A 72,089-nucleotide genomic window follows, 5' to 3' on the forward strand; every position below is an offset into this window, starting at 1 on the left:
ATTATTAAAACTCAAAAGAATAATTTTGAGAATATTGACACGCGTAGGTCACTACCTTAAAAGACGTAAGATTTTATGTTAGAAGAACCAACTAATAAAATTTTAAAAAAAAATAAATTTTCAATAATAAAATATAAAACTCTAAAAAGGAACCATCGTGTCTATCAACTTCTTCAAAAAATCCCTCACTAACCCTCTTCTTATTCTTTTTTCTTTTCTATCATTTAATTTCTTGTCTTTTTTTTAAATCTCTTTTTATTTCAAATTCTAGCCATCGTCTCGATGATTTACTCTGATAATTTCATTTAGTTTCATGAAATGCAACAAGTTCTTGTTTTGCTAATAATGTGTTATTTTTTCCTTTTACTATGTTTGATTTTTTTTCAATATTTTTCCCAAGGATACAAACATGATTGATGGGTGGTAATGGTTGTTGGACGAGTTAACTATCAAAGAAGAAGATAAATTATTTTTATATTACATAAAAAACAATAAATTAAATTAGATGGATTTTTACAATATAAATATAAATAATATTTATATCGACGTAATAATAAAAATGGAACAAATTAGGTTGGGAGGGTCATCCTCGCCACCCGATCTGGATTACTAAGTCAATAGATCAAATATCAGTGATTAATTTTTAAAAAATAACAAAAACATTTGTCTATATCATTACTTTATTTATGATTTAATGGTTCAGTATCAATTGAATTCTAAAATAAATTTAATGGTAAATTGCACAAGATATTTTTAAGGATTAATGTAAAAATAAGTATTCAAGTTATACTCAAAGTTAATTTTAGATATTAAATTTTTGTAAAAGTATGTGTTCAATTTTTTCAACGTTAGACTTTTAAGTATGAATCATAACTATTGTTAAATTTGGTTGTTATCTTACATATCAAGCATAAAATTTTAATTTTTTATTTAAAAAACACTTAAAATTATTATTTAAAAATCCATTTTTTAAATTAAAAAAAAAACTCTAGGGAATTGGAATCCAATTCCACTATTTCCCACGTTTGGTTCAAGTTTTTCAAGGGAATTGAATCCCTCATGGCTTCAACTTTCCATTAAATGAGGAAAGTGGATTCCATCCATTCTATGATGGAATTCATTCCCTTGTTGGAGGGAATTAAATTTGATCATACTACCCTCATCAATCTTTTGGTATTCATATATTGAATAAAAATATTTTTTTTTATTTTGGGTCGGGTTTCTAATTCATATATTCGGGTCGGGTCGGTTTTTTTAAGTGTGATATTAGTCGGTCGAGTTTGGGTTTAGGGTAAAAAATACCCAACACGAAAATATATATAATTTTACCTTATATATTTAGGAATAATTATAATACCCCTCTATATAATTTTTTCAATTAAGTCTTGTTTTATTGAATAAAATATTTATTATTATTTCGGATCGAGTTTCTAATTAATATATTCGGGTCGGGTGAAACTTTATTTTGGTCGGTCGGTCGGGTTTTTTTAAGTGTGATATTCGGGTCGAATTAGGGTTTAGGGTGAAAAATACCCGACCCGAAAATATAATTTTTATCTTATATATTTAGGAATAATTACAATAATACCTCTTTATATATAATTTTTTTCCAATTAAGTCACTGTTTTATTGAATAAATATAATATTTTTTATTATTTCAGGTCGGGTTTCTAATTCATATTCGGGTCGGTGTCAATTTTTTTAGTGTGATATTGGGTCGGGTCGGTTCGGGTTTAGGGTGAATAAAAATAAATTTTTCATTATTTCGGGTCGGGTCGGATTTCTAATTCATATCGTGTCGGGTCGAGTCGAGTCGGGTGAAACTTTATTTTGGTCGGGTCGGGTTCGGGTTTAGGGTGAAAAATACACCCGACCCGACCCAAAAATATATAATTTTACCTTATATATTTAGGAATAATTACAATACTACCTCTATATATATATATATATATATTTTCAATTAAGTCACTGTTTATATTAAATAAAAATAATTTTCTTATTATTTCGGGTCGGGTCGGGTGAAACTTTATTTTGGTCGGGTCAGGTCTCGGATAGAGGTTCCCTTGTTCTCGGGTCAAGGTCGGGTGGACCAAAAACCCGACCCAACTCGACCCATGGCCATCCCTAATTGGGATGATTTTAACTTATGATGTTTATTAGCATGAATTTTATAATTTATTGAAATGAATAATCAATCAATAAAATTTTAATTTATTTTTTTAAAAATTTTTATAATATATTTGTTGAATTATGTTTCGATATAAAAAATTTAAGGCAAAATGTTTTTGGACTTGAATTGAATTTATTCGAAGTTTTAAAAAGGTTTCAAAATAATTCAAAGTCCATTAAATTTGTATTTGAGAAAAATGTTAAATGGTGTCAAAGTGCATCCATGCACCCCTGCAGTGCATCCATGCACTCCTGCAGTGCATCCATGCACCTACCACTAGTTCATCGATGCACCATGGAGTGCATCCATGCACTCCATTTCGAATGCACTTAGTGCATCGATGCACCCTGTTGTGCATCCATGCATGAAGGCTGCAACAGCTAGTAACGGCTAGTTTATTTGAATTTAATGAAGGGGTATCGATGTACCTTGATAGTGCACCGATGCACCATGTTATGGGCAGCCTTTTTGAGTATAAAAATCATCCCCAAACGGCTCCAAAACATCCCCTACGGCTATATACAACATCAAAACACATTTCAAGCTATAAAAATAAGCTAAGGACACTTGAACTTGAATAAGAGTGAGAACAACTATCCAAGCAATCAAACACAAGAGAAGAGTTTTTCATTCTTATTTTATCTTTCTCTTGTAAATATTTTTTTTCTTGTGAGCTCAATCTTGTAAACACCTACCTTAGAGAGGTTTTATTGTTTACATCTTTTATCCTTTTGTAAAGGGGAAAGGTTCTAGTTTATCCCGTATAAAAGCTAGGGAAAGGTTCTAGTTTAGCCCGGAAAAAACTAGGGAGTTGTAAGGTTATCTCTTTGTCCTCAAAAGAAAGAACAAATTAGTGAATTTGTTGGAAAATCCTAAGTGAGGAGTTAAGGTAGTGGATGTAGACTTTGGTTGAGAAAGTCGAACTACTCTAAATCGCTGTACAATTTTTTATCTTTCAATCTCCTTATTCCCTAAAAATAAAACCATTCTGGTTGTCGATTCGAGCTTCCGAAAATCACAACAATTGGTATCAGAGCCTAACTCATTAATAAGGTTTAATCACCTTGAGACGATCCTCGAAGAAGCTCTACCATTTTCCGATGCAACCGACAAAGAAATGACTTTTTCTTCCGGTGCTTATTATCTTGAAGAATATCTTATTATGGATTCACAACCGGTCAACAAGCCACCCTTCTTCAATGGAGCAAATTATGCACATTGGAAGAATAAGATGATATACTTTATTCAATTCTACAATCTAGGAGCTTGGAACTCAATCATGGACGGTTACTCATCTCCACTCGGCAAGTACAACGATTGGAGTAGAGAAGAGCAGAAAAAAAATTCAGCTTAATTCTAAGGCTATACATATTCTATTATGTGCTTTAGGTTCAAATGAATATGGAAGAATCTCATCTTGTTCCAATTCCAAAGATATTTGGGATAAGCTCCAAGTCACTCATGAAGGAACCAACGAAGTGAGCGAATCAAAGAAAAGTCTTCTCAACCATAGCTACGAGAACTTCAAGATGAAACCCGATGAAGACATCAAAGCTATGACAGATAGATTTTCCGTGATTGTCAACGGTCTCAAGGGATATGGATAAGTAATCTCAAATAAGAAGCTTGTGAGGAAGATGATCTACTCTCTTCCAAAGGAGTGGCAATCAAAGAAGACGACCATTATGAAGAAGAAGAAACCTAAGTCTCTCACTCTCGACGAGCTAATTGGTTCCATTCTCACTCATGAGATGATGGTGAAGGAAGATGAAGAAAGGGAAGAGAAGAAAAACAAGAAGAATGAGGAGGTAGGCATTGTCTTCAAATCTACCAATGAAAGCTATCAAGATTCAAGTGATGAGGTGGATGAAGACGATGATGAACAAGAAGAAGAGATGGTCAAGCTCTTGAAGGAACTCAAGAAATTCATGATTTCCAAGGAAGTGAAACATGAATCAACCAAGAAGAAGAGTCCCCTGATATGTTTCAATTGTCAAAGAAAGGGGCATGTAAAGTATGAATCATCTTCTAAAGAAAAATGGGAAGAAGGCATTTGTTGCATCTTGGAGTGATGAAGATGATTCCAATGATGAATATGAAGTAGTCAACCTATGCCTCATGACCACTAAGAAGAATTTGGGGTATCTTCTAACTCAAATGAATTTAATTCATTTACTTTTGATGAGTTACAAGATACTTATAATATGTTGTATTTGGGATTTGAGACCATGAATTCCAAATATACGAAATTAATTTCAAAACTCAAAATTAAAGATAATTTGATTTTGAAAATCAAAATGAAATTTTGAAAATAATTTAGAGCTTTCAAAAATCAAAATAAATTATTTAGAAAAAGAAAATTTTGAGTTAGGAGTTAAGCTTGAAAGCTTAATAAAAGAAAAAGAATTAACTTCTAAAAACAACCTATTATGTTTAAATATGTCAAAATGCTCACATTGTCATTATCATGGTCATATGGAACATACTTGTCCTTTGAAGAAAGGAAAACATTTTAAAATTAGACAAGTATGGGTTCCTAAGGGAACAAGGGGCATTGAAACTAACGTCCAAGGATCCAAGCAATTTGGATACCAAAATCGAAATGAATGTCTTTTATAGGTGTGTGGGAGCAATGGTGATGAAGATGTTGATATTCAAGATGCTCTAGCCATACATGAAAATGGAATGGGTAACTTCTAAGCTTAATGCTTTTAATTTTGGTTATTTGGTTGCTCATTTAATTTTAAGCATGCATGAGTTTTGATTTTAAATAATTATGTATTATTTTTAATCTCATGTATGTTAAAAGGAAATTATGAAGAACATTTAATGTCTTAATAATTTTTCAGAATTTTTAGTTCATCATAATGAATTTTGGTCAAAATTGGTTTTAAATGCAAATGATATCTCTCTAAAAATTGATATCAACTTTTCAAATGTTTTGAATTTACAAATTTTAAATTTTTGACCTAAATTTAAATGATTATGCATATGGTTTAAATGAAAATGATATCCCTCTAATAATTGATATCAAAATTTTCAAAATGTATAACATTTTTAGAAACTTTATGCAAATGCACTTAATTTTAAACAATTGGTATTAATATCAAATTTCAACAATTGGTATTTCATAAAGTATTTTAGACTTGGATACATTGAATTTCATGTACTACTAACATGTTTGTTATTCTTTGTTGAAATTCAATTTTGTTTAAGTGTCATGATCCTAAAAGCTTAATTTTGTTTGGAATGCATTTGTTGAGGGGGAGCTTTGATTTTTCAAATAAGTTTTAAAATGTCAAATTTACTACTTACTCTCCAAAGTTATTTTGAACTTCAAAGATTGAATTATTTTTTATATAACAAAAAGGGGGAGAAGTTTGGTTTGAAAAATTCAATTTCTTAATGAAAAAGGGGGAGCTTAACATTTTCATATATTTTCAAACAATTGGTAACAATTGATATCATTTTGTTAACAATTGGTATCTTTTTCATTAAACATTTTATTAAGGGGGAGTTTTGCCAAAAACAATTTTTCAAATGTTTTGTTATATCATAAAAGGGGAGATTGTTGAATTATGTTTCGATATAACAAATTTAAGGCAAAATATTTTTGGACTTGAATTGAATTTATTCAAAGTTTTAAAAAGGTTTCAAAAATAATTCAAAGTCCATTAAATTTGGATTTGAGCAAAAATGCTAAAGGGTGTCAAAGTGTATCCATGCACTCCTGCAGTGCATCCATGCACCTGTCACTAGTGCATCGATGCACCATGCAGTCCATCCATGCACTCCATTTCGAATGCACTTAGTGCATCGATGCACCCTGCTGTGCATCCATGCACGAAGGTTGCAATGGCTAGTAACGGCTAGTTTATTTGAATTTAATGAAGGGGTATCGATGTACCTTGATAGTGCACCGATGCACCATATTATGGACATCCTTTTTTAGTAGAAAAATCATCCCCAAACGGCTCCAAAACATCCCCAACGGCTATATACAACATCAAACACATTCCAAGCTATAAAAACAATCTAAGGACACTTGAAGAAGAGTAAGAACAACTATCCAAGCAATCAAACACAAGAGAAGAGTTTTTCATTCTTATTTCATCTTTCTCTTGTAAATATTTTGTTCTTGTGAGCTCAATCTTGTAAACACCTACCTTAGAGAGGTTTTCTTGTTTACATCTTTATCCTTTTGTAAATGGGAAAAGTTCTAACTTATCCTGTGTAAAAGCTAGGGAAATGTTCTAGTTTAGCCCAAAAACTAGGGAGTTGTAAGGTTATCTCTTTGTCCTCAAAAGAAAGAACAAATTAGTGAATTTGTTGGAAAATCCTTGGTGAGGAGCTAAGGTAGTGGATGTAGACTTTGGTTGAGACGAACCACTCTAAATCGCTATGCAATTTTCTATCTTTCAATATCCTTACTCCCTAAAAACAAAACCATTCCTACCCATCTTTGCAAACCGTTCCGGTTGTCGATTCGAGCTTCCGAAAATCCCAACAATATTGTACATGTAATTATAAAACAAACTAAAATTAAGAAGAAAAAAACAAGAATGGCAACCCTATCATTTACATTACTGAAATCAAATTCATCTGACATGTCTGCGAACCAAACAAAATATGGAATTGGATTCCAATTCAATTTTCTGCCAACCAAACAGAATATGGAATTGGATTCCAATTCCGGACAAATTCCAATTCCTTCACATATTCTAATTCACTCATAAACATTCCAACGAACCAAACGCCACCTAAGATCCTGATTTCAATTCCCTCACCATCAGCCGTCACAATTGCCGCTAATCGACCAAAATTTCGAGGACGTGCGACCATCCGAACATCCAATGACCAAACCCCCATGTTTTAAGTTACGATTACAGTAAAAACGGACAATTGTAGCTACTTATTGATTCCAGTAAAGGGCAACGATTCTAATGATTCAAGCGATGATCCTCATGATATGTGTTCGAATCTAGTTAGGTGAAGTGGTTGACGGCAAAGAGCGACGACTAAGGCAACATCAGTGGTGTTCAAACGTAAGTAAAAGGATTTGGAATTAGGGATTTTAGAAATTTGAGTGTTTTTAGATTTAAGAAATTTTTTTATTTTTTAAAATAAATTTTATTTTTAAAAATAAATTTTTAAATTTTTATAATTTGATATGTGTCAATTAACAATCAAATTTAACGACAGATCAATGTAGGTAAAAATATTTGGAATTAGGGATTTTAGATTTTGTGTTTTTTAGATTTAAGAAAATTTAAATTTTTTAAAAGAATTTTTTATTTTTTATTTTAAAATAATTTTTTTATAAATTTAACATATGTCAATTAGCAGTCAAATTTAACTGACATACACTTAAAAAATATGAGGGTGGAACTTTGCAGGGTTAAAAGTAGCATGGCCTCTGTAACTATCTTTTTTATATATATATAATATATATATATGAGAAATAAATAAAATAAGTTTTATGTCCCTCAGTTGAAAAATGAATATTGATCAGTAGATACTATTAAACTCCTTTTACTTTTGATCTCTACTTTAATAAATTTTTAGTTTGTCACTGAGTGTAACATCAGAAAGGTTAGATATTTTTAATAAAAAAATTTAAACTTTAAAATTAATTTTGAGTATTTTAAACATTTATATTTGTATTAACCTACTTTTAAGTAACTTACATATTATTAAACATCAATAAATTGCACCAAATCATTATATTTTGGTCACAAAATATGAAAAATTACCCGTTACCCTCTAAGTTTGTCTTGAAAATTTGTTAAAAATATAAATTGTTAGATTCAAATGTAATAATTGTCCAATTCTTTATTGTTATAATGCAGTAATGATTTCAAAATCATAAAAAAATATGTAAAAAACTAGCATATAAAATATTTAAATTAGTCATTAAATTAAAATTTCATTTTAGATTAGCGATTTAAAATTATTTTTATTTTATTTATTTTTTATTTTGACCTTTTTAAAAAAAACATGTTAAGTCGAATCCAACTAGATTTTTAATTATATATTAATTCCCCAAAAAAAGTAAACTTCAGAAATTGTGAAACAAATTTAATTTATTGGGAGCTGGATCCAAAAATTCATTATTAAAAATAAATTTTAATTTATTGTTTGTTTTGAAGAGAATTGTTTTTGGGTTTAAATGGGTATTTTTAATTCATTTATGCCCATTTCTCTTACTTGTATAAGGCCCAAAACCAGCAAAAGAAAATGAAAAATAATATTCGATGAAATGGATTGACCTTCAGATCTTCATTTTGACACTCTCCCATCTGAGCTACTCTCCCAGTTTGGGAGAATACACGAAGCTGACTGATGAGAGATACCCAAAACCAAATCCTTTCGTTTCACAAATAAACCATTCTGATTCAGTTCCCCACAATCAGAAAATGAAGAAGAAGAAGAAGAAGAAGAAGAAGAAGAAGTTCGGTTTAAGTGGTGACGGTGAAAGACGATTTAGGGATGTCAACAGTGGAAGGAACTCTGGGTAAAGGTAGAGATTCGCGGGTTTGATGATGGTCATGGTGATGTTGTTGACGATCGTTTTGAATTTGGTTGAAGAGCAGTGTGTTTGGTGTTAGGCAGGGGCGGATCCAAGCCTAGGCCTACCAAGGCCATGGCCACCCCCTACGGACAAAAAGGGGAAATTACTTATTGAGTTACTCATAAATTATTTACTTTTTTGGTCATATAGCTATTATTTATTTTAAATAACACTTAATTTACGTTTTGGTCATTATCTTTAAAAAATTAGCATTGATGTTAATATCATCATAAGATAATATCATATCATGACTGAAAAAATAATTAAAAATGATGTTAACATCGTTAAATTTTTTAATATTGAGTGATCAAAATAGAACCAAAATGTAAGGTTAACTATGATTTTGAAAAAATAATAGTTAAGTGACCAAAACATAAGTTAAGTAATAGACGGATGATCAAATAGTTAGTTTACCCAAAATAAAAAAATGTATGAATTATGTTAGATAAAAAAAAGTGATATGCAGAAGTTACAAATTTCTGGGCGGATTTCAAATTCTCCTCGTGTAGTGGTGGTGGTCTTCTCCTCACCCATGTAATTTTAGTTTTATTTTATCATTTTTATAATAATTTTTTGTGATCTCTTTTCTTGTAAAAGGATATTGACTACTAGGGGTGTTCAAAAAACTCGATGATCATTTGATCCGTTGATTCGATCCAAAAAACGGATATCGATCCGTTTTTCATTTTCATATAGTTCGGATCGGGTATAAATTTTTTTCGGATCATCGGATCGGTAAAAAACAATTTTGGATTATCCAAAATTGTTTGCTATTTTCGATAAAAAAAAAATCTTTTATTTCCCAATTCTTACTCCTTCCCTTGTTATCTGTCTTAGAAATTTTTCACACTTCAACCTTTGAAGTTCAAAGTTTAAATATCATCTCTCTTTTCTTTCCTTGTTTTTAAATCTATAAGTTTCTTCTTTTCTTCATATTGAAATTGATGTATTTTTGTTGCTTAGGGTTTAGCGTGATATTGAATGTTTGTTTGAGTTTTTCAATGTTATTTTTGTTTTTGTTGTTTAGTTTTTCTTTTCTTTAGGTTGGAACATTTAATGTTTGAGTTAGGTGGAGTCTTCAAGTGTTTTACAATCATTCACTTTTTAGAATTTCAATGTTTCAATAGTTCTATTTTGTAACAATTTCTATGTTTTTTATTTTTGACTTTGATTTGGGTATATTTAATTCCCGTTAATTTGCAAAAACAATGGGAGCAAATACAGAAAGAAGATTTTATTCTCGTGGCTCTTGGAAAAAAAACAATTTCGATTTTACTGGAGTTGATTAGTTCTGAAATGAGATTATGCAAATTTCTTTTTAGCTGTATATTAGAAAAAGAGGGTCTTGCTCTTGCATATCTAGATCTGTGAGCAACATTGCTTAATGGTGTCGTGTTTGCTTGTGTTTAAAAAATATATTATTTAGATTTACTTTGTTTGACTAATATAATATAATTGGATGGCTAATAATCGAATATAGATTTGGAGTCGAGTCAGCAGATATAGAATTTGTTTCATCTTGTGATCTTGTTATATGAGTTGTTTTCATTTTTATAATTGTTATTAATGGCTTCGATAATGAGCCAGAAGTGAAGTGATCATGCATTGTAGTATATGCTTGCTTCCTACTGGATGTAAGAATAGTTTCAAACTTTATCATAGGACTAAAATTGCAGTATGATAATCTAATTTTCTCGACGGAGCTCTGTAATAAGTTTGGTTTAGAGAATCTATTAATTTTTTTTTTGAATTTTTTGCAAAAAAAAAAAAATGAAAAAAAATTGGATTAAGATATTTTGATATCCAATCCGAAATTTCGGATATATCCGATTTTGGATATTCGATTTTTTTGGATCGGATACGGATCTTACATTAGGGTATCCGAAAATTTCGGATATCTGAAAATTTGAATCGGATAATATCTGATATCCGATAATGAACACCCCTAATGGCTACCGTGTTTTTAGACTCTCGGTGCAGGTTTGTTTTATTAGTCTTCTTCTTGGTCTTTATTTTCCCTGAATACATGGTTGATTACTTTCCCAATGCCGGTTCATCTGTTCGTTTGAACAAGATGGTTCGTTTATGTACGTCGCGGTTGGTTATCGTATAGATGTGTTAGATGAAATTGTTTTTAAGGGGAGATCGTTTTTTCATTGGCCATTTCGATTCTTCTTCAAGTTTCTATCCCTCCATTTGATGTTCGAAGCCTTTGGTGTTTCAGTTTATATACGACGTTGCTTCACTTGTTAATGCGAAGTTTCATGAATTTACGTTAATATAAAAAATAAGCTTAATTTATTTTGGATGCATCCACCTCCTCACACCGTCGATTTCTATTTAAACATTATCATTTGATAGCTGAACAATTTTTTTTTGTATTAAGTGTTCTTGTTTAGTTTTGTTACACAATTAGAAAGGAAGAAGAAATTTGATGAAAATGAAAGAGATATTTCATTATGAACTCTCAAAAAAACCTGTAACAATTGAAGAAGGAATTGGCCAGGTGGGATGGTGAAGGGCAAATGGGACGACTTAATAATACACACCCGCCTCAAAATCAAGAAGCAAAACCTCTATTGTTAATTAGTTAATTACTTAGCTTAGCCCTAATCATTTGCTTCTATCCACTAACTCCACTCTTGCCCACCTTCCCCTCTCATTTCAAGAATTAAAAAAGACCCAAATTTATACACAACAGAACAGAAGACAAAGACCAGCACCATCGTTTCTCAAAGTCCAAGGCCTTCCATCTTCTTCAACCTGACCTGCTGAAATCAATCAATGACATCAATACCTTATTTCATTATCTTCCCCCATTTTTACCAGATTTGGGGACCAAAACACAATCTGTGTAGCAACAACCAAATCAGTGAGCTGTTGATTTAGACTTTGATTCATGTGAAACAACATTTGTTTTACTAACTAATACAAGTGTTGGCATCATGAAATCTACAAACCCAGTCTCAATATACAAATAATACCAAAAAACAGCTTGGATCCAGGCTTAAATTATAATTTTGTTACAATCCTTAGCAGCCAACTCAATCCAATATATATATAAACTCGTATTTAGGGTTAAAGAAAATTTTGTACCTTTCATACACAGATTGACCATTATATTGATATATAAATTATAATGGATAAAATATCATAGGTCATTGGACTATATTCAAATGATCATCTTGGTCATTGAACTTTCAAAAACAACAAAATAAATAAATAAAATTATCGAATTTGACAAATTTAATGATCAATTTGTTACATCTCAATAAAATTTAAATCATTTAATAATATTCAATAAATCTAATTAACATCTAATGTGAAATCTTTGATAAAATTATATGTTAATTTTTAGTATAATTATCAATATTTTATATTGATCAATTAATTTGAGTCGAATATTCAAAATTCTATTACGAGGATGACTACTACAATACCAATATTTAAACTCATGATGAGGAAAATGTGTTTATTTTACTTAATTAATACCCTGAAATCATTTTACTTAATGGTAAACCTGAAATCTGTAGACACCGTTACTGTCCGGGTCCTCTTTTTATTTTTATTTAATTTAATTATTATTATTATTTATTATTATTATTATATTAATACAAATATTTATATTTTGATGCAGGCTATTAAGCCCACCAATACATCCAGCCTAACTAAACCCTAAATAGATTAGAGTTTTTATCTAATCCCCTAACCCTAAAACTACAGCAGCCAGTGACTATTCGGCTCCAACCGTCACCGCTTGGCCTTCCAACTTCCACAGCCGCACGCGTGAGCTGACGCCGTTAACTCCTCAAGCCATTACCGACAATCCTGAACCAAACAGTGATGGTAAATCTATCAACACTGACCGTTTCTCAACCAAATCAGAGCAATAGTAAACCTAAATTGAAAACCTATTTAAAAACGAAATAAATCCCGAAAATTCAGGATTTCACCAGCTACCAAATCAACCCATAATTTCCCTAAGTTCTAGATATCATCATTCAGCAACCACAACAAAAAGGAGAAAGAGGCAACCATTTTAGGGGAGGCATTCGGGTTTTCAAGAAAAAAAATGGAAAAATACCGAAAAAAACAAAGAATGAAAAAGGAAAAGCTCTCACCTTTGGTACATCGGCCACTACCGTTTCCTCACACGAGACACCACTGCAGTTGTGCGGCTTCACCGGACCAACAGCCTTTCTGTTTTAAAGGTAAATGTTTTGTGTAATCGAGTTGGGTGGAGGACTCGGTTTCTAGGTTTGTTTTAGGAAGGTAGAGGAGAAAGAGAGAAAGGGGTGGGCCATTGTTCAGTTTGAATCCCCGTGGCCACCGATTTACGGTGGCCGGGGTGAGGGTTATTTTTCTCTGCGATAGTGGAGAAGGGAAGGTTATAGAGGGGAGGGTTGAGCGGCTGAGAGATGAAGAAATAATGAGGGATTAGGGTTTAGAACCCTAATATGGTTTTATGACCACACAGTCGAACGACGTCGTTCTGGGGACCTTATGCGTGTTTTCGGATTGTGGTTAACTACATGTTTGGTCCCCCATATTTTGTAATCTGTTTGTTTAATCATTAAATGAAATTTCTAATATTCTGTTTCAGACGTGTATTTTACAATATTTGTATTTCAGTCACTAGTTTGTTTACTTTGTCATGTTTATGTATGTTTTACTTTAGTATCAATGTTTTTTAGTTATTTTATTTTAGTCACTGGTAGCTTGTGTTGTGTATTTTTGTTGACATTTGAATCTGGTCATATCATTTCTAAACATTTTATTTTAGTCACTGCTTCACTTTGGTTTAATTATTAGTCGGTCTTAATGTTTTGTTTTAATTCATTTTAGTCCTGTATTATGTCTTTTAAATGTTTATATATCTAGCTGTTAATTTCATGTAGTTTTCATTTTGGTCATCAATTAATGATTTATATTTATTCTATTTTGGAGTTGATATTTTATACCTTTTCATTTTGATCCCTATTTGATCACTAGTGTGCTTTGGGCAAATACTTTGTTTTGAGCCCTGATTGTGATTTATTTCATTTTAGTCACTAATTTTATATATGGTGTATTTTCTTTGATGTTTTAATTTGGCCATGTCTTTTGTAGGATTTTATTTTAATAATTGTTGGGCTTTTGGTTTAAGTATAGTTTGATCCTTATCTTTCTGTTTATCTCATTTTGGTCACTAACAATATTTATGGGCTATTTTCATTTTTAACACCTGTATTATTTAATATGTGCAATTTGAACTATGGTAATTACTTTTTAGCCCTGTTAGTTTATGCTTTTACTAATTTAATCCATTTGTTTATGTATTTCTATTTTAGCCCTATTAATGTATGTTATGTCATTTTGTGGATATTTGACTTTAGACCCAATGTTTGTAATAGTTTCGTTTTAGTCTCTGATTTCATATGATAGGTATTTTGGTAGATGTTCGAATTTATCCCTGATATTTGTGAATATTTATTTTAGTCATTTATGTATGATTTTATTGTACTGTTATTCGGTTATTTGTATTATGTAAATAATGTTTTTTAGTAATGTAAATATTTTATTTTTGTATTTCCAATTACATTATTTTCATTATATTTTTATCTATGTATGAAATATCGATTATATTTTCAAGAACACGTATGCGTAGAATGGGCGTGGAAAGTACCACTTGGTCGAAGTGGTACGATCCGATACGGCATTTTAACGACATAGGAACTTGCAACAAGTCGAGTATATTTTACTAATTAATTTATTTTAATAATGCAATGTGTGTTTTTTAATTCAGTATTTATTTCATTTTTATTTGAATGCAAACGTTAATTTCATTTATATTCGATTTGCATATTTATCAATGAGGGAATATTCTTTTATTAACTAGAAATAGTCGAGTTAGCTTTCCTGATGGAGGATTACTAATTTCGATATTTCTTTTCGAGTTAAAGAATTTTCTGTAATTAATTTATTCAAAGCAAATTGATTAAATTTCAATAAATGGATCACATCTTAATTTTATATTCGATTTGTAATTTCTACCATTACGACAATGTGTAAGCGACACAGTACCAGTTTTTGGGCGTTGTGGGGTGTTAATCCTTCCCTACACGTAACCGATTCCCGAATCCATTTAATCGAATCTTTGGTGACGCATACCAAATTTTGTCTTATAAAATGATTTTTTAAAGATTGTTTTAAAAGACGTTTTTAGGTATTCGACCTACCTAACCTAAAGGTCGATGGCGACTCTATTCAAATTATTCCAAATTAATTCCAAATTCCCCAATTTTTCTAAATTAAAGTCATAATCGTTTTTTAAAAATAATATTTAATTGTTTTACTTAAAAATGGTTATGACAGCTTGGCGACTCCGCTGGGGACTTTTTTTTAGAGAGTCAGGCTGTATGTCGTTTACATATTGTCATCTTGGTGGAAATTATGATTTCTAGTTTTAGTTAATTTATGATCCGTTTATTGAAATTTTTAATTGCTTCGTTTTTTGTCGTACTAACATTTTATTTTTGGCTTTCAGCTTTGTCAGGATTTTATCATTTTTCCTTGTTTTGTTTTCCTTTTGAGTCGAAGGTAAGTATGTTCCTCCTCACACACATCACTCGCATTGGCATAACATAAGCTCTAGACACGAGCTTCGATCCAAATTAGTTGGGGTGAATGCTTTACTCTCGTAAGAATTTATTCTTCGTATGAGTTTTAGCAAATAACCCATGGGATACATACCTTATACCTTCGTAGGAATTTATTCCTCGTATGGGTATAAGGCAGTGAATCCCCTCGAATTGAACTCGGTCCGTTTGAAACCTGTAATGGGTAAGGATTGAGGGTCTGGCAGCCCAAGGGGGCCGAAATCAAGGACAATTCGAGTCCCTTTTTCCGTTAGAGCCGAAACCAAGCATATAGTGAACCGTCGACGATCACCTAGGTATAGTTATATCGAACCCTCTGTCCGTCAGTAGGTACCCAAACTAGGTGTACACAAAGGAGGAGTGTTTCTAAAACCCTTATCTTTTGTTTTAATTTCGTAGAATTTGTTTTCTTTTTGAATAAAAGCATGCGAACTAGATACCATGCGGTTAGGACCAATTTTTTTTGAAATTATTCATTTTGGGTAGATAACATGTACGGGTAGGACTATTATCTATTTAAAGCATGCTCGGGTAGATATCATGATGGGTAGGTGTATATTCATCTTTTAATAACACTTTTATCTATATCGATTGTCTTACCTGTACTAACTAATTTCTTTATTTTCTTTGTGTGCACTAACTTATTTATTTTCTGTTGTTTTTGTTTTTTCATTCTTCTTTACATTGCATCATCATAACATAATGCGAAAATGTTGATCAACAAGGGGATATTCGAGAGAAAATTTTCACAAGAAGAGATAAAAGTTTTCAACCAAGCAGTCGCGTACACAGACATGCACCGAAGGCTAAAAAGAAATGCACAGAGTACGAGAAGGAGACTTGCTCAAGATGATCGTGCAACGTTCGAGAATAAAATGATGAGCCACTGATCCGATGAGTGATCCAGCAGTCGATTTTTATCTACGATCGTTTCATCGCTATTTATCAAGGAGCGGCACACTGACTTCCGCACCACTGGGGCATTAACAGAGTTAGGTTACAGAATGTTTTAGGGGCATCATTTCCGAATACAAAGATCCGAGACAAAGCAGTGAGCTCGAAGATCGTGCAACATTTAAGACTGAAGTCTGGGGATTAATCCAGCAGTAGATTATTATTTACGATCGTTCCGACGTTATTCATCGAAGAGTGATGCACTGACTTCAGCATCGCCGGGGCATTAAAAGAGTCTGTTTACAAAACGCTTGAGGGGCATCATTTTCAAGGATGAAGATCCAAGATGAAGCAGCGACCCATTTCAGATTCAACATCTAAGAGAAGTCAAGTCTGTAAGTGGACTGTCTTGTAATGTGAAACTTTTATTTCTGGTGAAAATTGTTCTAAAATATTCATTGTTGGGATCAACATTTCTGCATTTGCATTTGCATCGTTGCATTTGCATAACATTCATTAAGCATGTTTACATGCATTAATCATACCTTGCTGGAAACTTTGAGGAAGCACTTCTAACTGTGCAATTGCATTCACACAGTACTGAGAATGGATGCAAAATTTGAGGAATTAAAGAAAGAGCTGAACGAGAGTTTGCAAAAGATGCAAGTTGAGTGGGAGGTTAAAATGGAGCAGATGCAAAAGACCACCGTGGATCGTATCTTGCAAAACCAAAAAGACCTAGTTGACCAAATGGTAGCAAAGATGGTTGAGCTCAACCAAGAAAAAGGCAAAGAAAAGATTTCATTGACCCGTGAAACAGTTAAATGTGTGGAAGCACAGGCTAGTTCGCAACCAATTATCTCGCCCAACAGGATTCCTAGTCACCTAGCGACGAGAAGAGCCAAGAACGAGATCCTAGATAATTTGAAACAGTGGTGCAGAGAGACATTCCATGGAATGAGAGGACAAAACTCTCACAACGGGATGGATGCAACAGAACTAGTACTAGTTCCTAACCTGGTGCTTCCGCACAAATTCAAGATGCCCGAATTTAAAAAGTATAGTGGAACCAATTGCCTTAATTCACATCTCACGATGTTTATCCAAAGGATGACTGGATACACCAACAATGATCCGATGTTGATCCACTGTTTCTAAGATAGTTTGATTGGACCCGCTTCTAGGGGGTATAATCAACTGAGTCATACTCAAGTCCGCTCCTGGAGGGATTTGGCTAGTGCTTTTCTGGGCCAATACAAGCACATGATTGATATGGCCCCCGATCGAACAATGCTTCAGAATATGAAGATGAAGAATTATGAGAGTTTCTGACAATATGCTCAACGATGGAGGGATGTCGCATCTCAAGTGCATCCACCAATGACTGAAAGAGAGTTCATCACTCTATTCATCGATACATTGAAGTCTCCATATATCGACTACATGATAGGGGTTGCCACTAAGAGTTTTTCTGACATTGTCATGTGTGGAGAAATGATCGAGAGCAGTCAAGAATGGCCAGATAGGAGGCACTAGTCATTCCGACAATGAGGAAAGAGATGATATTAACATTGAAGGATCTTATCTAGCTAATCTGGGGAGCAAACCTCATAAGGCATTCTGTCGCATCAATCCAATCCCAATGACATATGAAGAATTGCTCCCAATGCTAGTTGAGAGGAACCTTGTGACTCCAGTTCAATCCAAACCAAGAGAGACCCCATATCCTGAAGGCCATGATATTAACGCCATATGCAACTATCACATTGGGATCTCAGGGCATACTACTGAAAATTGTAAGGCACTGAAGTGCAAGATCCAGAACATAATGGATTCAGGGGCATGTACAATCAAAGAAAAATGGGGCCATTGCATCTACCACTTGCACTGAGAGCATAGTTTTGTTTGAACTCGGTTTTTTTCCTTCTTTAATATTTTCATAAATATTTTTTAATTTTTTTTTATGATTGAAATTATGCTACTTTCTAAGGTTAAATAATTGAGCGAATTTTAATCTTGAGTTCTTTGAATATCAAATGAATTACGGATTTTCTTAAATCTTCAAGAATTATAGATTTTTGACACATGATTTTTGACACATGACAAGATTATACCTATCTTATCCCGTCTAAACCAAAATAAAATCTCTCGATTTTTACTCAGAATAATTCATGGTCACTACAAAAAAAAAAACAAATTTTGGCATTTCCTCTCTTTGAGACCTTGAAACACTGCATCTATCTTTTTGATACATGAAAAGTCATACCCTTACATTTTGTTGAGCCAATAAAGCCACCGTCATCTTCTTAGACATCAAACCAACATTTTTCTACCAATAAGACCTACAGACATTGAGTACAAGATGTTCACTTGAACATGAGCCTTCCTACAAAGAAGACACAGTGTGGGGCATCTCGCATCAATTTTCTGAAGACGAGCATGAGCAATTGAGACATGTTGAGAGTAAGAAGCGAAGAGAAAAATAGAATTATTTCAAAATAATTTTATCATGCATTAATTACATTTTTTTCATTTGAATAACAATTAATCTTGAAAATCTATCCCCCTGGGGATACCTCTTCTGCAAGGACTTCTGTGTATGAGATGATGAACGGCTTTCTTTCTTTATCCCTTCACAAAAGGAGAAAATATATCCCTTGTATCCCCATTTGAGCCTGAATGATATTTTCTTCTGATTCAACCATAATCAAGGATCACCCTCCATATTGGGGGGCAAGTTAGAGGAAATCTGCTCGTATGAGTGAAGACCATTGATCCAGATAAGATACCAAAAGGTGAACCAAATACACAGTGCAAAGATCATATTAAAGCGAAGAGAAAAGAAAAACAAAGAGAAAGAAACAAAGTGAAAAAAAAGAAGAGAAAGAGGACAAAGAGCACATACAAAGAGTCTCTCGACTCAAATGGCACATCAAGTTTCAAACTATGAGATTGATCCAGAATTAGTTCACCAGAAGATCATAGAACATCAGAGAAGACAAAGAACTAATACGAGCATATTCAAATTGAGCAAGACAAGATTGAAGGCATCAGAGTTAATTGATCCTTGGTTCAATCACCTTTCAACACTTGTTTGGGCCTATTTATCCCTTTCTTTCATAACCGTGAACCATGGCCCACATTACGTGCCTAAAAAGTCCCTTCTAATCATACATGGATTTCTAAACAGAAGAGACTATCTTCAGATTTCATCCCGCTCATCAGGATTAATCTTTTATTTACAAAAGGTTTTCTAAAATCTTTAATGCATGATAGATAAAAAATAGCAAATGGGGGTTCAAGACGTAAATTCTTATTAACGTCTTGAAACAAAAGGAGGATTCGAGTTTGAAAACCTGAAAAGGCGGCTCGAATATGAAGACTAATGCATAAGAGACGATCGCACAAATCCCTTGATGAGGTATCGCATAACATAAACGAGAACATGAGAGCTGTGAGTCGGAGAACACTTCCAATATATGAGTACAAAAGCTACTCCATCAGATCAGTGAACATCAAATAAATGAGAATATCATACCTTTGACCAAAAATAACCACTTGAGACCTTTTTTATCCTTCCTTACTTAACCATTTCTCAAAGATAACATTGATCTTGACACTTGTCAAATAGCTATAATTTATTGAAGGATTAAAAGTGTAATTAATTCTTTGATATCCAATGAACTCTTGTTCTATGATTTGTCAATTGTGAAACCTTAAAAGCGGCAATATTTTCAAATCTTTTGATTAAACATTTTTCAAAACTATTGATATTTTCAGACTTTTGAAAATAAAAGAAGAAAAACATTTTCAAACAAGATAATCTCTCTGGAGGCGTATCTTGGAAGTCAAAAAATATCTATCTGAAGCTCAAGATCGAAGCTGGGGCAAGAGAAGCTAAATTTTAGGGCAAAATTTGATGGAATAAACAAATTGTCTCAGGTCTAAGTTTGCAAGAGTACACCCTAGTGGAAATGCAGACAAGCTGAATCAATGATAGAGTGAAGAATACTCTCACAACTATTCTCCTTCCAGATCGAGAAAACATACATACATACATACATATATACATATACATACATAATACATAAAATTTGCATCAAACATTTATCATCATATATATTAAAGACATTTTTCTCCTCACTTGGGGACAAATTGGACAAAAAAAAATCAAATAAATTTCATCTTGACATCCATCATAACATCCAATATAGTCAGTCAAAAATGCATCATTTTGATCTCTCAGGAAATCAAAGCTCGGAAATGACCAGATGTCTAACTTGCAGAAACAATGATTTGGGCTTCCTGAAGTCAACAATCAAGACATTTCCTCAACGTGCATGAACAAACAGACTTTTTATCGCCTTTGAGGGTGTTTTTCTTGAAACAAAATTTTTGTCTCACTTGAGATATTTTTCCACAAATTTTGAGAATTTAAAAAACAAATTTTGTCTCGTTTGAGACAAATTCTCTTAAAACAAACTTCGTCTCGCTTGAGACATTTTTCCTTTGAGATACAAATTTTGAATTTGATTCACTTAAAACAAAATTAATCTCACCTTAGATTGTTGTTCTTTCAAAACAAATTTTGTCTCGCTTGAGACCTTTTCCCTTTGAGATCTAAATTTCGAATTTGTTTCACATTAAACAAAGTTGATCTCACTTGAGATCGTTTTCTCAAAAACAAACTTTGTCTCGCTTGAGACAATTGCTCTAAAAACAAATTTTGTCTCATTTGAGACTATATCTTAAAGCAAATTTCGTCTCGCTTGAGACATCATTTTCTCTCATAATACAAATTTCAAGGTTGTTGTACTTCAAGCAAAATTAATATCACTTGAGATTTTCAAAGCTGATTTGTCTCGCACGAGACAGTTTCCCCTTTAAACAAATCCTGAAATTGTTTCATTTGAAACAAAATAAACACTTTTGAAAACACCTTTGAGATTATTTCCATATAAACAAAATCGACAATATTTGAATCTTTTAAAACGATTTATATCTCTTAAAGACAATTTCTTTTGAGGAAAAAATCTTTGAGTTTGTTCCTCTTGAAAAAATCTTTGAGTTTGTTCTTTTTGAATAAAAATCTTGGAGTTTGTTCCTTTTGAATAAAAATCTTTGAGTTGTTTCTTTTGAAAAAATCTTTGAGTCTATTTATTTTGAAACGAAGTTTTGTCTCATTTGAGACAATTTCGTGAAAAATCTTTGAGTCTGAAACAAAGTTTTGTCTCTCTTGAGACAATTTTGCGGAAAAAAAATCTTTGAGATTGTTTCTTTTGAAACAAAAATCTTTGAGTCTGTTTCTTTGGAAACAAAATTTTGTCTCTCTTAAGATAATTTCTTTTGAAACAAAAATCTTTGAATCTGTTTCTCTTAAAATGAATTTTGTATCTCTTGAGACCGTTTCTTTTGAAGTAAATCATTGAATATGTTCATTTTGAAAATCTTTGAGTTTGTTTCTCTTAACAAAATCATCTTTGAGTCTATTTCTTTAAAAACAAATGTTGTCTCTCTTGAGACAGTTTCTAATGAAAAACTAACTTTTGAGATTGTTTCATTTGAAACAAAGTTGGTCTCACTTAAGATGTGATCCATCTTTGAGTCTGTTTCTTTTGAAACAAAATTTTATCTCTTAAAGACAATTTCTTTTGAAAAAATCTTTGAGTTTGTTTCCTTTGAAACAAAATTTTGTCTCTCGAGACAACTTCTTTTGAAAAAAAAAACATCTTTGAGATCGTTTCTATTAAAACAAATTCTATCTCACATGAGACAGTTTCCTTTCAATATCCTATTTGAGTCGTTTCCTTTGAAACGAATTTTGTCTCTTAAAACATTTTCTCTTAAAACAAGATCATCTTTGAGTTTGTTTCTCTGGAAACAAGGTTTTATCCCTTAAAACAGTTTCTTTTGAAGAAAAATCTGAGTCTGTTTCTTTGGAAACAAAATTTTGTCTCACTAAGATACAATTTTATGAAAAAACAAAGTTTTGTCTCTTATGACAATGTTTTTTTTTAAAAAAAAAAATCATTGAATCTCTTCCTTTGGAAACGAAATTTTGTTTCTCTCGAGACAATTTCTTTTGAGAAAAATCTTTGAGTTTATTTCTTTGGAAAACAAAATTTATCATCTTTGAATCTGTTTCCCTTGAAACAAACAAACATCTTTGAGATCGTTTCCCTTGAAATGAATTTTGTCTCATTTGAGACAGTTTCCCTTTAAACGTCGTCTTTGAGTCGTTTCCCTTAAAACGAATTTTGTCTCTTTTGAGACAGTTGCTTTTAAAAATATCATCTTTGAGTTTATTTTTCTTGAAACAAATCTTTGGGTTTGTTTCTTTCGAAACAAATCTTTAATTTGGTTTCTCTTGAAACCATAACTCCTAAAGATGGCCAGCTGTCCTCATCATGTAGGAACCGTGTCATCCCCAGACCAGATCTCCTCATCACGTAGGAGCCGTGTCAACCATAGATAACCAGCCGTCCTCATCACGTAGGAACCGTGTTATCACCTTTAGATGGCCAGAACTCTTCATCACGTATGAGCCGTGTCATTCCCCAACCAGATCTCTTCATCACGTATGAGCCGTGTCACCCTAGATAACCAGCCGTCCTCATCACGTAGGAACTGTGTTATCACCTTTAGATGGCCATAACTATTCATCACGTATGAGCCGTGTCATTCCCCGACCAGATCTCTTCACCACGTAGGAGCCGTATCACCCCTAGATAACCAGACGTCCTCATCACGTAGGAACCGTGTTATCGCCCTTCCTAAAGATGGCCAGAACTCTTCATCACGTATGAGTAATGTCATCCCTCGACCTGATCTCCTCATCACGTAGGAACTGTGTCAACCATAGATAACCAGTCGTCCTCATCACGTAGGAACCGTGTTATCGCCCTACCTAAAGATGGCCAGAACTCTTCATCACGTATGAGCAGTGTCATCCCCTGACCAGATCTCTTCATCGCGTATGAGCAGTGTCGTCCCCAACAACCAACATTATCCAATTTCTAAGCATAGAAGGAAGAGAACCAGACAAAAACGTGTTGTCTTATCGTCTTTGCCCTATTCTTGTTAACATAAGAATGTGCAAAGAGGGGCAGCTGTAGACACCCGTTTTTGTCCGGGTCCTCTTTTTATTTATTTTAATTTTATTATTATTATTATTTATTATTATTATTATATTAATACAAATATTTATATTTTGATGCAGGCTATTAAGCCCACCAATACATCCAGCCTAACTAAACCCTAAATAGATTAGAGTTTTTATCTTAATCCCCTAACCCTAAAACTACAGCAGCCAGTGACTATTCGGCTCCAACCGTCACCGCTTGGCCTTCCAACTTCCACAGCCGCACGCGTGAGCTGACGCCGTTAACTCCTCAAGCCATTACCGACAATCCTGAACCAAACAGTGATGGTAAATCTATCAACACTGACCGGTTTCTCAACCAAATCAGAGCAATAGTAAACCTAAATTGAAAACCTATTTAAAAACGAAATAAATCCCGAAAATTCAGGATTTCACCAGCTACCAAATCAACCCATAATTTCCCTAAGTTCTAGATATCATCATTCAGCAACCACAACAAAAAGGAGAAGAGGCAACCATTTTAGGGAGGCATTCGGGTTTTCAAGAAAAAAATGGAAAAATACCGAAAAAAACAAAGAATGAAAAAGGAAAAGCTCTCACCTTTGGTACATCGGCCACTACCGTTTCCTCACACGAGACACCACTGCAGTTGTGCGGCTTCACCGGACCAACAAGCCTTTCTGTTTTAAAGGTAAATGTTTTGTGTAATCGAGTTGGGTGGAGGACTCGGTTTCTAGGTTTGTTCTAGGAAGGTAGAGGAGAAAGAGAGAAAGGGGTGGGCCATTGTTCAGTTTGAATCCCCGTGGCCACCGATTTACGGTGGCCGGGGTGAGGGTTATTTTTCTCTGCGATAGTGGAGAAGGGGAAGGTTATAGAGGGGAGGGTTGAGCGGCTGAGAGATGAAGAAAATAATGAGGGATTAGGGTTTAGAACCCTAAATATGGTTTATGACCACACAGTCGAACGACGTCGTTCTATGGGGACCTTATGCGTGTTTTCGGATTGTGGGTTAACTACATGTTTGGTCCCCCATATTTTGTAATCTGTTTGTTTAATCATTAAATGAAATTTCTAATATTCTGTTTCAGACGTGTATTTTACAATATTTGTATTTCAGTCACTAGTTTGTTTACTTTGTCATGTTTATGTATGTTTTACTTTAGTATCAATGTTTTTTAGTTATTTTATTTTAGTCACTGGTAGCTTGTGTTGTGTATTTTTGTTGACATTTGAATCTGGTCATATCATTTCTAAACATTTTATTTTAGTCACTGCTTCACTTTTGGTTTAATTATTAGTCGGTCTTAATGTTTTGTTTTAATTCATTTTAGTCCTGTATTATGTCTTTTAAATGTTTATATATCTAGCTGTTAATTTCATGTAGTTTTCATTTTGGTCATCAATTAATGATTTATATTTATTCTATTTTGGAGTTGATATTTTATACCTTTTCATTTTGATCCCTATTTGATCACTAGTGTGCTTTGGGCAAATACTTTGTTTTGAGCCCTGATTTGTGATTTATTTCATTTTAGTCACTAATTTTATATATGGTGTATTTTCTTTGATGTTTTAATTTGGCCATGTCTTTTGTAGGATTTTTATTTTAATAATTGTTGGGCTTTTGGTTTAAGTATAGTTTGATCCTTTATCTTTCTGTTTATCTCATTTTGGTCACTAACAATATTTATGGGCTATTTTCATTTTTAACACCTGTATTATTTAATATGTGCAATTTGAACTATGGTAATTACTTTTTAGCCCTGTTAGTTTATGCTTTTACTAATTTAATCCATTATGTTTATGTATTCTATTTTAGCCCTATTAATGTATGTTATGTCATTTTGTGGATATTTGACTTTAGACCCAATGTTTGTAATAGTTTCGTTTTAGTCTCTGATTTCATATGATAGGTATTTTGGTAGATGTTCGAATTTATCCCTGATATTTGTGAATATTTTATTTTAGTCATTTATGTATGATTTTATTGTACTTGTTATTCGGTTATTTGTATTATGTAAATAATGTTTTTTAGTAATGTAAATATTTTATTTTTGTATTTCCAATTACATTTATTTTCATTATATTTTTATCTATGTATGAAATATTCGATTATATTTTCAAGAACACGTATGCGTAGAATGGGCGTGGAAAGTACCACTTGGTCGAAGTGGTACGATCCGATACGGCATTTTAACGACATAGGAACTTGCAACAAGTCGAGTATATTTTACTAATTAATTTATTTTAATAATGCAATGTGTGTTTTTTAATTCAGTATTTATTTCATTTTTATTTGAATGCAAACGTTAATTTCATTTATATTCGATTTGCATATTTATCAATGAGGGAATATTCTTTTATTAACTAGAAATAGTCGAGTTAGCTTTCCTGATGGAGGATTACTAATTTCGATATTTCTTTTCGAGTTAAAGAATTTTCTGTAATTAATTTATTCAAAGCAAATTGATTAAATTTCAATAAATGGATCACATCTTAATTTTATATTCGATTTGTAATTTCTACCATTACGACAATGTGTAAGCGACACAGTACCAGTTTTTGGGCGTTGTGGGGTGTTAATCCTTCCCTACACGTAACCGATTCCCGAATCCATTTAATCGAATCTTTGGTGACGCATACCAAATTTTGTCTTATAAAATGATTTTTTAAAGATTGTTTTAAAAGACGTTTTTAGGTATTCGACCTACCTAACCTAAAGGTCGATGGCGACTCTATTCAAATTATTCCAAATTAATTCCAAATTCCCCAATTTTTCTAAATTAAAGTCATAATCGTTTTTAAAAAATAATATTTAATTATTTTACTTAAAAATGATTATGACACTTACCAACAAAACAGACAACAAATAAAAAATTATCTTTGCAAGAGATTAAGGAGCATACCAAATCCAGTTCAATCCCTGAAAATATCGTTGGCGATTTCCATCAACGGCTTCAAGCAATCGGGCGAGAACTTCTGAGCGAAGTAATACGAGTAATTCGAACTCGAATTCGATTTCCTCAACGTATGTACAAGCTCCGGCGAGATCTCCGACGAATTGTATGTATGTGGATGGCCATCAACACTGTCAGTCCAGTTAACTCTAGTTAACGTGTAATGGCTGCTCCCTGTGGGATCCTCCATTGATAACAACGTAGGGAAATAATGTTCTTCAGGGTAACACGAATCTAAATCTAAACAAGGAAGCTTAAACTTCCTCCAAAATTTCCTTTCTTTCAACACAAGAAAAGCATGTTGTTTCGCCAGCACGAAAAACTGGGACCCGACTCGGAATTTATTGTACAGTATTTCCGGCAACATCGAGCCGTCGCCTCGGGTGACGTACCAGTTATGCAAATATGGCGCGTCGGATAAGATCTCGATGTAGCTTTCATGAGAACGTTGGGTCAAAAAAGCTTTGGATGCCAAAGAGGATCAATTGGGAAAATGGTGAATTTAATTGATCGATTTAATATTTATATTAAATTTATAGTTCTTTTGACTATTGCAAAATAAAAGATGATTTTTAATTTGAATATTAATAGGATAATTACTCTTTTAATAAGTTAATTTAAAAAGGTATTTGTTATATTTTTAATTTTAAATATTAAAAGATAATTATATACTTTTATATATTTCAAATTAAAATAATATATGTTTAAGTTTGAATAGTAAAAGGAATTTACCTTTTGACCATTCTAAATTAAATATATTATTTAATTTGATTATTAGTAGGATAATTACTCTTTGAATGTGTCAATTTAAAAAGATATTTATTATCTTTTTTAACTTTGAATGTTAAAGATAATTATATACTTTTGTATGTTTCAAATTAAAATAATATATATTTAAGTTTGAATGGTAAAAGGAGTTTTATCTTTTAAATATTTAAAATTAAAAGATATTGTTATATGTTTAATGTTTAATATTAAAAAATATATGGTTGGATTAAATATCTTTCGAAAATCCCCTATAATTAGTGAGCAAACATGTTAGGTTTTTCATATCTCACAACTCAGTTTTTCAAGAACTTCTCTTATCTTAAAAAAGTTTTATCTTCCTTAGTTTTTTCTGTGATAGTCGAAGGCAAGAATCGTTCGTGATCTGTGCAAATATGCTATTGTAGCTGATCATTAGTTGTTGTATCATGGGAGACAAACGACCAACGAACTCTAGCACTAAAAGAGTGACCGAAAATCTATCTTAAGCAAACTGTGTAGCAACAGACCTTAACTGTTTCCGATCGATATATCAAAATAAAAGGAGTATTTTATTTCCATCTATTTTATCTTGTCTTCTAAGAAGTTAATTATTTTTGTTTATTTTCTCATGATTGATTTTGTCTCAAATTGTTATTTTGAATAATAATCTCAAGATAAGAGTAAACTCGTTCTATCTCTTATCCCTTCATTCCCTTTAATTTTATAATGATATTTATTTTATTATCATTATTATTTTTCTATATCATTCTCGGATTAATGTGTGTGTTTTCTAACAATCTTAAGACATATTTAAATTTTTAATTCGAGATGAACAAATTCAATTTATGTCTACCGTGTTACTTCACCGTAAGCTTGTGAAACTTATCGCAGGTTATAATTATGTTTATGGCATTCATGTTAATTTTTAAATTACTTTAAACATGTTGTTGCCAATATGATTGCATTTCTGGTTTTTTAACAACTTGCTAGATTTGGTGCATAGGTTGTGAACTCAACAATCTGCTACTACTGTTCAACGCAAGCTACGTCCCTACTTATGATACGATAAGCGTGATAAAGAGCGGGACATGTTGCACCTTCAATAAATTTTGTGTACGATTCTAAAGAGCGTGAATCATGATGGTTGAAGTTTTTATTAACAACGATGAAGTTAATCAGGTATGTAAAATTTGAATATTTTCCTTTAATTCGAAACGATTCGAAACATTTTCTTATACCTTTCTTTAAATATGAAACGTCTCAGGTATCATGAGAAAATGAGATAACAAATAAATTTATTTCAGAATTTATCTTGCTGTCTTAATGGGTTTACTAAAATCTCAAAGTGGACAAATATGTATAACAGAAATTGTCGTGGAAGTAACTTTGATTACTGATTTTGTTTCAGAATATTTGATTATGTCCGATAACAAAATAGGAAATAAACAATAATTAATTTTTTGTTTATTGAAATCAATTAGGATTTAATTTTGTCGTGTAACAGAATTATTTGATTTCTATAGAAATCGTTGGAAAGTAACAACCGTGTTAATGATTTGTTTCAGAATTTTAGTTCATGATTAAATTATATTGATAGTATAAATCAAAATTTAATTTTGATTTATTGTTGGAATTATTATTAATTCTAGTTTCATGTGTTAAACGAAATCGTGATTGTCGGTGATCGTAAGCCACGACGAGAAATATGTAAAAATCTATGAATAGAATTTCAAGATGTGATAACATAAGATGTTAATTTATTTGGTCATGGTGAATTTGACCAAATGTGAGATGATCCTTCTATTATTAGAAAGGATGAGGTAAATGTTGTTACCGGATCTTGGAAGTATTATGACTTCCTATGTTGGAAATACATCTTGAATGTATTATCGGATACACAATATAAGGTGTACAATTGAACCATAGATATAAAAAGGAAGATGCTGGTACTAATGAATTATTGTGACCAAGTTCTTAAACTTCGTAATAATGGCACAGACGAGAGAGAATAAATGCTTTATAACCTCCATTGATGATAGCAAAAGTATTGCTACGTTTATTTGCTAAAAGAGCAAAACGAAGTTATAGAAAAAATTTATTTTCTATAAACATGAAGTTGAAAACCAACTTAATAAATATATTAAGATGATAAGAAGTTTTCACAATATGATATTACTCATGAAGTGTCATCACTATATTCTTCTAAATAAATGGAGTAGCAAAGCGGAAGAATTGAATAATGAAAGCAATGCTAAGAAGTTTTGAGTTGTCACAAAATATGTGGGGGAGAGAGAATTTGTTATGTCAACTAATTACCTTTTAATTAAGGTCAAAGGACAATGACAAGATACCATATGAGTTATGAAAAAGTTGAAAGCCTATGTCATATATGTAACACCCTAAACCAGTACGACACACAATCGATCGATCAGAATGCCACACGAAACCACCGACGTGGCTAACTAAGATTTTCTTTTAAAATGATCATTTGTAACCACTCATGCTAAAATAAATCAACTACAATTTAAATAAAAATAATTTACATTAGGAGCTTCCAAAATAATATTTAAATCATACAGACCATAGTTTAAAATGAGTTACGACTCATACAAAAATATACAAATTGGGATTTACAATTATACATGCCTTCTAAAGATGAACTCGATATGTACTTTGCACTATCTGGGTTTGGATCACTGCTGCCAAAAAGTCCTCGGACTACTCCTAGACTAACCTGCGTAAGGAAACAAATTCCAAACGCTGAGCTAACTATCTCAGTGCCACACTAACAACTAAACCATACTAAAAATGTTAATGTTATGTTCACACTAACTAATAAACTGAAATAGTGAGTATACTTGTACACTGTACTCTCTACTCTATGGTAGACATCATAGTGCGACTGAGGGTTCTGCATCTCGGAGCTCACACACCCCTCTGGTTTATCGAGGCTGGTTACCCAAAATCTCTGCATCGGTCAGCCTCCTCGACTATCCCACTCATTGAGTGTCGGACCAAAGGATATATCCGGACTGAATATATACTTCGATAATGCTAGCATTTTCTAAAGGAACTCGATGTCCTAATTGTTTCACGAGCATCAACCAAAGCTATTTTTATGTCACCCTAATTGATCTTGTTTCTAAGTGTAATTAATATCATTAATATTCTCACTTGTAGTCTTTCTCCAAATCATGCATATCACTACATTTTTTTTCATTTTGATCGCACATCATTAAAAAATTAATCAAATTATTGACGTGATTTTTTTCATTTTTCAATGATAACATGACTTTACCTTATGTTAACATGCCAACATCACCGTTAACTTTTTAACGATATGTAACCAAAATGAAACTAAAACTAAATGTAAGACACGATTTTAAAAATAAATAATTGGGTGAACAAAATAAAACAAAAGTAATAGTTGAAGTACTAAACGTATGATTTACTCTAATAATATTTTAATTTTTAATTTTTAATAAAACATACCATATTACAAAATCGCACCTATAAATAGAAATATTAAATTATTAAAATAAAATTAATGAGCTTGTTCGCTTAATATATTTAGAAATAAGTATTAGATTATCTGATTTTGAGTTGAAAATAAAAATATATATTTTTAATCTAAATAAAAATTAATATCTATAATAAAATATATTTCTCTATTTTAGTTCATATTTTTTTAATTACATAATTATTTTAGAGGAGAGATCAAATTTTATGAAATAATTAAAGATCTATCAATGTACAAATGCGTCTCTCTCTATATATACATTAAAAAACCCCTCACTTGCGCTTATATTTATCATTACAGAAATTAGGCTCAAGTTTTCTTCGATTGGTACGAACCAAACCATCTCAGTAATAAAAAAATTATTGTTATTCCTTGAGATCCAGGGTTCGAGCATCAGTAGGCCTGTAAATGAATCGAACGCACACAATCAGAGGTATGTTCATGTTCGTTTATTTAATAAATCACGAACATAAACGAACAAAATTTTTTTTGTTCATGTTCGTTCATTAAGGAATATAGCTTGTTCATGTTCGTTCACTTAATAAATGAACGAACATAAACGAACACGAACATAAATGAACACGAACATAAACGAACATAAACGTTGGAGACCCTACCTTCCATTGTTCTTTCATGAAAAATAGTCGACAATGCAAATCAACCAAATCTACAGTGATAAATAGCGTAAGAGCTAGCAGTGATGAAATGTTTGAAGATATCAGATATTTTGATCGATCTTTTAAAGATATTAAATGATTCACACGACTTTAATTTAACTCTATAACATTTATCTTAGTGGTCCATGATTACATATGAACAATAATTTTCCACTACATTATTCTAATAAATTCGTCGGTTAAAAGTTTTGTGACATCATTGTCAGACTTTAGTGAGATTTGTTAATAACGATCTTTTCCATTGTCAGAGTAGAAAATTTAACAGAATGAAGATTTCGAACGGTACAAATTGGATTACAAGGCAATAACATAGATCTAAAATCCCTCCGATGCTACATATCTAATTGATATTATTGCTAAACCACCATTCAAAATTTTAACGTACCTAAAGTCTACTCCACAATTGGATATAATCTCCAAATAAAATTGGGTTAATTATGGAGTTGGTCATCAGAATATTAGATTAATTAATATTTTTAAGATACTTACAAATTGATCACTAAAATTGATTTAAGAAGATTGGGTTAAACATAAATGAACGAACATAACCGAACGTTCACGAGCGTAAATGAACGAACGAGACCTATGTTCATGTTCGTTCATTTAATTAAACGAACACAAAATTTTGTTCATGTCCGTTCATTTAATAAATAAAAGCACATAAACGAACTTCCCGCCGCACGATTCATGAACGGTTCGTTGAACGTTCAGTTCATTTACATGCCTAAGCATCAGGAATATTAGAGATGTGAACGTTTAGTGTCAAATGATTAAGAGTTATTTTTAAACAAATATTACCTTATACTTACCGGATTAATAAAAAAAATCTTCAATCCCTTCTTATTAATGGAATCTTGACTTGTACTAAAGAATGCAATTTATACAATAAATATTAGTTTTTTGACCATAGTATATTAAAAATATTAGTAAGATTATAAATGAGTCAATAAAATTTGAAAAATTACAAATAAATTAGTCAATTAGTTTATTATTATAAATATATCGTTTCATCATTAAATACATAATAACTTTAATATTTTAATTACATTTGTATGCCTTTATTGTAATAATTAATAGATTAAACGATCTTATTATTGGAAGTCTTAATATAAAAACAACATCCAAATTTTATCCTTTTTTTTCATTTAAGTGTCTAATCTTTTTGGTCAATTTAAGTATTTAATATTAACAACATTATCATTTAGGTGACTTATTTATTAGAGTCATAAAAAATTATTATATGACACGTGATATGTTTATATAATTTTAAAATTTATATTTAAAATAAATTTTTTAAAATTATAGTTTAAAAAATAAAAATAAAAAAACTTAAAAAAACAAAAACTTTGAAAACTCTAATTATAAACTCTTTACCCCATTTTCGTCGATGAACAATTATATGATTGAAACTTCAACACAGTTGTAGTTATCACCGGCTAAACCTTCATTTAGACAAGGAGAAAATTAAATTTTAAATCTATAATTTTTAGCCTTTTTATCTTCTAAAATCTCTAAATCTTAAAAGTTTAAATTTATTACCACCTTAATGGATGACGATAAGAGTGACAAATAGAATTATTTCTTTTTTTTTATTAATATGGGGTAAATATGAGATAATATATGTTTAAAAGTTTCTCTCAATTATTTGACATTAAACGCTCATACTCTTAACATTATTAGTGCTTAAACCTGGGACCTCAAAGAATAACAATAATTTTGTTACTATCGAGATCACTTAGTTCGTACAAGGAATAATAGAATTAGGATTAGAAATTTATTTTTTCTATAATTTTAGAAAAATAAGTAATATTATAATATTTAAAAAAAAATTAAATAAAATTTTATAAATGCAATATATTTTATATAATATTTTTTTTAACATTTGTTACGATAATAACACTAAGGTGATGTTTGTTTTTACTGTGTAAGGTCTGCAAAGCTCTTATGTCTGCGCCGCGCAGACCACACGCAGACGTTAGAATGTCTGCGTCGCGTAGACCACACGCAGGCATTGAGCTTCGCAGACCGTTTGTTTTTTAGAAGACAAAAGCTCTTCTAACGTCTGCATGTGGTCTGCGCGGCGCAGACGTGGTCTTATGTCTGCAGACGTATTCTAACATCTTCAAAGAGGTTTTATATTTAATTTTATATTATATTTGATTTTAATTTTAATATTAATGTTTTAAATAAATTAAATATTAATTTTTTAATATTATATTATAGATATTAATATTAATTTTTTTTAAATAAATTAAATATTAATTTTTAATATTATATTATAGATATTTAATTTTATATCATATAAATTATTTTATATATTATTAAAATTTTATATTTATTTTAATTATTTTGATTTAAGTTAAATATAATATTTTTTTTGGATTTGTTATTTTTAAATTATATTTAAACTTTTTATATAAAATGTAAGCATTTAAATCACATTACTTAATAAAAAAATAATTTCATTGTTTGATAATTAAGATTTTAAAATATAAAATATAAAAAATTATATATTATGTTTTTAAAATTTTAAAATATAATCACAATTAAATAAAAAATAATCATAAAATAATTTGATAAATTAAAAAATATTTTTTTAAAATATCATATAATTATAAAAATAAATTATGAATATATTTAAAAAAATTAAAAGTATTACATAATTGTATATTTTAAAAAATCATATAATTTAATGGTCATTTATAAATTTTATTCTATAAAACTTATAAAACTAATAATACATGTGATTTTGTGAGACTTATAATAGAATTAGTAAGGTGGTGATTAGGGGTGTTCAAATAACAGAACTAATTCGGTTAACCGACCGAACCGAATTAGTTCGGTTAATTCGGTTCGGTTACCGAATTAGTTCGGTCGGTTAACGGTTAAGAAAATTTTTAGAATTCGGTTAACGGTTAATTCGGTTCGAATTTGGTTAATTAACCGAATTAACCGAATAACCGAAATTAAATTTTAAATATTAAATATATTATATATAACATATGGGCTCAACCCAAATCATTTAAAACCCAATTAATAATTTAAGATCCAATAACTTTTAAACTTAAATTAATATTAATTAATTAAAAAATTATATAAATTTTTTATTTTATAATTATATATTATTTAAATTAATTGTAAACTGTTTTTTAATTAAAAAATATTAAATATATTATATATAAAAATATGGGCTAAGCCCAAACCATTTAAAACCCAATTAATAATTTAAAATCCAATAACTTTTAAACTTAAATAAATATTAATTAATTAAAAAATTTATCTAAAATTTTTATTTTATAATTATATATTATTTAAATTAATTATAAACTTTTTTGAATTAAAAAATATTTAATTTTTATATAAATTAGAAAATTTTAAAAAAAAATTCGGTTAATTCGAAATTAACCGAAATTTATTCGGTTCGGTTAATATGTTTGAAAAAAAATTCGGTTCGGTTAACGGTTAAAGAAAAAAAAAGTTTAGTTAATTCGGTTATGGTTAATTCGGTTCGGTCGGCCACCGTTTTAACCGAATAAACACCCCTACTGTTTTTCTAAAAAAATTATTATTGTAGTTGTATGAATTATTTAAATTTCAGTATTGTAAAACTAAAATTATTTAAATCTCAGTATTGCAAAACTCTTTTAAGTTTAAAAAATCAGTTTATTTATATTTCAGTTTATTTTAACAGTCTGCAGACGTTAAAAAACAAACCGTCTTTTTCTTACAGACTGCAAACTTTTAATCCACCTCTTCTACTGCAGATACTTACAAATATAATCCACATACCAAAAACCTTTTTACCTCTACAAATACATCACCACCTAATAATAGTATTAGAAATTTAAATTGACGGGAAATTTTTTAAATATCTCAATTAGAAAAGACTTTATATTGAGCGTTATGAGAACTGATAAATTAAGGGTATGCCGTACTGCTTGTGAGATAAGGAAAGCAATCTCTGAAAGCAGCTCTTATTCTTCGCCGCCAATCCTCCAAAATCAATTTTAAGGCCTTTTCCTCTCTTTCGCTCATAAGTAAAGAAGATGAAGAGAGTCTTCGGCGTTAAGAAAGAAAAGGAACCGTCACCGTCTATTCAAGATGCCTCCGATAGGGTTTCTCTTTCTCTTTTACTCTTCGCTCTGAATTTTTGAATTTTTTTTTCAAAATTTTCGTTTGATCTGTCGATTTCTGACTTAGCATTAGGGTTTATCTGTTTGATTGATCAGTTTAGTTTTAAAAGCTTTCTTAACTTGTGAAATAATATGGATGTGATGGTAATTTGGCGACCAGATAAATAAAAGAGGGGACAATGTAGATGAGAAGTTGAGGAAGCTGGATGCTGAGCTGATTAGGTGCAAAGAACAACTAAGGAAGACAAGACCTGGCCCTGCTCAAGAGGCTATTAAAGCTCGAGCCATTAGGATTCTCAAGCAAAAACGAGTGTACGTGCTTCTTTTCTGCTAGATTCCTCCTCAATTTTTCTCATTATTATTGCCAACTTTATTCATGTCTAGTTTCTACGAATGTAGTATGAAAACTCTTTTGCTTGACATTATGTATCATTATGGCAATATTTATGCTTATTTAATTGTTCTATGCTGTTTTTTCTTTTGTTAATTGAAATCTGTAGCTTTAGATTGTGATATTTCTATTTCTATTTCTATTCCTTTGCATCTGATGCCTATGGATTCTGATAGGTTTGAAGGGCAACGTGATATCCTTTACAATCAGATGTTCAACCTCGATCAAGCCGAGGGTCTTAAGGATGTTCCACAAACAGTATGTCATAGCTTTCAATTTCCTTGTTATAAATTCCATTCTTTATTTCTGAATGCAGTCACAGACTTGCTGTAAGTGATAGCTAATATTTTTTTCTTTAACATGACATTGCTATATGTTCTTTGATCAATACTTGCTCTATATATGCTTTTTAAGAAGCATTGCTATATGTTCTTTGATCATTTCTTGCTATGTATATTTTTTTCTTTAACATGACATTGCTATATTTTATTCCATGCTTCCATGCTATGGTGGATTTATTGGGGATATGGTATATTTACGGTAAAACGTTTGTGTTTCTAGCCAAAGGGGAAGGAATCAGGACAATCCGGTCGGAGCTTTTTCAGTTCTCTTTTTGGAATCGGCTGCTTACCTCATGACAGGTAGGAGATATACCATTTGTTGCTGGGGAGAGGTTCCTTCATTGAATATGTGCTTAATGATTAATATATACCATGGGTTCTTTCTACTCATTGGGGATCCATCAAGCCGGTAGGATATGGATGCCTTTAAACATTTTTTCATAACCTGTTTATTAACCTTTTCACCTTATGAGTTTTTCCAATAATGTTTCTTGTCTTTCCCTGATGTCAGCCCTAAAATCTGCCAACAAGGAGCTGACAGGAATGATGAAGACTGTTAAGATTGAGGACATAGATGTCTGTACTCTCTTTATACCCTTTGCCAGTTTCCACTATAAGGAATTTATTTTCTTGTGAGTTGTGACATTTGATTCTTTTTTATCTATAGAACTTGCAAGATGCCGTCACGTATTCGAGTAACGAGATCCAAGAGACCTTGAGTATAAGCTATAATGTTCATGATGATATTGATACGGACAAACTCATGGGCGGTTTTCTATCTCAAGTCACCAGCTTGACGGTTAAATTTTATTTTGTTGTTACTTTTGTATGTTATAAGAGTAGGTTGTGGATTTGCTTTACCCGTAAGGATGGAATGAGACTGATAGAAATTATTGTTATTATCTTCATTATTAATACTATTCCCTAATAGAAAAAATTATACAACCTCGTATAATCAGTGGCATAACCTTGATGTAAGGGCCTACACTTATAATTCCATGTTTGAAAAAAATTTAGGGAGTGTTTCGCATGTTGCTTATTTGTTTCCTTAGCATTTAATTTTAATGCAGATGCATGTTGGATTGTAGAACTTGATGCTCTGGAAGCTGACATGGGTTGTGAAGCTGATGGTGTTCCCTCTTTATCTTCAACCTGATAAAGAGGGACCAGATTTGGATGCAGAGCTTGATTTGCCTGCAGCGCCCACATGACATAAAACAGCTGCCCAGGTAAATGGGTGCTGATGAACTCGGTTTGCCTACTGTTTCTCGAGCATCTCTCCGTAGTTAGATTGCTGGTTTGCTAATATATGTCGCATGCAATAGAGGCGCAAGGTGAATGGGTCCTGCCCTTGTAAACATATTGTGCAGAGTTAACTTATACCACTGGTACTTCAATTGAATTGGCAAAATTATTGCATCGGTTTTATGAGTTACAGATGGCATCATTTGTCCAGGGACCAATTTCCACTGGATTGGGTGGTTTGAAGCTGGCGGGCCGGGCAGGTACTCTAACCTTTTCATTAGGGTTCATATGATTTTGGGATTCAATTTGGGGGGTTTCTTTGTTCAATATCGGGTTGGAAGAGATGGATCTGGGAATTCATGCCAATACGGAAATGGGATAATGTGGAGTCAGCATACTAATAAAAGGAACCATAACACCATCAAATTTAATGCCAAAAGGAAAGGACAAATAACAGTTGGATTGAGATTTTCAAACCCCTGAGATGTAAAATCAAATTTACTCAAAAGGCTTAATTTTGCAACTTAAGCAAGTTCAGGGATTATTTAATGTAAATTGACATTTATTTGTTGATCACCTTTTTGAGAAGTAACATTTCCATATGATGTATACATTTTTTTTATTAAAATCTATAAATTAAACTTATCATTAAATATAAAATGAAATGACCATCCAGCTCAGTTGGTAGAGCACAAGGTTTTTAACCTTGAGGTCGTGGGATCGAATCTCACGGAAGGCATTTCATAATTCGGAGGTCTCTTACGGAAGCTATTCTTAACCTGGTGTTGGGGGTAGCCTACTATCTTATCTTCCCCTTACCCCATACATATGAGAAAAAGGAACAATCATTTATTTATTAAATATAAAATTATATACGGAAACATGCCAATATCTATATATATAAATATCAAATGACAAGGGAAAAAACCCAAAAACATTGTACATGGGTTAGGTGGCATACATAAAGTACTTAAATGTTAAATATTATTTAATTATTATAATTGATTATTATATTTATAAAAAGTTTATATTTATTATAATGGTACAGTGATTATTTTGTATAATTTAATATTTTTAATAAATTATTTTATAATTATTAAAAATTTTAAGATTAAAAAAAGTATTTGAGCATGGTTAAGTATATATAATGCATATTTATAAAAACTTTCAAATTTGATTTTCATAAGTTTATTGGTATATAATGCATGGTTAAGATTTAAAAAAAAGGTAAGCATGGTTAAGTAATATATAATGGAATTATAAAAACCTTCAAATTTGATTTTCATAAGTTTCATAAGATTAAAAACATTCATCCCATATGTAAGCACCTAGTTGATATTGGACAACGTCGCTATTGCAGGCAGATTTAGTTAATCTCTAATTTCAGGTTTTGTTTTGCTCGAGTGGTTTGTGATGGATCGTTCACTTGATTTTTTGTGTATTGACCAATTAATTTAGATTGGGTTTTGTAGAGATCCATTATGAGAACGACACTCTTAACCTAGTTTGCTATATACGCAAACGATATGATTTAAACCACTGACATTGTTTAAGGAATCTAGTGTCTCATCCCACTAGACTAACTGATTGTTGGTATTGATGTTCCTTTTTGGTATTATCATGTGTATTCTTTTCTTTCGATTAGGTTTAGGGAGAGTGGGCAAATGATATTACTTTCCTGTGTATATTTCATAGCATGAAATATACCATTTCACCAAAATGATTTAATATATATTTTTATTTAAATTTATTTATATTGAGTAATACTAATATATAATTATATTTTTAATTAAAAAATAATTTGAATAGATTGAACCAAATCTAAACTAAAAAGAGAATGGACCCAATCACAAGGCTTTCAATTAATACTACAATCAAGCCAGAACCCCGGTATAGAAGACAACCCAAAATCCGGCCATACGCGTTTTCCTTCAAATCAATCATGTCCAGACACACGTTCAAACCTCATTCTCATTCCTCTTCCATTTTATTTCATGTTATTTTAATGCAATAACATATATAATAATAAATGTTTTCAGATTTAGATATAAATAAACAAAGTTTGATGAGACTTTCCATTTCCACTCTCTTCAGTAGTAAAACTTGGAAATTAGACGGCCAAGTTAACTTCTTCCGTTTTCAACCATTTGGAACAGACCCGATGACCTGGTAAACCATAACCCATGTTCTTTTTCCCTTTTTACTCTCCAACTTTATTCTTCTGGGCTTTACTTTTTCTTTTGGATTTCTGGGTTTCTTTCTTTTTTTGTATCTGATATTTCTTGGCTATCCAAGGTTTCAAGTACTGAATTTGGGATCCAAGAATTTATATGTATTTTTTAATCTTTTGCATGGTTGGTGATTTACTATTGTGTTGACTTTTTTTTTCTTGTTTCAACAGTTCAGATTGTTAAATCTTGCTTCTTCAATCGTTAGCTTCTTTTTTATGGATTGTTTTTGAAGTTTGGAGGTAAGTGATGAGTTCTTCTCTTTTGATATCGAATTTTAGTTATTGTTTGTAAGCTACGGTTCTAGTTTGATTTTGATGAAAAGATTATTGGGAGTTTTGTTCTTCTTAGGAAGATCAGATCATTTATGTGTGAAATTGGCCCATCAGTTGGTTCTAGATATTGATGATAAAACTGGTGATTGTATTTTTGAAGTAGGAATTTCTAGTGTGAGAGTAGATGGGGAATACTTGTGTAGGACCAAGCATTTCCAAAAATGGGTTTTTCCAATCGGTTTCGGCAGCAATGTGGCGGTCTCGATCACCAGATGAATCGGTCTCTCATTCTAATGGGGAAACCAGGAGCGAGATTGCAGCTAGAGAGCCTGAATTGCCATTACCAGTCCTAAACAAACCTCCAGAGCAAGTGACAATGCCAAAACCGGAGATCAAACAAGAGGCTAAACTGGAAACTGAACCCGAAAAACCAGTCAAACCCAAGCTCCCTCATATGAAGAGGGTGTCCAGTGCCGGGCTCAAGGAATCAGTATTACAAACGAGGACTGGTATTTTCAAGGAACATTACAGCCTGGGGAGAAAACTAGGACAAGGGCAATTCGGGACGACTTTCCTTTGTGTGGAGAAGTCAACTGGAAAAGAGTATGCTTGCAAATCGATTGCAAAGAGGAAGTTATTAACTGATGAGGATGTAGAGGATGTGAGAAGAGAAATTCAGATAATGCACCACTTGGCTGGGCATCCAAATGTTATATCTATAAAAGGAGCTTATGAGGATGCCGTGGCAGTTCATGTCGTTATGGAGTTGTGTGCTGGTGGAGAGCTTTTTGATAGAATTATTCAGCGCGGACATTATACAGAAAGAAAGGCAGCTGCACTTACGAGGACTATAGTCGGGGTTGTGGAAGCTTGCCATTCTTTGGGAGTTATGCATAGAGACCTCAAACCTGAGAATTTCCTTTTTGTCAATAAGCAGGAGGACTCGCTTCTCAAGGCTATTGATTTTGGATTATCGATTTTCTTTAAACCAGGTATAGGCTGTTTGATCTTATTCTCTTTGATTACCCAACAATAAGAAAGAGAACAAATGGAGGATAAAATACTTGAGTCAAGTGTGTAATTGCTCAATTTATATTCCCCCTTGTATATGCTCAAGCTAACCAAGTCTTTTCAAATTCAGTCTTCATTTTCCGTTTGAAACTGCATGGTTCAAAATTAAGAAATTCTTTGCCAGGGAGAGCTTATTCATGCAAGTAATTCCTTTCATAAATGTGATATTGCATTAAAATGCCTTGTAAAATTACAAAAATATGTTCTATCAGTTGTAGACATTACATTTCAAATGATTTGTGAAACTTGGGTGCCATGAAATGCTGCTAGCTCTAAGATGATATTCTGCTATTAGCTTTCCTTTGGTTTGCTTGTAAAATGTTTATTTAAAGAGCTTTTATTTATGCTTTGATTTTCAGTTTGCATTGTCAATATAGCAAAAATACCTAAAAAGTTTGACCCCGCATGTGATTTGCCATCACCGGTAGAGGAATTAAGTGAAGATGTGCTTTTATTTAACACTCTCTTGGTCATCATTTCAATGCAGGTGAAAGATTCACAGATGTGGTCGGAAGCCCATACTATGTAGCCCCTGAAGTCTTACGAAAGCGTTATGGTCCAGAAGCAGATGTATGGAGTGCAGGAGTAATTCTTTACATTCTCTTAAGTGGAGTTCCTCCCTTTTGGGCAGGTAAGGAATTTTCTGATTCATAAGATTTTCTCTATTTTTAATTTAGCCAAGTGCAATTATTTTAGCTGCCCATTTGTTTACATCATCATGATTATGTTTCGATCTTCACGGTCATGATGTAGAAAACGAGCAAGGTATATTTGAAGAGGTCTTGCATGGTGACCTTGATTTTGATTCTGATCCTTGGCCTAGCATCTCTGAAAGCGCAAAAGATTTGGTGAGGAGAATGCTCATTCGAGACCCTAGGAGACGGTTAACTGCACATGAAGTTTTGTGTAAGTCGCATTCTTTTACTCCGGTCCAGGTTTTTTGTTACCATAGAACTTTTAGGATTTATTAAGTCTCCATTTCATTATTGTTTTTACCTTTTTTCTGTTTGCTCCAAGAAGCAAAAGACGACGATTATCAATTTTTCTGTTGCTACTATTGCTCAAAACCTATGCAGGCCACCCTTGGATACAGATTGATGGTGTTGCTCCTGACAAGCCTCTCGATTCTGCTGTTTTAAGTCGTATGAAGCAATTTTCTGCAATGAATAAGCTGAAGAAAATGGCCCTTAGAGTAAGTCTCTGGACATGCTATGATTAGACACTATGGTGGATACTCCGTACGAAACCCATTCATCATAATGTTTATGTTTAAAACTTCGTTCTTTAGATTTTCTAGTTATTTTGATCTGTTATTTTGCTTTTTTCCCCCCTTGCAGGTAATCGCTGAGAGCCTATCTGAAGAAGAGATAGCTGGCTTGAAAGAAATGTTCAAGATGATAGACGCCGACAGCAGTGGGCAGATCACCTTCGAAGAACTTAAAGCAGGATTAAAACGAGTTGGAGCTAATCTTAAAGAGTCTGAAATTTATGATCTTATGCAAGCAGTAAGAATAAGACCCAAATTATGATCTTTGTTCTGTACATAATATTGTATTAATAGGGAATAAGCAATGACAAGTTGTGTCTAATGCAAATTTCTTCAACCATACAGGCTGATGTTGATAATAGTGGCACGATCGACTACGGGGAATTCGTAGCTGCGACACTTCACCTAAACAAAATCGAGAAGGAAGACCATCTATTTGCCGCCTTTTCCTATTTTGATAAGGATGGCAGCGGTTACATCACTCCGGACGAGCTCCAACAAGCTTGTGAGGAGTTTGGCATAGAGGATGTTCGGCTTGAAGAAATGATCAGAGAAGTTGATCAAGATAATGCAAGTGATTTTGTTTTATTTTTAATTTTAATTCGATTATTTCATCGTATAGTTGGCTGGAAGAAAGAAAGGGATCATATCCCTTTCCCTAAATGCATCCATTGATATAACCAAATCCTTCACTTCAAAAAGAGAACCATGAAAAGAACTTTGTTGCCAATATGCCATTATCCACTAATATTGTATTTTTACGGTTCATATGCAGGACGGACGCATAGATTACAATGAGTTTGTAGCGATGATGCAGGGCGGGAATATTGCAGGTGCCGGTAAGAAAGGCCTACAAAATAACTTTAGCATCAAATTTAGGGAAGCATTAAAAGTTTAGGCAAGTTTTTGAGGGAACTGAGATTTGTATAGTAAGGGAGTAGCCATTGTGATATGCAAAGAACATGCATGTCTTTGCATGGAGCACTTGGCCATTTTCTTCCACCTTTTTATGCTATTAAATTTCTCTTCCACCATGTTTTATACTTTGTACCGAAAGGAATCTGTGCTTTCATGGACTATCAACTGTCCAACTGTCCTTTAACTTTGTTATTTTTTCTCTCTGTATTTTTATTATCTATGTTTTTATGACATTCAATTTGTATATTCATGCTTCTTGATATTTTTCTCTTCCTATAATGCATAATCTGTATTTCTTGATATTTTTATTTGAAATTTGATATTGTAAACGGAAAAAATAGGGTGAGTTGTATTTTTTATAACTCGATTTGAATTAATCAATCAGTAGATTGAATATTCGTAATTTTATGAAAAGAATAAAACAATGTTGAAAAGAATAGTGAATGGATAAAATAAATTGTGAAGCAGTGTGATTGGAGAAACTAGAAAATAAATTGTTCATTGCATTTGATGTTTATAATAAGGAATTTTTAAAAAATTTAGCTACAACATCATTCAAACACCGTAAAATGATTTAAAAAAAATACTTTCTAGGAAATATAATTTATTTTACGGAATTTATTTTTCGAAATTTATTTTCCGTGAAACAAATGACCTGAACTTATGGTAGGGTTTTTCACCACCACACAACTCAACGATACAACATAGAAATACATATGTAATATTTTGCGGATAAAGGGAGACTCACAAATTAAACAAGAGTTTCATACACAGATTCTACAGTAGCATCAGCTACCAAAAGATAAACCAGCAGCTACCAAAAGATAAACCAGCAGTAGGTTCATTACATCTTTTAATTCCACCAAAAAGGACCATAAAAGTCTTTGCTCTAAACACCTAATACTAATAACAGTTTTTAGATCTTTCCTTGTATAGATGTGAAGAAATCCTTCATTCTTCCCCATTCTGTCTCGATGGTTCTATCTTCCTCCTCGATTGCCTTGGCATTGCCCTCATATTTCTTTCCCAATGCTTCCAACTCCTCTTTCATTTCCTTGGAACTTATGAATATCCCTTGGCTCCAAAGAGGAACCGCAGTGAGTTGGGTTTCTCAACTACAGAAGATAGTTACTCTCTCCACAACTGAAGCAGAATATGTCGCTGTTACGGAAGCCAACAAGGAGATGGTTTGGCTCCAAAGTTTCTTGGAAGAGTTAGACAAGAAACAAGAAAACAATGTCTTGTATTACGACAGTCAAAGTGCTATCCACCTAGCAAAGAATCCATCTTTTCATTCCAGAACGAAGCACATACAATTGCGATATCATTTTATCCGGTCTCTTCTGGAAGATGGGATTTTGAAACTTGAAAAGATCAGTGGAACTAAAGTTGTGTTCAGCTTCAGTTGGCATGCTAGAGTAAAAGACCAGAAATATTGTTGCATTGATCGAGGTATGAAGACAGATTAAAATCAGTCTTCAAGTGGGAGATTGTTGAAGTTGAAAAGTAAAGACAAAACAAATGTTTGGCAGCCACAATTGTTGAAGTTTAGTGACAGCTGGCGACTAAATGAAGAAAACATGGGCTGCCTAATTTTGTTGAATTTAGGCTTGGGTTAATCACACATTTAGTCATTGCACTTTAGGGTATTTTCAAAGAGTCCCTAAGCTTCAACTATAAATACCCTAGCTCATTTAGCTTTAAAATCATCCCAAAATCAATTTCTTTCTCCCAATACTAAAGAGTTTAGAGAGTTCTCTTGTGAATAGTGAGTGTTTTGTAAACACTTGTAAATTTTCTCTCTTTAGTAAAAAATCTGCAGCAGTCCGGAGACGTAGGCAAAAATTGGTTGAACTCCGTTATCAATTTCGGGTATTATTTTTCCGCTTTTATTTTGCATTCTCACTAATCTGGTTATTGGAAAATTACTTGTACTCGGTTTATTTCCCAACACAGAAGGTTCATTGCATCGTTTAATTCCACCAAAAAGGACCATTAAAGTCTTTGCTCTAAACAACCTAATACTAGTAACAGATTTTAGATCTTTCCTTTTATAGATGTGATGAAATCCTTCATTCTTCCCCATTCTGTCTCGATGGTTCTATCTTCCTCCTCGACTGCCTTGGCATTGCCCTCATATTTCTTTCCCAATGCTTCCAACTCCTCTTTCATTTCCTTGGAACTTATGAATATCCCTTTTCGTTCAGCCAACAGGGCTGAAAGTTTTTGCTCTACCTGTTTCACCTCCGATTTCACCTCCTAATATCTGATTATATTGCGATCCAAATTACGAGTAATCGTCAGTTTGATTGATTCATTCTCAGTAAGTAGGCTCTTGTCCTGTACTGCTTTCGCTGCTCGATCAGCTACTTCTTTCAAGCTTTCCTCCACCGTCAACAACTGATTTTTTTGCTCAATTGTAAGGGTGGTAGAGGAACAATCAAAACCAGCTAGGATCTTGAATGCCTGCTTAAGTGAAGAAAACTTCCCTGAATCATAGAAACTAACTGGGGTCATACTCAAGGTGTCGCAACCGTCTTTCGGTTGTGCCCCGGAATTGGGCTTCGACGTGAAAAATGGATTGGGAGTCGCCACCGATCATTTACTTTACGAAAAGTGTGTTGATCGGATACCTTATTTCTTACCTGATCCTCGTCTTACCAGTGATATGTCGGATCCGGGAGTCGGTTACGGTCAAGGAAGGATTAGCACCCTTGAACTGCCCTTTCGGTACTATGTAATTTCCAGTTGTCTTTAATTAAGAAAGTTGAAAGTTTAAATTGAAAGGTAAAATAACGATCCAAAACTTACATTTGATTGATTGAAAATGTACCCGTAAGAAAGTAAAAAAACCATGTTAGATAAAATGGTAAGAAATTAATTAATTAAATTAAAATGAAAAGAAAACAAATTAAGTAGAATGATAAAATGAAGAAAGCAAAGATAAAATAGTAAGTAGAAAAATAATAATAATAAAATATATATATAAAAAAAGAAAATAAATAAAACAAAAAAACAAAGTACGAAAAATATATATATATAAAATAAATAAAAAAGTATATATATAAAAATTAATAAATTAAATGACGAAAAGAACATATACACATATAATGGTAAAAAAAACAAATAAAGATAATTACAATATATATATATATAGTAACAATACTAATAATGATAATAAATAGTTAAAAAAAGACAATCACACCGAAAAGGGAAGAAAAGAAAGTAAGGTTTGGTGAAGTATAATTGACAGGAAGAAAAAAATGATGAGGGGTGGGAACAAAGTATGTAGATATAATTAACTTGTGTAGAATATATATATATATATATATATATATATATATATATAATAAAAAATATATAAAATAATATAATATAATATAATAAATAAAAATAATAAAAAATTAATAGAAAAATATATGTATAATATTATAAATTATAGCACTTAAAATAAAAAAACCAAATATATATTAATAATAGGTATAAAAACTAAAATATTTAAAAAGAACATACACATATATATATATAACAAAATAAATAATATAAAAATAATACAAGTAATAATACAAGAATAATAAAAAGAAAGAGAAAGTAAAAAATATAATAATAATAAAATATAAAATATTTACATATATAATATAAATAAGTAGAATAAAAGGAAAATATAATAGTAAAAATAATAATAAATATAATAGTAATAAAAAAATGCAAAGAAAATAAATATATATATATGGGTAATAACGTATATAAATAGAGAAAAATTAAAAAAGTGATAAATTAAAAATAAAATTAGCAAGTATGTATATATATATATATATAAACTAATTAAGGGATTAAAATGAAAGGAATGTAAATTAAGTGGGTAAATGTCAAAGAACATTGAAGATTAAAACCGGAAAAAATAAAAAGTTTTCATTTTTTGATAGATTTTTGTACTCTCATTCCAAAAATGTAATTTGTTTTTGCGAAATAGCCTCTAGGGAGCGTAGATCTGAAATCAAAGTTTCGAAAAAACTCCCTCTGGGTCATCGGCTAAAGCATTTGTCTTTGGGATTCTCCAAAGAAAACACGATTAACAACGCATGCAAGTGAAGAGTAAAGAGAAACAAACGAAAGATAAAAAAAGCTTTCACCTTTATTACTTCGAATCGTTTACAATATCTTTGCCTTTGTATTTTCCGTGTTTTCCTCTGTATTTTGTCTGTAAATCGTGTCTTACAATAGTGAGTTACAATGACTATTTATAGTGCTTGTGGATCATATCTTTAGGAGTTTAAATCATAGTAGAACTCTATCCTATTTTTAGGAGTTTAAATCCTAGCAAAATTCTATCCTATTTTTAGGAGTTTGAATCCTAGTAGGACAAAAATGTGTGTTGACAGCTGCCCCTCTTTGCCCATAGTCGTGTAACGGGGATAGGGCAAAGATTAAAAGACACACTTTTCGTTCGGTGGAGTTGAAAATTGACTCTGATGTTTCAATAATTCCCTGTCGAATTGAGTTACGGATGACTCCTCCGTCGTGAAGCCGAGTTCATCTTGAAATGATATGAAATTGAAGTCGTAGTTCAGAATTTGAATCAGCACGTGGCTTCTCGTTGCCCTTCAGTCTTCTTCTCGGTTTAAAGACCTTGGATCGGAATCGAACTCAGAAATCTTCATTGACAAATAACTTTTACTTGAAAATGGTTGCTTGTCACTAAAGCACGGTTAAACCAGGTCCTCTTCTCGACTTGAAAACCTCGACTGCAACCGGAAAGTAGTGCGATTGATGTGTCATTGAGCTGAATGGAATCGAACTCGACAATTTTGATGGCATATAACCCTTCTAGCCTTGGGTTATGCTGTAAATGATGTGCCTTGGAGCTGAGCGTAGTCGAACTCGAAGGTCTTTGTTGACAGATACTCCTTCTTTGAGTTGGATATCCTTCATCGTGAAGTTGAAATCCAATCTAAAGATGGATGATGCTTGTGTGCACGATTCCCTTTCGTCGTGAAGTTGTAACCGCGGGTGGCCCATTCGTCGTGAAGTTGAGCCTGAAATTGGATATCCTTCGTCGTGAAGTTGAAATCCAAGTAAGTAACATTGTTCTGAGTCCAATATCCTCCGTCGTGAAGTTGAAATTGGCTCTGGAACCGGGAAATTGTTTGTTGACAACCAGCCGTCCCTTCGTTGTGAAGTTGAACTTGTGTTGTCTCGAGTCCAATATCCTTCGCTGTGAAGTTGAAATTAACTCTGAATGAAATTTTGTTGACAATCAGCCGCCTCTTCGTCGTGAAGTTGAGCTTGTGTTGCCTTGGGTTCAAGATCCTTCGCTGAGAAGTTGAATTTGGCTCTGAAATTGGGAAGTTGTTTATTGACAACCAGCGGTCCCTTCTTCGTTAAGTTGAACTTGCGTTATCATGAGTCCAATATCCTAAGCTACGAAGTTGAAATTGGCTCTGAAATTGGGAAATTGTTTATTGACAACCAGCGGTCCCTTCGTCGTGAAGTTGAACTTGCATTGTCTGGAGTCCAATATCCTTCGTTGTGAAGTTGAAATTGGCTCTAAAATTGAGAAGTTGTTTGTTGACAACCAGCGGTCCCTTCGTCGTGAAGTTGAACTTGCGTTGTCTGGAGTCCAATATCCTTCGCTGTGAAGTTGAAATTGGCTCTGAAATTGGGAAGTTGTTTATTGACAACCAGCGGTCCCTTCGTCGTGAAGTTGAACTTGCGTTGTCTTGAGTCCAATATCCTTCGCTGTGAAGTTGAAATTGGCTCTGAAATTGGGAAATTGTTTGTTGACAACCAGCGGTCCCTTCGTCGTGAAGTTGAACTTGCATTGTCTGGAGTCCAATATCCTTCATTGTGAAGTTGAAATTGGCTCTGAAATTGAGAAGTTGTTTGTTGACAACCAGCGGTCCCTTCGTCATGAAGTTGAACTTGTGTTGTCTGGAGTCCAATATCCTTCGTTGTGAAGTTGAAATTGGCTCTGAAATTGAGAAGTTATTTATTGACAACCAGCGGCCCCTTCGTCGTGAAGTTGAACTTGCGTTGTCTGGAGTCCAATATCCTTCATTGTGAAGTTGAAATTGGCTCTGAAATTGAGAAGTTGTTTGTTGACAACCAGCGGTCCCTTCGTCGTGAAGTTGAACTTGCGTTGTCTGGAGTCCAATATCCTTCGCTGTGAAGTTGAAATTGGCTCTGAAATTGGAAAGTTGTTTATTGACAACCAGTAGTCCCTTCGTTGTGAAGTTGAACCTATGTTGTCTGGAGTCCAATATCCTTCGTTGTGAAGTTAAAATTGGATCTGAAATTAGGAAATTGTTTATTGACAACCAGCGGTCCCTTCGTCGTGAAGTTGAACTTGCGTTGTCTAGAGTCCAATATCCTTCGCTGTGAAGTTGAAATTGGCTCTGAAATTGGAAAGTTGTTTATTGACAACCAGCAGTCCCTTCGTCGTGAAGTTGAACTTGTGTTGTCTGGAGTCCAATATCCTTCGTTGTGAAGTTGAAATTGAATCTGAAATTGGGAAATTGTTTATTGACAACCAGCGGTCCCTTCGTCGTGAAGTTGAATTTGCGTTGTCTGGAGTCCAATATCCTTCGCTGTGAAGTTGAAATTGGCTCTGAAATTGGAAAATTGTTGTTGACAACCAGCCATCCCTTCGTTGTGAAGTCGAACTTGTGTTGTCTTGAGTGGCACGATATCCTCCGTTGTGGATTTGAAATCGTGGATATTTGGCTTCGAGCTAGATATCCTTCGTTGTGAAGTTGAAATCTACTCTCGAGCAAATTGTGAGTTCAAGAGAAACTTTCAATCTTTCGAGTTAGTCGAAGTATAACTTCTTGCTGCTGAGTTAAGCAACCAACATGAATCTTTAAAGGTGCTTTTGAATCGAGTATCCTTTGTCTTGAAGTCGAAACTTGACTCTAAAAGCTGTAAAAAATTATGTATGTGGAAAATGATAAATATGATGCTCTAAAATATATGCATAAGATGCATGTAACATGAATTTGTTATATTTTATCTCCTGAAAAAGGTCTGATAATTTGCATTAGGATGTTGAATCCCCAAATGATGCCCCAATATCCAAAAATGCCCCAATATTTAATGTTGAATCTTCAAAGATACCCCAAATGTTCCTCATTTCTTGCTTCAGCATTGATTCTGAGCATGAGTTTTGTGTCTAAAAGTCACATGTCATTTACCAAGATCCACTCTAGAGAGACTGTCTTGTTTGAAAAAAATGTTTTTCTTTCTCTTTTATTTTCAAAGTTATGAAAATATCAATTAAAAGAGTTTTGAAAAATGTTTGATCCAAAGTTTTGAAAATATTGTCACTTTCACGGTTTTACAATTGAGACGAATCATAAACTAGAGTTCATCGGATATCAAAGAATTAATTATACTGTTAATCATTTAATGAATTATAGCTATTTGACAAGTGCCAAGATCAAAGCTATTTTTGGGAAGTGGTTAAGTAAGGAAAGGATAAAAAAAATCTCAAGTAATTATGTTTGGTCAAAGTGATGCTCAAAGGTTTGGCATTTGATGCTCAAAGGTTTGATGGGGTAGCTTGCATGCTCCTCTACTGGAAGTGTTCTCCGACTCCCAGCTTTCATAGTCACATTTGGATTGTGCGATGCCTTATCAAGGAATTTGTGTGATCGCCTCAGTTGCACAATTTTTATATTCGAGCCGCCTTTTCAGGTTTTCAACTCGAATCCTCCTTTGGTTTCAAGATGTTATTCAGGATTTACGTCGTGAACCCCCCTTTGTTATTTTTCTCTACCATGCATTAATTACATTGTTTTTTGCAAACAAAGATTAATCCTGATGGGCGGGATGAAATCTGAAGATATTCTCTTTTGTTTAGAAATCCATGTATGATTAGAAGGGACTTTTAAGGCACGTAATGTAGGCCAAGGTTCATGGTTATGAAAGAAAAGGATAAATAGTCCCAAACAAGTGTTTCAGGGTGTTGAACCAATGATCAATTCATTCTGATGCCTTCAATCTTGCTCAAAATGTTTCTCTCTCTTGATGCTCTATGATCTTCGAGTGAAGTGATTCAGTGATTCAGGAATGATTGTGCTTGATCAATCTCATAGTTTGAAGCTTGATGTACCATTTGTCTTTAGGGAATCTTTGCATGTGCTTTTTTGTCCCTTTTTCTTTTTGATTTTTGTTATTTCTTTTTTGTTCTTCTTTTTTTGTTCTTTTCTTTTTTGTTTTTGCCCTTTTTGTTCTGATTGAATCTTCGCACTTGGCATTTGGTTCACCTTTTGGTATCTCATCTGAATCAATGTCTTCGCTCATGTGAGCATATTTCCTCCACCTTGCCCCCCAGTGTGGAGGGTGATCCTTGGTTAGGGTTGAATCAGAAGAAAAATACTACAGGCTCAAAAGGGACACAAGGGATATATTTTTTCTCCTGTTGTGAAGGGATAAAGAAAGAAAGTCGTTCATCATTTCATACATGTAAATCTTCACAGAAGAGGTATCCCCAGGGGGATAAATTTTCAAGATTAATTCTATTCACTTGAAAACAATGTAATTAATGTATGATAGAATTATTTCGAATGAATTCTTCTTTTTTCCCAGATGTCTCAATGTTCAGGCTCCCCGCTAGATGCCCCGAGTTGGTTCTTTAGAATAATGCTCATGTTAAAATGAACAACTCAATGCCTTAGGTTTTAATGGTAAGAAAGGTTATTTTTTGAGTCTAAAAAAGACAGTGGTGTGATCTTATTGACTCAAAGAAAGGTATGAGTGTATCAAAAAGATAAAGGCAATGTTCAAGAATTTCAAAAGGAGGTAATGTCAAAATTTCGTCTTTTGATAATGACCACGAGTTGTTTTGGGCAAAGAATCAAGGTATTTTATTATGGGGTTTGAGACATGGTAAGAAAGGTCTAATCTTTCCATATGTAAAAAATCTATAATTCTTGAAGAATTAAAAGAATCATTAATTCATTTAATATTCGAAGAACTAAATATTAAAATTTGTTCAATTGCTCCACCTTAGAAAGCATCATAAATTCAATCATTTAAAAGATTAAGCAAACATGAAAGATCAAAGACGTGTTCAAACAAAACAATCCTCTAAGTGCAAATGGTATATGCCATGCCCCCTTCTTCGGCAAGCGCCTTACAGTTTTCAGAGGAATGTTTGAGGCTTCTTATATGGTAACAGCTAACAGCTTCAACATCGTAGCTCTTAGGATATGGGGATTCTTTTCTTAAATCATCCTGGCAGGCTTTGTCCTACAATCAGCTGATCAGGATCCCATTGTATTGTTTTCAATTTTTTCTTTTGATGTTACAATCTTGCTTCCATTTGGTGTCATGTGGTTAAAACCACTTCATCAAATCCTCCATGAAGAAATTTCATGTTTATGAAAAAAATGAAATGTAGATGCACAACGCAAAATGAAAAAAAAATGCATGAAATGTTCGAGGCATTGATCCAGAAAAATGTCCATTATTATAAATAATCCTTATTTTGACAAAAATATTTTATCTTGTAAGAGACATAAAAACAATCAAAGATACATTCGAACTAAATCCTCTAGACCCCGAACAACTTCCAACAGGTTGACAAGTCTTCTGTTTTCATCTGTCACTAGTTGTATGCCTTGTCGAACCACTCCAGCTTCCCTTGTCAGGCCATGTAGATGGCAAGCTGCCTTCTGTACTTGATCCAGGAAGTCTCGGATGACTGCGTCTCTGGCCTTCACCCTTTGTTGTGCTTGCTCCCAATGGAAACACCATTGTAAACCCCCGTCGAAGGGCATTATCTGAAGCTCGCTCGCTTGCTTTTTGAATCCATCTACAATAGCTTCTAACTCAGCTATTATTTTACCATCTCTCTCATGTTGTTTCTCCAGATCAGCCATTTGGATTCTCAGGTGTAGGTTTTGATGCTGACTGTCTGCTAAGCGCCTCTGGGCAGTCTTCATCTGTTCCTTCCAAGTTCTCTCATCAGGCCCCTCGAATTTTCTTTTCAGGCTATGGGTTTCATCTTTCCAGTACTCATAGGACACTTTCAACTTGGAGTTATCCTTGACAGCATCTTGATACCCCTTTCTCAAATCTTCGAGCTCAAAACAGTCTCTTTTATGCTCTCTTTCCAGTTTATCTGCTCGATCTTTCTGAGAGTCGGCATCTAGTTTTCACTGATAGCGCTCATCTTCAAGTTCTCTGACCTTCTGCTTTAACTCATTTTTCACAGCTTCAAACTCCGCCTTAGCTAGCTCAAGTTCAGAAGGGACATGTCTAAGATGCTCCTTCATGGTCTGTGTGTCCTCACAGTCTGGCACCGGGATGTTATCATTCTTTCTCAATCTTCGTCATTCCACATAATCCGGAGTGAGCATATCTTTAGCAGCCACAACATCTATCCAGGATACTTTCTTCCATGACTCGGCTATCTCTTTGATCTTCTTCTTATAACTGTCATCGTGATACACAAACTCTGATGTAGATGATCCGTATGTTGCTGGGACAAACTGACGTGCCCCATACTATCTAAGTGTCAACAACGGAGCATACCCAACTACACCCCAAAGTCCAAGTAAGGTCATAGTATTAAAATCCCCAAATCAAAAAAGAACGTCACTGAGGAACAACCAGGGGGCTCTCTAAGTAATATCCCGATCCTGAAGATGTGTGAAGACCTTCATCCATTTTTCCTTCGAAGCGCCTTCAAGCCATTTCATTGTGATGAACTCTCTCAAAGGTGAATACGTAGTGTTAAATCGGCGATAGGCAACCCATTAGTTTTCCAGAAGTGGCTTTGAATCCAGACTTGAAGGAGCTGAACACATCCAATGAATCTACCTCCGCCAGCTCTTCGACAATGGTTGAGAGACTGAAAGGTCTTGGCTAAGTTGGTGCTGGGTTGACTCGTTTCGGAAGTTGCTCAATCAGTTCCACCACGACTGCGTCAATGCATCCTAAAATCTTCGGAAAGATGATCAAGCCATACATACCTAGTGAAAAAAGGTCTATAGTCTTCCATTCATCAGGGTGGTCATTCATTAGTTTCCTTATGTGGATCCACTCAATTCCTTGCCCGTTACCTTTGTTTCGGAGTCGGTTAGTCACCCACTTTTCATCAACCCCTGCAATCTTGGCCAGTCTGTTCATGAAAAGCTGACTCTTGATGTGTTTGATGTAGGCTCGCTCCAGTTTAATGCTTTCACAGTGCAATAGTGTAGTATACTCCTCGATGGTAGGTACCATGTCCTCTTGGTTAAAAGTGAAGCAAATGTATCCTGGGTTCCAGAATTGAACCAAGGCTCTAATTAAGGGCTCACCGGTCTTAACATGAATCAAAAGTGCAATGTCACCATACCACTGACTGAACTTCTGTTTTCGATCATTCTTCCAACTGTCCCAGATGTCTTGAAGTTCTTGCACATTGTTCTATTTTAGGCTGATAGAGGCATAGTTAACAAGCTCTGACACATAACTTCCTTGAAGACTGTCTCCCTTTTCTTTCTGAGTCTTCTCGGACCATAGTCGTACCTCGGGGTTTTTAATCTCCTGTATTACAACACCTTTGTCCATTAATACAGATTATTTATGGTTAACGAACACGATTTTTGGTGGATCAACACCTCTTTTGAATGATGCAGATGATGTAAATAAAATAAAAGAGAGGAAAAAAATGAAAAGAGTTAGTAAGGTAAAGATAATAATCAAAGCAATCATGAAAATAAAAGTCCTACCCCACATGATATCTACCCCACATGCTTATTATTCCTACTCGGACATGATCTCTATCCCGCAAGTTGATTTTGAACAAGTCCTAACCGCATAAATTTCTAGTTCACATGGTTTGAACAGAAAGTAAAGCAGAAAATAATTTCGGCATCCTAGGGTTTAAAACGAGGTTTTGGGGTGGGCCCTAACTCCTTGTAGTCTCTGGGTTTAGGTTCTAAAAAAAGGTACTCGAGTTCTCCTTGCCGGTGCCCCCCTGGGCTTGCCATACCCTTAGTCCTAAACCCATCACAGGCTTGTGTGGACTAAGTTAAACTCGAGAGGACACATTCCCTTATGCCAGCACGGTGAATAAATTCACACGAAGACATAAGGTATATGAATCCCGAAGGCTACTTGCTAGGCCCGTACGGTGAATAAATTCACACGAATACGTCACTTTCACCCCCTCTTAAAATAGGGTTTGGAGCTCGGGTATAGATCATTAGATGAAAAAAAACTTTGAAGGCTGAAATCATGAGAAAATGATTAGTCCAACTATTTACTCGAAAATATAATCAAAAGTAATTAAAAAGGATTGAAATATTACCTTAAAATTTAAACTTACCCTTTACGTTAAAAAGACAACTGGAAATTACCTTAGCCTGACTCACTTACCTGTGTCCCCAGCGGAGTCGCCAAGCTGTCACAACCGTCTTTCGGTTTTGCCCCGAAATTGGGCTTCGACGTGAAAAATGGATTGGGAGTCGCCACCGATCATTTACTTTACGAAAAGTGGGTTGATCGGATACCTTATTTCTTACCTGATCTGCGTCTTACCAGTGATATGTCGGATCCGGGAGTCGGTTACGGTCAAGGAAGGATTAGCACCCTTGAACCGCCCTTTCGGTACTATGTAATTTCCAGTTGTCTTTAATTAAGAAAGTTGAAAGTTTAAATTGAAAGGTAAAATAACGATCCAAAACTTACATTTGATTGATTGAAAATGTACCCTTAAGAAAGTAAAAAAGCCAAGTTAGATAAAATGGTAAGAAATTAATTAATTAAATTAAAATGAAAAGAAAACAAATTAAGTAAAATGATAAAATGAAGAAAGCAAAGATAAAATAGTAAGTAAAATAATAATAATAATAAAATATATATAAAAAAGAAAAAGAAAAAGAAAATAAATAAAACAAATAAACAAAGTACGAATAATATATATATATATATAATAAATAAAAAAGTAAATATATATAAATTAATAAATTAAATGACGAAAAGAACATATACACATATAATGGTAAAAAAAACAAATAAAGATAATTACAACTGAAGATTTAAGTGGTTTATTGACCTGAATTATGTTTCTTTGATTAAAACTGAGGTCTGTTGATTTCTGTTTTCCCCAAGAATCTTTATTAAAGATACTCCACTGAAAGCATTTAGAAAAACAGCATTCTCTTGGATCTTCAGGCCAGCTTCCTTAATAAGGACGGAGATAATTATATCAACCGCTGAGCTAGATACACACAATGACTGAATTTCATTAAGGAGAGCTCGAGATTCATCCATGATTGCAACAACAAAGTATAAATATATTTTTATTTTTTTGCAAATGGTTTCTTCTCATTAATTCATTGATACTTTTATACTTCTCCCAAACTAACTTCTTTAAAAAAAAGTATAAATATATTTTATAATTTTAGATGACGTTTGATTTATTAAATAATATTGTAATGTGAAAAAAATATAAATATATATTAGATAAATTCACACAAAACATTGTAAATATATACAATTAAATTTGAACAAAAAAAGTTTAAAACTCATCTCAATTTTCATACTCGACTCAATTTTTTAAATAAAACTTAAATTTAAAAATAAAAATAACCAACTCAACTAAATTAAAATCTTTTCATTTAACTCGATCGCTCATCATATAGTAATATTGGCTCAACTCCCTCTATTAATATGAATGGGCAAATAAAATTGTAAATGACTGTAATTGAGGGGGGAAATATGAAATACGTGTAGGTGAAAGGCCCAATATATATATGGAAAATTCTACGATACACGTCTCATTCGTAACGCACTACTAAAATGATGTACCGCAACATACCACAAATAAAATTGTTTTCATTATGTAAATACTAAAAAGTATAAGAATTGATCTAAAATTAACTATTAATTAGAATTTGGTTTTATTTTTAATAGAATTATATTTAAATTATGATTTTTTATTAAAAAATAATTTATGAAATTTAATTTGCTTAAAAATAGAATTTATAAATTATTTAAGTTAAAACTACCATCAGTGGTAGTCACTATGTTTCCATTGAATTCAACGAAGGTGAAAGGCAGTTTTAATTTTGAATGGTTAAATTACATTTCAACCCCACTATTTGAGCTTTATTTCAAATGGTTAAATTGCATAAGAACCCCCATACTGTCTCCTATTTGTATTTTAGACAAACCTACGTTTCTGTTTTAATAGACATGGGTAAATTACACTACCACCCCCATACTTTTGTTTTAATTTAAATGGTTAAATTTCATGCAAACCCCCTCTCTTTCCTCAAATTCTAAACCCCATTTTTATTATGTTTAAAATTTTGAGTGCAGCTGATGATAGCAAGTCTCAGACGGTGGATACCACTCGAAAAATGAGCAAGTTTTCAGATGGATAACTAAGAATTTCTCCGGTATTAGGGACCAAGAGTTGTACTCTGAAAATTTTATTGTTGATGGCAACAAATGGCAACTTTGATCATCTTATTTACAACAGTGGAAGAACAAATGAAGAAAGTGAACAATGAAAATACAGTTTTCATTCAATGCTCAAGAACACAAGTGAACAGCTTATACTACGTTACTTAAAAATTCTATTTTAATTATCAATCTTCTAATTTTATCAATCGGACCGTTTAATTATTTAAATGTTATCAAACTAGCATAATAATTAAAAAATAATATAATTACACATTGAATCCTTAATTCATATTTACATATTTGCGGCCTTTCCTTAATTTGTCCTACATTCATCTTAAATGAAAGAACGTTTAAGAAGGGAACAAGGAGAGAAAAAAAGAACTTCTCGTGGAGTTTAACACCACCACACAGCTCGAGGATATACAAAGGAATGCATGCATATGTAATATTTTGTGGATAAAGGGAGAATTTCACAAATTAAACAAGAGTTCCATGCACAGATTCTCCAGTAGCATCAGCTAACAAAAAAGGGGATAAACTAGCAGCATGCTTATAACATAGTTTAATTCCACCAAAAAGGACCATAAAATGTCTTTGCTCAAAACACCATATATTATAACCGTTTTTAGATTTTTCCTTTCATAGATGTGATGAAATCCTTCAATATTCTTCCCCATTCTGCCTCAATGCTTCTCTCTTCCTCCTCACCAGCCTTGGCATTGGCCTCATACTCCTTTCCCGATGCTTCCCACTCTTTTTTTCATTTCCTTGGAACTTGTGAATAACCCTTTTCGTTCAGCCAATAGGGCAGCAAGTTTTTGCTCTACCTTTTTCACCTCGGATTCCACCTCCTTATATATAATTAGATTGCTATCCAAATTACGAATAATCGTCAGCTTGGTAGATTCCTTCTCAGTAAGTTGGCCCTTGTCCTGCACTGCCTTTGCTGCTCGGTCAGCTAGTTGTTTCAAGCTTTCCTCCATGGCCAACAACTCATTTTTCTGCTCAATAGCGAGGGTGGTGAAGGAACAATCAAAACTATCTAGGGTCCTGAATGCCTGTTTAAGTGAAGAAAACTTCCCTGAATCACGGATATTGAGTGGGGTCATATTCAAGGCTTCATCTAGTTTAACCAGTGCTTCCTTTGCTTCTGCTTTAGAAAAAACAGTGTCATAACTGGAAAGCTCAGACTGTAAACTAGTAAAGAATGTCTTTATATCTTGTTCGGTGGGCTCTTCAGGTTCAATGGCCTGAAATGCCTGAAAAGAAAGGAATGAGATAGATACACGAATGCATTAATATTAACAACTAATTTACCTGACTTACAACAATCTGTCAACAAGGCTGAGTTGGTGGAGGAGTTGTCAATTCTACTGGTTCGGTTTTAACAGTTTTCTGGTTGTCTATGGCCGCCTTAACACGATCAGCTTCCTTGGTCTTGTGTTTATCCGAATCAGTTTGGAGAATGAATTCATGTGAAATGAGACCTTGAGTCCTATAAGTGGAAATGTAGGCTTCAAGTAAGCAAGCATCATTGACGAGGTAGCCTCTTTCAGGGTCGTATAAATGTTCAAAAACATAATTGAAGCCGCAACCAATCTCCTTTGTTTCGAACTCATGCGTATTGGCTGCCAAAAATATGAGCGTATATCATCACCAACCACTTGGGTAAAGCAAATTACCGATTCTCAGAAGAAAGAGTGGCATTGTAACACCCACACACCGATGCGGGTGACCCGATCCGATCTGGGGTGTCACATTAGGGTCACCGGAGCGACCCAGTGTAAAAATCTCGAAAAATTAAAATTTCCATTAAAACATGTAAAATCATAAAGCAATTTATAAATACAAAAGTAAAATTTACCAATATTCAGAAATAAAATAGATTTCAGACTCGTATATAAAATAAAATACAACCGACATGCCCCATAATTACATGCACCGTACTCCACAAGCAACACTGGTGGAACTCCTTTACTGATGTCAATAGTTGCACTGGTACTATTCTTTTAACCTGAAAAGATGAGTAAAACAATGAGCTTTGGGAAGCTCAGTAATACAAAACTACCAGATGATGTTGAAGGACATGCAGATAAATGGAAAAACATAATATTTTCTTGTTGATTCAGATGTCTACAGGTTTTCGGGATGAACTATGGTTCCACTAGTATTTCCTTTGAGTAAAAGTCATGAAGATTTCAGTTCATAGGAAACATTGAGAGTACCATGTTTTCAGGAGAATGAAATAGGATGTCTAGTGTGTTCTAACTAAAAACTCATGAAAAAATATATAGATTTTTAAAACAGTAATTGTTTAAAACATATTTAAAACCATAGTAGAATCCTCCAACCGAACACCGTTATGCAGTTCCCCAGAACTGCATCCATAAGGGCTTACCCTAAGCACACAACAAAGGGAGTCACCCTAAGGGAATACCTTGGGGCCTATGGGCCTACCCAAGGGTATCCTTAGGTCCGTAAGGATTTACCAGCTTTATCATAGTTGAACCTGCATACTCCAAAATCCTACCCATACAGTAACCGATAAAAATCAGATTTAATAGTAACAATAATATCTGGAATGTAATCCAGTAAAATCTCATAAGCATGACAATGAAATAAACCATATAATTGCCCTCCACCCGTGCACCATATTTAGTCTCATGATTAACCCAAGGGGAATGCCTTGGGGCCTGAGAGCCTACCCAAGAAAGTTTCTCGGGGCCTTAGAGCCTACCCAAGGATCACCTTAGGATTGTAATGATTTACCAGCTTGATCAGAGTTGAACCTCCATACTCCATCCTACCCAGATAATGTCCCAATAAAACAGTTCAAGTAGTAACCAGTAGATTTCATGATCCATAAATGAGGAACAATCATATTTTACAGTTAAAACAGGTAACCAAAGAACATATTTCTAGTAAACATAGTTCATAAACTAGTAGACCAGGATATCAGTGATTTCAGAAAATCACATTTAAAACAGGTAAAACATTTACATGTCACATAAGGAACACACTAGAGGATCCAAATATTATTATTATTCGGAGATACTTGGTATTTATCAGGTAAGGGATCATGAAACTTTGGTGATTTAATAGGATTTCAGAATCAAGATCCTTATAAAAGGGGGTTTGATAGATAAGTGATTCATCATTCATTCGAGAAGTGGTTTATCAAGATCATACAATATAGATATTTTTTTCGTAGGCAATTAAGTATCAGGAAGGCATTCAGAATCTTTTACATCAGAATTATTGAAGATTTAGACATAACATGAGTGTTCCCATTATTCAGGAAAATCAGGGGCATTTTAGACATTTGGTTCTTGGAGAATTATTAATAATTTAATCCAATAAGGGTGTAACGATGATTCATGGTATTTAATATTCATGTCAATTTATCAAGATATTGAGTTAACTCGAACTGAACAATTCCAGTACTGATGCATGTCAATCGATCCAATCATTACACTCCCATGGTATTCACTTTTCAATGCATACAACTCTTGTCGAATTGATCATCTTCAGAATCATCGCTGAATGGATCTTTATTTTATTCTGACATTGCAACGATATCAGGTAATGTCAACGTGTTTGATTCATGGTTCATAACCCTTAGGGACGGTACATCATGTAAGTTCATTAGCGTTTCCAGACTTATCCAAGCCACTCACTTAATCCTAAGTTAGTGAGGTCACTTAGGTCATTTATTAGTCAAGTATATCCTGGTCACTTCATAGTTTCCAGAGTAATTCTATCATTTTCGAAATTCGAATACATACTGTTGAAGAATCGAAAAAGAAAACGAAAGAACACAAGAATTTTAACAAGGTTCGGCAATGTGCTTATGTCATCGGTGCCTAGGCGGCGCTAGAAGTTTTATTCAATGTCGCATAGGTTTAGGTTACATCTCTATTTATAACAAAAAACCTGATACATAATTACATAATTAACCTTGTACCGTACCGAGGGGGCTGCACCCTCACACCCCTAACCCACATAATCGTAACCCCCTCTACGAGACTTTCTTTGTAAGGACAGTTGATGTTCGCTTCGCTTACTCCGCTCTATCCCCTGTCCTCTTTACTGGTATATTTATGAGCCATACCTATCACATACAGTACTTCCATTCCGTTTAACTTGGTCATATAATATGATAATATTGTTATACGAGGTTGATTTGTTCATTTCAGAGCTGAGGGTATTTAGTTATTCCAGAGCTTGAACGTGCTTCGAATCATATTACACTTCAGGGGCATTCCAATTAAATCATGAATTTTATCAATGATTCCAGGATTCAAGTGGATCATAATTTAATTTCTCAAGTCGTCTCCCTTATCATATTCATCCATAGTCATTTTTACTCTTTAAGAGTATTATCATAATTTCATTCATTTCTGTCAGTGACATTTCTTCTAATAACTTAGGCTTAAAAGTATTTTAGTTCCTTTAGAGTTCAAGGTGCTTTGCTCAATTGATCACTGGAGGTTATTTTCACCACTAAGGGAAGTCTTGGTTCTTTTTCAGTACAAGAGCATTTTGGTAACTTTACCTCATAGTGTTATTTTTGGTAATTTCTTATCCAAATATTTCCAACATTTAACATTTAACAAGATTAATCAAAATTTACGTGTTCTGAGATTGATTAATTTACTGATTAAATCAATGAAATGAGATATGTTTTCGATCAGTCTACCAATTTCTTTTTCGAGCCGTCATAGTCTTATACAATGTTCCATATTTATTCCAATTTTTGTCTGAGACCAATGATAGTTAACTACACCTAATGGACCAATCTTTTACATTCATGTATTTACCATTTATCAGTGAGTTTCGAAAAGCATACAAAAGGTTGTAGAGTATTACCTCGATTTTTATGCCATAGTGGTCGACCATTTAAACTCCATTTGATCATCCTCGAACTTTAATTCAATGTCCAATAATTACTCAGATACATAACAAACGAATTTACGTCGGAAATTAAACTTAAATGAGAAACCAACTTGAATCCGAAGATAAAACATTGAAAAATGGCTTACCGGGTGCAAATTTGGGAAAACGGAGTTCGATTTCAGACTCAGGACGTCAAAAAATATAAAATAGTACTTTTTGAGAAATTTAACTTTTTCAGTTAAAGTCACGGTCAACAGTCTGACAGGTCAAAGTCAATGGTCAAACTAGTCAACGGTCAATGATTTGACTCGGTCAATGTTAACGAGTTGACTCAATGAGTTGATCCAGCCGAGTTGACTAAGTGATTGGACAGGACTAGGCGGGTCGAGTCGGATTAGGTGGGTCGGGTCCGCCCGGTTCTGAAAATTTCCCTAGACCAAAACAAGCCCCACAGGCGGTAGCAACGTATGGCGGCGCGTGACGCCGGCGGCAGGCTCGGAGTTACCGGCCGACTACTCCCTTCAATGGCAGATAACAATAAAATTGACGGTGAGCGACAATTCTGGTTGGATTTTGGTCGGAAGGACATTGGGAACTCAACGGGACATGTGATAGAGCATTTTGAATAGATCAATTTTATATTTTACGCTTTAATCTAAAAACCTAAGGAATTTAGTTGAAAATGAAAAATAAATTTTTCCTCCATAGCTTGTGAAACTAATGTCCATAGCTGATTTTGAAGAAGAATTGTCATGAAATTTCTAGTTAATTTATGTGCATTTGCCATTTATTAAGCTTAAATAAATTAAAAATTCATTTAATGGGAAATGATAATTTTACCCTTAATGAAACTTGATAATTACAACTTTACCTTGTCACATGTTAATTATTATCATCCAAAGTCAAATATGAACAAATTAATTTGCCTTTTACAACCTTACCCATACCTTTTTCCAAAAATTTCAATCTTGTTATTTTCATTCAATGATCCATAATTAGCATGTAAATTAATTCTCAAATCAAATGCTCCATATTATTTTCCGTCAAAATAATATTTCTAACCTTAATTTATCATCATTCAAAATTTCTCAAAATTTTGATTTGATCCGATTAACCGAATTTTCACCCGCCTTTAACACTTTATAATTTTTAACACAAATCCTGGATCAAAAATATGATTCCCATGAAAACATCATTCTTGGGGGTGAACTATTCATGTATGGGGTTAAAATACACAACTTTTAAAAATTAAACTTTGGTCCTTGAACTTTTCTAAACTTTATACTTTAACCACTAAATTTTCAAAATTTATATTTTAGTCACTAACTAAAATTTGGGGTATTACAGCGTCGGTCATCATCAACCACTTGAGTAAACAAAAGCAAATGACAGATTCTAAGAAGAAAGAGTGGCATTGATTGCAAATTATAATCAACTTCGTTTTCCTAAACCCTTCCTCTTTTTCCATACAAAAACCATTTTAAGAATAAAAAATACTTTTTATATTGGTAAACACATTGAATAAAGTAAAAATAAGGATAAAATGTGATTGCTACAGCCAAAGATCTTCTGTGATGGAATTTGTACGATCAATTTGGTCGATGACAGCAAATCCGAATTGGGCAAATCTACTCCATCCTGAAGGCCTTACTGAAGGAGCAACACATAAGTAAATAGACAAAAGTCCCACCACGTTTTTCCTCTCGGGGTTGATAATAATTAGCCTGCCCAAATAAGTTTGAAAATACAAGTAATGGGAAATAAAATGCAAATGAAAACATAAGGGACAAGAACAAGGAAAATCAAAATTACCATTTGTTGCCATCAACAATAAAATGCCTAGAGTGAAGCGGTTGGTCTTTAATAATGAAGAAATTATCAATCCTCCAAGTGATCTTTGTCATTTGTCCATTAACATCATCAGACTGAGACTTAGTAATATCCACTGCATTCAAAATTTCAACCCTCCGTGTAACCTGGGGAAGATTAGACCTACGCTTGCTATTCACTGCACTCATATTTTCAAACATAAAAACAGAAGGTTTTATACATTTACTTGTCATGACTAGAATTTGGAAAGCAAAACAAAATGGAAGAGAAAGATCATAAGTAGAAGGGTATATATAATATATGTTTACTAATACCTTCCATTATCAGATAATGTAGTGCTCAAAGATGCTATCTGCAGAACGTGGATCTCTTCATCTACTTAACCTCTCATTTTTTCTCTCTGACTTGTAAGCTGGGTTTTATTATTCATAAACGAGGAGAGAACAACAAATTAAACTTGGCGGTCTGACCATGAAAAGAAACAGCAGAATCGACTTTTTGACTTGAGAAATAAAAGAAATATTGTATGCACAAGTTATGAGACCTACAAACATTGGATTTATACATCCTCCATTCAATTCAAATGTTGTTTCCTAAGAAAGAGCAGGAGAAGGTAATCTATTTATTATGTTACAGGAGAAGGTAATCTATTCAAATGTTTACCAAGTAAGGTGTGGATCCGTGTCTGCTATTCTAAATGCAAGTTTTAGTAGATAAACTTTTATGTATAGTCATCGCAAAACAAACTTTCAATTGGAATTGCCTACGCATCAGTATAAAAGGCCATTTGGTATCTATCATAGACATAACTATTTGATGTATGAAAACTTATTTACCAATATTGCTTCCAGTAATAAGTTTAGCTTAATCAATTCTCTTCCCCAACTTGGCTACTATCAATCTAGTGTTGTTGCATAAACCATTAATTTGGTATACATCACGCAACATGATTAATGGAACATTGACCTTCAACTCCACTTTATAATTTGTTAATCCGTTAAATTTTAGTGTGTTAATTAAAGAGTTCAGTCAAGAAAATAATTAATTATTCATCAATAGATCCTCAACCTGGACATAATTTATCCAAGATCAAGTAAATTTTCATTCGCCATGCAATCTAGAAAGCATGGAATCGTTAATTAAATGAAATGTCAGAATGTTGAGAGAGCAGTCTGAAGCTCTCCATCTTTGTTTTAATATGTTTGCATTCTCTTCCTCTCTTTTAAAACATATTTGCAGTAGAACATTAGCAATGGTAATCAGAGCTTCTTCTTGAGGACTGTGAGGTTCTATTGTTATTTTGTGAATGATTAAACACAGTGTGAGTTTGAGAGTTTTTTTAGTGTTTAAAATGGTTTCTTTAAATGCTCCTTCAACAGATGTTTCTATTTTACAGGAATTCATTACCATGTTTGGGCAGTTAAGATGAAAGTCTATTTGAGATCTCTTAGCTTGTAGAGGGTTGTAGAAACTGATGAAGATCCATCAGCACTGAGAACAAATCCCACTCTTGCTCAACTCAAAGCTTATGATGAAGAAATGTTGAAAAAGGATAAAGTTATAAGGTGTATTCACTCCAGGAAACTTACGAGGGAGGTGATAGAGTGAAAAAAAACTAAACTTATTGTAGGTCAATTGGGCTAGAATGTGCTTCATTTGGATGTAAAATCCGTCTTCTTGAATGGAGAGCTTGAAATTATGTTTGTCAACTCGAAGGTTTCATGGTTGCTGGAAAGGAACATCAAGTGTACAAGCTTAAAAAGATTCTTTATGGTCTAAAACAAGCACCAAAAGCTTGGTATTATTGAATTGATTCTTATTAACAGAAGTTGGATTTTCAAAGGAACGTTAATGAAGTTACTTTGTATCATAAGAAAGACGAAAATGTTAATTTGATTATGGTTCCTCTTTATGTTGATTTGTTAGTGATGGGAAGCAATAATAAAGTTGTTTTAGATTTCAATTTGAGCATGCAAAAAGAATTTGAGATGTTTAATCTTGGCTTGATGAGCTACTTTCTTTGGATGGAAATTAATCAAAGCAATGGTATTTTCATTTCACAACAAAAATATGCCTTAGATGTTCTAAGGAAATTTAAGCTGGAATCTTTTAAGGGAGTTGATTCACCATTGCCATTAAACTTGAAGTTGTCAAAGAGAGATTGTGGGAAACTCTGTGATTCTTCTATTTTCAAAAGTATAGATGGAAGCTTGCTTTACTTGATAACAACAAGATATGATTTAATGTTCCCTGCAACATTACTATCAAGATTTTTGAGTTCACGTATTTATGTTCATTTAGGAGTTGCTAAAAGGGTTCTTAGGTATGTGAAGAGCACAACGAGTGATGGCTGAATTATTTAAATATTGGAATTATGATATTGAATGAATATTTCGATTGTGATTGGGCGGGGAGTTTGGATGATATGAAAAGTTTCGACCTTGGCTCAAGTGTACTTTGTTGAAGCTCAAAGAAGCAACAAGTTATCGCTCAATCAACTGTATAAGCAGAATACATTATTGTTGTTGTCGAGGCTACAAATAGAGCAATTTAGTTGCAAACCTTACTTTCCGATCTTGGCTTTGAGCAAGAAGGTGTTACCGTTCTTTTGTGTGACAATAAATCTATTATTGCTGAAAATCCAATTCAACATGATAGAACAAAGCATATCAATGTGAAGTTTCATGTTATTCGCGAGACTAAGAAAAATTTGCATACCAAAATGAAATTTTGTTCTTCTGAAGGTTGCAGATTTGATGATAAAGGCTCTTTTAAGGAATAGAACTTCTTATTCAAACATGAGCTTTGTATGTCCAATATCAATCTCAAGGTGGAGTGTTGATGTATTGAGTCTGATATTGGAAATCATATATGTTTTGTATGTCAGTTGTAATGGTGTTTATTGGTTGTTTTTTTAGTCTGTTTTAAGTTAAGTGTTTCTTTTACACTAAGGTTTGATCGTTGTACTATTTTAGATTATTGTGTTTTCTAATCCTATTAAATGAAATGTGAGAATATCAAAATAGCAATCTGTTGGGAAATAAAACAAAAACAAGTAATTTTCCTATTACCAGATTAGTGAGAATACGAAATAAAAGCGAAAAAATATTACCCAAAATTGATAACAGAGTTCAACCAATTATGCCTACGTATCCGGACTGCTGCAGATCTTTTACTAAAGAGAGAAAATTTACAGGTGTTTACAAAACACTCACAACTCACAAGAAAACTCTCTAGTATTGGGAGAAAGAAATGATTTGGGATGATTTTGAAGCTAAATGGGTTAGGGTATTTAAATTTTAAGTTTAAAGACTAATCTTATAAATACCCTAAAGTACAGGTACTAAAATGCAATTATGCCAATATTATTTTTCAACTAAAAACAACAGCGCACCTTTGAATTCTCCTTCAGTCGCCGACTGCTAATCCAATTTTCAACAATCTCACACTTGAAGACTGATTTTAATCAGTCTTCACACCTCGATTAATACATCAACATTTCTAGTCTTGTTATTCTAGCATGCCAATTGAAGCTGAACACAACTTCAGTTTGTCCGTAGTCACCGTCTTTGTCAACATGTCTGCCTGATTTTGAGCTCCACTAATATTTTCAAGTTTTAAAATCCTATCTTCCAGAAGAGACCGGATAAAATGATATCTCAATTGTATGTGCTTCGTCCTGGAATGAAAAGACGGATTCTTTGCTAGATGGATACAACTTTGACTGTCGCAATACAAGACATTGTTTTCTTGTTTCTTGCCTAACTCTTCCAAGAAACTTTGGAGCCAAACCATCTCCTTGTTGGCTTCCGTAACATTGACATATTATGCTTCAGTTGTGGAGAGAGCAACTATCTTCTATAGTTGAGAAACCCAACCCACTGCAGTACCTCCTAGAGTATAGATATACCATGTAGTGCTCCTTCTGATGTCAATATTTCCGGCTAAGTCAGCATCTACATAGCCTATCAGTATCGTATCTCCACCTTTGAAACAATGTGCTTTGTTTGTGGTACCTCGCAGATATCTGAGGATCCATTTGATTGTTTCCCAATGTACCTTGCCCGGATTATTCATGTACCTGCTAACAGCTCCCACTGCTTGAACAATTTCTGGTCTAGTACAAACTATGGCATACATCAAACTTCCAATTGTTGAGGCATACGACACCTTCACCATGTGTGCACGTTCTTCTTCCATCTTTGGTGACTGTTCTTTGGAGAGTCTAAAATGAACACCTAAAGGTGTACTTACTGGTTTAACATCTTGCATGTTGAACCTGGAGAGTACTTTATTGATGTACTCAGCCTGTGATAAGTCCCCAACTTTGTGTCTCTCTTAATCCTCATCACAAGAATCTGCTTTGTAGCACCCAGATCTTTCACTGCAAACTGCTTCGACAATTTTTGCTTCAAGTTTATAATCTCTTGCATGTCTGAGCCTGCAAGGAGCATGTCATCAACGTACAACAATAAAATAACGAAGTTGTAGTCGAACTTCTTGATGTAGAAACAATGATCTGCTTGACATCTGGTAAAACCACTGCTACTCATAAAGCTATCAAACTTCTTGTACCACTGTCTAGGAGCTTGTTTTAAACCATACTAGGTTTTTCAACCTGCATACTAGGTTTTTCTTGTCTTCTTCAACCTGCATACTAGGTTTTTCTTGTCTTCTTCTATGAAGCCTTCTGGCTGCCTCATATAGATTTCTTCCTCCAAATCACCATGAAGGAAAGCTGTCTTTACATCTAACTGCTCAAGATGTAGATTCTCTGCAACTATAATTTTCAACACCAGTCTGACTGTAAACAGCTTCACGACTGGAGAGAAAATTTCATTATAGTCAATACCTTCTTTTTGTTGAAAACCTTTGACAACTAATTTTGCTTTGTAGCGTTTGCTCCCATCGTGCTCTTCTTTGATCCTGTAAATCCACTTGTTATGGAGCGCTTTCTTGCCTAGTGGTAATTCAGCTAATTCCCATGTCTGATTTGACATAAGCGAGTCCATCTCATCTTTCATGGAAGACTCCCACTTAACTGAATCCTCCACCTGCATTGCTTCATCATAGCACTCTGGTTCACCATTATCGATCAGCAACAAGTAGTGCAAAGAAGGCGAATAACGTTGGGTTGGTTTAGGAATTCTGGAGGAGCATCTCAGTTCTAGTGTGCCTGGTTCTTCTTGAACTGCTTCAGAACTGATCTGAACATCATTTCCAAAAATCTCCTCAAACTCAGCAAATTCCTTTGTTTCAGCTTTAGTATTGGAGCTACTTGATTCTATGGTTGACCTGTCTTTGTACATTACATTCTCATTGAAAATGACATCTCTGCTTCTGATGATATTTCGATTTTCATAGTCCCAAAATCGGTAACCGAACTCATCACCACCATACCCAACAAAGACACATTTGTTGGACTTGGCATCAAGTTTACTTCTTTCAGCAGAATTTATGTGTACATAAGAAATACTATCAAACACTCTTAAGTGTGAAAGGTTTATTTCTTTCTTGCTCCAAACTTCCTCTGGTATTCTACCATCCAGAGGAACTGAGGGCTCACAGTTGATCAGGTAAGTTGCAGTATTGATAGTTTTAGCCCATAGCAATTTGGGTAAGTCGGCATGTATCCTCATGTTTCTGGCACGTTCATTCAGAGTTCTGTTCATGCGTTCTGCTACGCCATTCTGCTGCGGTGTTATGAGAACTATTGTCTCCATCTTGATCCCATTGTTTACGCAGAAATCTTTGAATCTACTATTTCTGTACTCTCCTCCATTATCAGACCTTAACCGCTTGACTTTCAAACCAATATCATTTTCCACCATGGCCTTCCATTTTCTGAAGGTATCAAAGACTTCTGATTTCTTCTTCAGAAAATAAAACCACACCTTCCTTGTAGAATCATCGATGAAGGTGACATAATATAGTGAGCCTGTAAGAGATGGAACTGGAGATGGTTCCATACATCAGTATGAACCAACTCTAACTTTTCAGCCTTGGATATCTTGACAATCTTTGCAAAACTAACTTTCTTTTATTTTCCAAAGATGCAATCTTCACATAGTCTGATATCTATATTTTTTAGATCTGGCAACTTTCTTTTGACAAAAGTGTCTTCATCCATTTCTCGCTCATATGACCAAGCCTTTGGTGCCAGAGGTTTGATTTTACATCAGCATCTGCTACTGCAATGATATTCTCTAAATTTGAGGTTACATAGAGAGTACCAGTCTTTTTACCACGAGCAATGACGAGTGCTCCTTTGGTAATCTTTCATTCACAGCCTGAAAAGGTTGAACTATATCCTTCTTCATCAAGTTGTCCTACAAAAATCAAATTTCTTTTGAGACCAGGAATATGTCTCACTCCTTTCAGCTTCCAAGTGGTCTGGTTTGGTAACTTTAATCGGATGTCTCATTTTCCGACGATCTTCAAGGTTTCATCATCAACTAGATGAACCTTCCCAAAATCAACACTACATAGTTCTCCATGATTTCTTGGCATGGGGTGGAGTGGAAAGATACACATGAATCCAAGATCCATGATTCAATTGGACTGTTGACACTTAGAATCATGGCATCACCTGTCTCCTCTGTCATGTTGGCAGATTCCTGTGTGCCAGTATCTTTCTTCGGTGCTCGAAAATCTCTTTTCAAGTGACCCTTCTTGCCACAATTATAACAGTTAAAATCTTTCTTTTCTGTTCTTGATTTTCCCATTCTAGATTTTGATCTGCCACGATTTGAATTTCTTTATGAAGTTCTCCCTATGGACTCCGTGTGCAAGGCTAAGGAGCTTGATGTTTCACCTGATTCTCTCCGTTGAATTTCTTCACTCAATATCAGATCTCGAACATCGTCGAATTTCAATTTGCTATTTCTCGATGAGCTGTTGACTGCTGTAACAATAGCATTCCAACTGTCTGGTAGAGATGATAAGAGAATTAAAGCTCGAAATTTATCACCGAATTCAATTTCTACGGAACTCAACTGGGTTGTGATTGTGTTGAGTTCATTTAGGTGTTGAGACACTGATTCCCCTTTTGCCATACGCGAATTGAATAATCGCCTCATCAAGTGAACTTTGTTTGAGGATGATGACTTCTCATACATACTGAAGAGAGTCTTCATAAGACCCGTCGTGGTCTTTTCCTTTGCTATGTTGAAAGCAACATTGCGGGATAACGTCAGTCGGATAACTCCGAGGGCTTGTCTGTCGAAAAAAGCCTAGTCTTCATTCTTCATGCCCTCTGGTTGTTTTCCTGAGAGAGATTGATATAGATTTTTCTGGTACATAAAATCTTCAATCTACATCTTCCAAAAGCTAAAGTTTGCACTATCGAACTTCTCAATTTTCACATTCCCTTCGTCTGCAGCCATCTCTCCCACTCAAATCTGGCTTCTTTGGATCGTTTCTGATAATTTTTGTGAACTGTCGTATATTAGAACACCTCCTTCGACAAGCTCGTATTGCTGACCAAATTTTACTATTCACTATTCACATGAATAGTAATCTCAGAGAAAAACTGACAAAATTAACCACCAAAAGCTCTGATGCTAGTTTTTGGGAAATAAAACAAAAACGAGTAATTTCCCTATAACCAGATTAGTGAGAATGCTAAATTAAAGCGGAAAAATAATATCATAAATTGATAACGGAGTTCAGCCAATTATGCCTACATCTCCGGACTACTGCATATCTTTTACTAAAGAGATAAAATTTACAGGTGTTTACAAAACACTCACAACTCACAAGAAAACTCTCTAGTATTGGGAGAAATAAATGATTTGGGATGATTTTGAAGCTAAATGG

The 72,089-nt window shown here is 33.3% G+C and overlaps 2 protein-coding genes and 1 pseudogene across 4 annotated transcripts; 2 read left to right on the plus strand and 1 right to left on the minus strand.

Annotated features, from left to right (window-relative positions):
* Positions 1 to 11,433: 11,433 nt before the first annotated feature.
* LOC120172834 lies at positions 11,434 to 30,053 on the minus strand. Its single transcript, XM_039180192.1, has 4 exons — positions 30,039 to 30,053; positions 29,726 to 29,813; positions 26,282 to 26,794; positions 11,434 to 11,512 (listed from the first exon to the last, which is right to left on the minus strand). Exons 1-3 carry the CDS (start codon positions 30,051 to 30,053, stop codon positions 26,292 to 26,294), a joined length of 606 nt encoding a protein of 201 aa, XP_039036123.1. The 3' UTR covers positions 11,434 to 11,512; positions 26,282 to 26,291.
* Positions 30,054 to 35,211: 5,158 nt separating this feature from the next.
* LOC120172807 lies at positions 35,212 to 37,920 on the plus strand (annotated as a pseudogene).
* Positions 37,921 to 39,443: 1,523 nt separating this feature from the next.
* On the plus strand, positions 39,444 to 43,337 carry LOC120172805 (calcium-dependent protein kinase 1-like). Of its 3 annotated transcripts, none has more exons than XM_039180171.1 (9): positions 39,444 to 39,555; positions 39,793 to 39,856; positions 40,052 to 40,881; positions 41,448 to 41,591; positions 41,714 to 41,866; positions 42,037 to 42,152; positions 42,298 to 42,465; positions 42,573 to 42,797; positions 43,003 to 43,337. In XM_039180171.1, the coding sequence occupies exons 3-9, from the start codon at positions 40,074 to 40,076 to the stop codon at positions 43,123 to 43,125; spliced, it is 1,737 nt and encodes a 578-aa protein (XP_039036102.1). In that variant the 5' UTR covers positions 39,444 to 39,555; positions 39,793 to 39,856; positions 40,052 to 40,073; the 3' UTR covers positions 43,126 to 43,337. The 3 variants fall into 3 exon arrangements, with proteins under 3 accessions (XP_039036102.1, XP_039036100.1, XP_039036101.1); XM_039180169.1 differs by having other exon boundaries at positions 39,445 to 39,555; positions 39,788 to 39,856; positions 40,050 to 40,881; XM_039180170.1 differs by lacking the exon at positions 39,444 to 39,555 and having other exon boundaries at positions 39,796 to 39,856; positions 40,014 to 40,881.
* Positions 43,338 to 72,089: the final 28,752 nt, after the last annotated feature.

The sequence above is a fragment of the Hibiscus syriacus genome, unplaced genomic scaffold, assembly GCF_006381635.1.
Source record: "Hibiscus syriacus cultivar Baekdansim isolate YM2019G1 unplaced genomic scaffold, ASM638163v2 tig00111881_pilon, whole genome shotgun sequence".
Taxonomy (NCBI): Eukaryota; Viridiplantae; Streptophyta; class Magnoliopsida; order Malvales; family Malvaceae; genus Hibiscus; species Hibiscus syriacus.

Bases quoted from the DNA above. Each gene is read 5' to 3' on its own strand.
- LOC120172834 (XM_039180192.1), bottom strand. The intron at 26,795-29,725 runs GCATGTATAATT...TGGCATCCAAAG, and splicing joins ATCGAGTTCATCTTTAGAAG to CTTTTTTGACCCAACGTTCT.
- LOC120172805 (XM_039180171.1), top strand. From the start codon at position 40,074: ATGGGGAATACTTGTGTAGGACCAAGCATTTCCAAAAATGGGTTTTTC. The intron at 41,592-41,713 runs GTAAGGAATTTT...GTCATGATGTAG, and splicing joins AGTTCCTCCCTTTTGGGCAG to AAAACGAGCAAGGTATATTT. The intron at 42,798-43,002 runs GCAAGTGATTTT...GTTCATATGCAG, and splicing joins GAGAAGTTGATCAAGATAAT to GACGGACGCATAGATTACAA.